The sequence below is a fragment of the Tasmannia lanceolata genome, unplaced genomic scaffold (genome assembly GCF_043159265.1).
Source record: "Tasmannia lanceolata isolate RefF3 unplaced genomic scaffold, GAP_Taslan_0.1 ptg000003l, whole genome shotgun sequence".
Lineage (NCBI taxonomy): Eukaryota > Viridiplantae > Streptophyta > Magnoliopsida > Canellales > Winteraceae > Tasmannia > Tasmannia lanceolata.
In genome coordinates this window covers 56276404-56348492 of record NW_027518680.1, presented here as the reverse complement: position 1 = coordinate 56348492, position 72089 = coordinate 56276404, and the positions used below count along the sequence as shown (strand labels likewise).

General features: G+C 40.5%; 3 protein-coding genes across 6 annotated transcripts; 1 reads left to right on the top strand and 2 right to left on the bottom strand.

Moving 5' to 3' along the window:
* Window positions 1-33813: 33813 nt before the first annotated feature.
* Window positions 33814-42281, top strand: LOC143856265 (COBRA-like protein 1). The gene is made up of 6 exons (XM_077366435.1): window positions 33814-34056; window positions 35610-35689; window positions 36070-36526; window positions 38568-38727; window positions 38840-39117; window positions 41776-42281. Exons 1-6 carry the CDS (start codon window positions 33954-33956, stop codon window positions 42063-42065), a joined length of 1368 nt encoding a protein of 455 aa, XP_077222550.1. The 5' UTR covers window positions 33814-33953; the 3' UTR covers window positions 42066-42281.
* Window positions 42282-54018: 11737 nt separating this feature from the next.
* LOC143856240 (putative disease resistance protein RGA3) lies at window positions 54019-60858 on the bottom strand. 4 transcript variants are annotated; one of them, XM_077366416.1, is made up of 4 exons: window positions 60465-60858; window positions 55637-58786; window positions 55379-55481; window positions 54019-54542 (listed from the first exon to the last, which is right to left on the bottom strand). In XM_077366416.1, the coding sequence occupies exon 2, from the start codon at window positions 58700-58702 to the stop codon at window positions 55718-55720; it is 2985 nt and encodes a 994-aa protein (XP_077222531.1). In that variant the 5' UTR covers window positions 58703-58786; window positions 60465-60858; the 3' UTR covers window positions 54019-54542; window positions 55379-55481; window positions 55637-55717. The 4 variants fall into 4 exon arrangements, with proteins under 4 accessions (XP_077222531.1, XP_077222540.1, XP_077222524.1 ...); XM_077366425.1 differs by lacking the exon at window positions 55379-55481; XM_077366409.1 differs by lacking the exon at window positions 54019-54542 and having other exon boundaries at window positions 55086-55491.
* Window positions 60859-61804: 946 nt separating this feature from the next.
* Window positions 61805-64042, bottom strand: LOC143863471 (putative LRR receptor-like serine/threonine-protein kinase At3g47570). The gene is made up of 2 exons (XM_077374142.1): window positions 63114-64042; window positions 61805-62408 (listed from the first exon to the last, which is right to left on the bottom strand). The coding sequence occupies exons 1-2, from the start codon at window positions 63982-63984 to the stop codon at window positions 61954-61956; spliced, it is 1326 nt and encodes a 441-aa protein (XP_077230257.1). The 5' UTR covers window positions 63985-64042; the 3' UTR covers window positions 61805-61953.
* Between the last annotated feature and the right edge of the window lie 8047 nt (window positions 64043-72089).

Here is a 72089-nt window from a genome sequence, read left to right as displayed (position 1 = left end):
TGAGCATGTCTTTCGACCCAATTGGGCCGTTTTGAAGGATGACACTGCCCTAGGCGAGAGCCGAGTAGCAGCAGAGCTCATGAGCAAGTGTTTGCTGCGGAAGGACAAGCAACAGGTCCTTTACGAGCCGCCAGCTACAGGAGAGGAGGCTGTGTTATCCTCAGCTTACCAGGTAAGGAAGTGGTGCTTCGATTTGCTAACTTTCTGCCCATTTCTTCCTTTCACCATACTGATGCCTGTTTCTTTCTGTTTCTTTCTTCAGATCTTGCTCTACTATAATGACCTCAAGGAGAAGAGTAAGAATCTCTCCCAAGCCATTACTGCATCTGAAGAGGTGAACGGAAAGTTGGCCGCTGAGGTGCAGGAGCTTCAAACGAGCATCGGGCGAATAGAGGAGGAGAGGAGGTTGTTGAAAGAGGATCTGGCCGCAGAGAAGAGGAAACTGGCCAAGGCTGCTGAAGCCATGGAGGCTCAAAGAGGAAGAGCTACTGAAAGGCAGGAGAAGGCAGTGAAAGAGGCCACAGAGGCAAAGGAGGCTGGACTTTTCAGCCTGTCGAGCGAGGCTTATAGTCTTGGATACTACGACTGCCTCCAGGAGCTCCAGGCCTGCAATCCAAACCTATTGATGCAGAACATGACTCTCCCTGCCAGGCCGAAGATTACTGATGAGGAGCCAGATACTCCTGCTGATGCTCCTGCTGACATCACCTCTCTTCCAGATGCTTAGAATTTTTTTTTGTTTTTGTTTTGACCTCTTTTTGTAATGGTCCTTGAGACCCTACAGCTCTTACCAGCATTTTTAAAGTGAATTTTGTAATGGCCCTCGAGGCCCCACATATTCTGATCAATGAAATCACATTTGTCTGTCTCTGATACTTCTCAACTGAGTGATTTGCTTGACTTTGTCTTTTTAATTTTGATAACCTGTGAATGAGGCTGTTGATGGTCGAATTGTGACGAACTGGTCTTTTAACAAGTACCCAAGTTTTGTGAACTGGGTTTCTAGTGAGTACCCAAGTTTTGTGAACTGGGTTTCCAGTGAGTACCCAAGTTTAAGAACTGGGTTTCCAGTGAGTACCCAAGTTTTGTGAACTGGGTTTCCAGTGAGTACCCAAGTTTAAGAACTGGGTTTCCAGTGAGTACCCAAGTTTTGTGAACTGGGTTTCCAGTGAGTACCCAAGTTTTGTGAACTGGGTTTCCAGTGAGTACCCAAGTTTTGTGAACTGGGTTTCCAGTGAGTACCCAAGTTTTGTGAACTGGGTTTCCAGATATAAAAGTGACACTGAATTTGCAAGAAGATTATTTATTCATAACAACAAATATACAAATTTACAAGATCACCTTTTCACGTCGGATAATTCGACTACTGATAATATTTCCTGAGGTTTTTGGAGTTCCATGCGTGGGGTAATAGGTGCTCCTCCAGTGTCTCTAGCTTGTAGCTTCCTGGCCGGATAACTTCCTTCACTCGATAGGGTCCCTCCCAAGTTGGGGAAAGTTTCCCTACTTTCGTCGGCTGGGAGACGGCTGCCTTTCTCAGGACCAGATCCCCTGTCCTGAATTCTCTGGGGCGAATTTTGGAGTCGTGATAATTCGGCACCTTCTGCTTATAAGCGGCGACCCGGATTCGAGATTCCTCCCGGATTTCTTCTAGTAAGTCGAGATTGGCGCGGAGTCCGTCGTTGTTCAGTTGCTCATGGAAACTGATGACTCTGGGAGATGGGGTGCCTATATCAACAGGTATCACGGCTTCGGTTCCAAAAGAGAGGTTGAATGGTGATTCACCAGTCGTCGTGCGAGGAGTGGTGCGGTAAGCCCACAGAACATGGTAGAGCTCATCTGCCCATCGGCCAGCTTTTTCATCCAGCCTCTTCTTTATCCCTTGAAGCAAGATCCTATTAGTTACTTCCGTTTGCCCATTGGTCTGGGGGTGAGCAACCGAAGTGAATCTCTGTTCAATCTTTAGGTCATAGCAGAACTTCCGAAAGTTCCGGCAGTCGAACTGTTTGCCGTTATCTGTGATTAAGGCACGGGGAATCCCAAATCTGCAGACCACTGCCTTCCAGAAGAAATTCTGTATATTCTGCTCAGTGATCTGGGCTAGAGGTTCTGCCTCCACCCACTTGGTGAAGTAGTCGATTGCCACTACTACGAATATGCGCTTTCCGGAAGCCGGTGGAAAAGGACCCAGAATGTCCATCCCCCATACTGCAAAAGGGAGTGGACTGATAATTGGGGCCATCGCCACAGCAGGCTGGTGGATGGTGGGGGAGAATTTCTGGCACCTCTCGCACTTTTTAACCAGATTCAGCGCGTCTTGTCGTATGGTGGGCCAATACAATCCTCTGAGGAGTACCTTGATCGCCAGGGCTTTGCCCCCCAGATGTTCTCCACAGATTCCTTCATGAGTCTCTTGCAATGCGTACGCGGCGTTACTTGGTCCCAGACACTTCAGGTACGGGAGAGTGTAGGACCTTTTATACAAAATGTCACTGCTGAGGGAGAATCGGGCGGCTCTCTGTATCACCTTACGGGCTTCCTTCTTATCTTCGGGAAGTTTCGCGTCCCGTAAGTAATGAATGATCTCATCCATCCAGCACGGCTCGTTCTCCACTTGCATTATATCTGCGGCTTCTCTTTCGATGCTAGATCTTTGTAGGAATTCCATACGTATGCTTCCAAGAGTGGTGTATCCAGAAGCAGCCAGCTTCGACAGTACATCTGCTTTGGCATTTTCTGTTCGTGGTACTCTGATGACCTCGAAACTGGCAAACCGGCTGGAGAGTTGATGAACCTTGGCAAGATACTTAACCATACGCTCATCTCGTGCTTCGTAGACCCCTTGGATCTGATTTGCTACCAGCTGTGAGTCGCAGTATGCTTTTAATTTCCGGGCGCCGGTCTGAATTGCTAGGTTCATTCCGGCAAGGAGGGCTTCATATTCTGCCTCATTGTTGGACGCACGGAATCCGAATCTCAGAGCATAATCCGCAGTGAACCCCTCAGGCCCAGTGAGGATGAGGCCTGCTCCACAGCCGTTTTTATTTGAAGAACCGTCGACATATACTTCCCAAGTTGGTGTGCTGGTCATGGAGTCCTGCTCTGCCGGCGGTTGCAAGATTTCTGTCTGAGTTTCTGCTATGCATTCGTCAGGAACCGCTTTCTCTGCAACTGGGAGTAGTACCGTTTCAGGGTCGGCGACTTGCTGGGGGATGGTGCACTCTGCTACGAAATCTGCCAGTACTTGGGCCTTGATGGCTGGCCTTGGAGCTTACTGGATGTCGAACTCGCTCAGCTCTACGGCCCATTTCACAAGTCGTCCGGAGATATCTGGTCGATGGAGTACTTGCCGAAGCGGCTGGTCAGTCAAGACCTTTACAGTATGAGCTTGAAAGTACGGTCTTAATTTTCTTGCAGCCATTACCAGCGCGTAAGCCAATTTCTCGACCCGCTGGTACCTTGTTTCTGCGTCGTGAAGAACCTTGCTGACATAATAGATTGGTTTTTGCTGGCGGTGCTCTTCGCGGACGAGGACAGCTGCCAGTGCCGTGGAGCTAACGGAGAGATATAGAAATAACTCCTCACCTGGCTCCGGCTTTGTTAATAATGGCGGGGAGGACAGATACCTTTTCAGCTCGTCGAAGGCAATCTGGCATTCTTCCGTCCAGGGCGCAGTTTTGAGGCCCTTAACCGCACTGAAAAAAGGCAGGCATCTCTCCGCCGATTTGGAGATGAAGCGACCCAACGCCGCTATCATTCCCGTGAGCCGCTGAACTTCTCTGATGGTTTTTGGGGCGATAAGCTCCATCACGGCTCTGATCTTTTCTGGGTTTGCTTCTATCCCTCGCTGGCTCATCATGAATCCTAAGAACTTCCCCGAACTGACACCAAAAGTGCACTTGGTGGGGTTGAGTTTCATGTTGTGCTTCTTTAGGACCTGAAATGTTTCTCTGAGATCAGACACGTGGTCTTGTGCACTTCGACTTTTGACCAGCATATCGTCCACATAAACTTCCATGTTTCGGCCGATCTGGTTCTGAAACAGTCTGTTCACCAGCCTTTGGTAAGTAGCTCCAGCGTTTTTGAGGCCGAAGGGCATGACTCGGTAGCAATAAGTCCCTTGATCTGTGACGAATGAGGTCTTTGGTATATCCGATTCGTACATCCTGATCTGGTTATATCCGGAGAAGGCGTCCATGAAGCTCAACAGTTCATGACCCGCTGTGGCGTCGATGAGCTGATCGATCTTCGGGAGCGGATAACTGTCCTTGGGACAAGCCTTATTCAGATCAGTAAAGTCGACGCAGGTTCTCCACTTTCCATTAGTCTTCTTGACTAGGACTACGTTTGCTAGCCAGTCCGGATATCGAATCTCACGAATGAAGTCAGCCTTCAGAAGCCTCTCCACTTCTTCTTTTATTGCCTGTCGCCTTTCAAAAGCAAAGTGTCTCCTTTTCTGTTTCACCGGTTTGCAGGTTGAATCGACACCAAGCCTATGAGTGCTGATCTCTGGATCGATGCCGGGCATATCGGCAGGAACCCATGCAAAGACATCTGCATTGCCCTGGAGAAACTCGGTGAGTTGATGTTGAATGCTACTACTAAGGGAGGAACCGATCAGAGCGACTTTCTCACCGTCCTCCGGGCACAGTGGGATGGAGAGTAGGTCCTCAGCGGGTTGAGTACCCCTGAGTTCGTCCCTTACATCAAGCAGTTCGATTGGCAGTGATTCCACTGCGTTTTTTCCTTTCAGTGCCGTTGCATAGCACTCCCTTGATTGAGGCTGATCTCCGCGAACTTCCCCCACGCCATTAGGGGTTATGAATTTCATTTTTTGGTGGTAGGCTGAGGCGACTGCTCGGATCAGATTCTGGCCAGGCCGTCCCAAGATAGCATTATAGACCGAGGTGGCCTTCACTACCAGGAAGTTAACCATGGCGAACGCTTGACATGGTGAATCTCCGACAAGAACAGGGAGCTCGATCTGTCCTACCACTTTTACGACCTCTCCGGAGAAGCCGAACAAATCTGAGTTCGCCTATCATCATTTTCTCGAAGGCATGGTAGTATAGAATATCCGCTGAGCTCCCGTTGTCCACAAGAATTTTCTTTACCTCCCAGTTAGCAACGAGCATGGTTAACACCAATGCATCGTCGTGGGGCAAAATAAGGCTGTCCAGATCTGCGTCCGAGAAGGAGATCTCATTCTCCGTTCTTGACTTTTTGCTGGTTGTGTGAACGGCGTTAACTTGCCGTGCATATGCTTTTCGAGCAGCAGAGGAGGTGCCCCCAGCGGCTGGTCCGCCCATGATTGTATTGATAACCCCCCTTGGTTGAGATCGGGGTGCCTCAGGCTGCGCGTCGGTGACCTGAGAAGTCTTATCCTGAGGAGGGGGCTGCTGTGATCTTCGAGGGCTACGGCCCTGGGGACTCTTTCCTTTGCGCTCTTGGGTGCGGCCGTCATTCTGGATGTATTTTTTCAAATAACCCCGGCTGATCAGCTGCTCAATTTCTCCCTTGAGCTGCCAGCAATCCTCTGTGTCATGGCCGTGGTCCTTGTGAAACCGACAGTACTTTGAAGGATCTCTTCTGTTTCCCTTGGAGATCATTCTAGGCGGCCACTTCACAAACTCCTCCTCACTGATCGCCGCCAGTATGTGCTTTCTAGAGGTATTGAGAGGTGTGAAGTTCTCTTCTCTTCTCTGAGGGGGTGGAGACTTCTCTTTCCTGGGAGGTTTATCCTCCCTACGCTGTTTAGGCAGATTCTTCTCTTCAGAGGTTATCCTCCGGTTTGAATTAAGAGCTGCCAGTGTTTCTTCCACTGTTATGTACTCTTCTGCCCCGGCCATGAGATCCGCCAGTGAGTGCGGATTTTGCCGAGCCACCGCTCGACGAAAATCATCAGATCTTGCACCGGTGAGGAGTGCGTTCATAGCCGCTGAGGGATCTAAATTGGGCACCTGTAGTGCCTCCCTGTTGAAGCGGCGGACGAACACCTTCAGGGGTTCATTATCATCCTGTCGCAAGGCCATCAGGGATGCAGTCGTTTTCTTCGGCCTACGGCTACTCATGAAATGGCGGACCAGATCCTCTCCAAAATCATCGAAATTGTTGATGGAGTTTGGTTTGATCCTGGAGTACCAGTCTCTTGCCGCGCCAGTGAGCGTCGTTGGGAAGGCTCTGCAGATGAAGCCGTCGGAGGCGCCGTGGAGGAGCATCATTGTTCTAAATGTCTCCAAATGATCCACGGGATCGGTAGTGCCGTCGTACTGAGGGACGGCAGGCATTTTAAATCCTCTGGGTGCTGGAGCACTCAGGACATCACTAGTGAACGGCGTTCTGCTTGAGAACGCTCTGGAGGCGGGCCGGCTCTGATCCTTCGCCAATTCCTCTATTCGGTGGTTCATCTCCTCCATTCTCTGTAGCAGCGGATCCGTTCTGCGGTCTGGGGACCTGATTCTTCCCACAAATGGGCTTGCCGCAGAACCGGACTGACTTTCCGGACTCCTACGACGAGGCCGAGATTTTGCCGGTGGCAAACGATCTTCGTGAGGCCGGCGCCTCTGCGTGGAGCGAGACCGCGATCTTTCGCGGTGATGAGGTTCTGTCTGGGCGTGCCTCACTATGGGGCGATAAACTTGTCTGGCGGAGTGATGAGTTCTGCCCTCCCCATGACGTGATGACTCTCCCCTGTGGACTCCTTGGGCAGATCGCGGGGCCTCTGGAGGAGGTGGAGGGGGTGCTTGAAGTAGTTGTTGGTACTGACCAACAAGGGCCGTCATCTGCTGGAAGAGGGCTTGGACTTGCTCCGAGGTGGGCACGGGATTGTGATGCTCCGAGCGAGAAAGGCTTTGGTCGGCAGATGCTGCCACTACCATCGAGGCGATTCGACCGCTCCGGGTCCTGCGAGGTAGCGCGGCTTGGTCGTTCTGCGCAGAAGCTAACCGCGCACTCTTGCGCCTTGCCATTTTTGTAAGTGAGATATGTAAGAACAGCTTTTAGTTCTTGGTCCCACGGATGGCGCCAATCTGTTAGACCTAAAATCGGTAACAGGTACAGCAGTGGCGTAAGAACTGAGAGCGAGTGACGAGGGAGGTTGAGTATGAGTCCTGTGGTGAGTGCTTAGTCCTGCACAAGGCAAACGAGGTCAGAAGACCAGACCGGATTTTACTCCGGACAGGTCCTTCGACACTCAAGTCAGTATGAGCAAGAGTGAAGGGAAATGTCAGAGTTTTTAGGGAGAAGAGGGTTTTTAGCATTACCCGTTTGTCTGAGCCCTGTTTCCCTATTTATAGGGAAAAACGGGTGAGGTGTCCTGGACAGGTGGCGGCCTGTGAGAGGCTGGATCTCACCTACTCTGGGACAGGTGGCAGCCTGTGAGAGGCTGGATCTCACCTACTCTGGGACAGGTGGCAGCCTGTGAGAGGCTGGATCTCACCTACTCTGGGACAGGTGGCAGCCTGTGAGAGGCTGGTGTTTTCACACCCCATCATACACTATTAGCAGACCTCCTTATTTGCTGGAATGTAACTCTCAACGCTTCTACCTTACCTAGAATCTCATCAAAGAAAATTGCAAATCTCCACGGATATGGATATGAGTCCCTAAGCTACGAATAAAGTCATGGTGAGCTCAATATGAGATCAACGACTTAGTCCCAGTTCATTTTGGATTTTGAGAACCGCTTTGAGTCCAAAACCAACTGTTGGACTCAATGACCTTAAGGCCCTGTTCGTTTCAGATTGTGACAACCGATGGTGAGGGCCGCAACCAATTATTGGCGGTAATCGGTTGGGGCCCTCACTATCGGTTGTCACAATCTGAACCGAATAGGGCCTAAGTCTATATAAGGCCCTGTTTGTTTGAGATTATGAAAACCGATGGTGATTCCAAGACCCAACTATTTGACTCAAAATTAATGTAATTTGAGTCCGATAATCGGTTTGACAGCTCATCATCAGTTGTCATAATCTCAAACGAACAGTGCCTAAGGAGATCATCTTGGCATTGCAACAACACAATAGTTTTCTTTCTCTAAGTCTCATGAAGAAAATTTTAATTATTCAAGCACAATTCAGAGCACAAACTCAACTTTTCGAAGTCTCTTTGAAAGGAGAAGACGAGGAATCCCCGGACATACTCACACTTTGAAAGTTCAGTAATTTACAATATTTAGTTGGGATTAGCTAGGGTATCGCAAAAGGCATTTCGCGGAATGTCTGTTGCATGAGAGAGCAGCACCCCATGAATAATGACAAAATCTGTTGGAAAGTGACGGGTGGCTGTTCATGCAGCAGACATTTGGGCCTACAATTGGGCCATAATGTTACTGTACGGCCCACACCATAGGATGATCCAAGCCGTCCATTTGATGGACCACAATGTAAATAGATTGTGCCCCCAAAATCATTTTCATAAATTGATCGCAACCCTCCGTTCTATCGAGGTTCCATAATATGTTTGTCTTTAGATCGGAGGGCTAGGATCATCTTGTGGAAATGATTTTTTTGGGACACAACCTATCTACGTTGTGGCCCATCGAATCGACAGTTTGGATCATCCTATGGTGTGGGCCATACGGTTCATTTTGAAAAAATGGGTGAGGCCTACCTTGCTCAAACATTTAAACAAATTAATTGTTGGGCCCACCAACTGTTCTTGTTGAGAGAGAGAGAGAGAGAGAGGCTTGGAGTACTGTTATACCGGTTGTGGAGTAGAGACTGTGTGTGTGTGTGTGGGGAGAGGGGGGAGATATATATATTTTTAATTGTGGCAGATTTCATTAAGAAAGAAAAGAGAAACGACCGAGATGGTCGATACAAGGAAAGAGAAATGGCGGCGAACAAAAAAGAAAAATACATTCACCACAGGAAAGCACATGTGATGAAGAAAAATAAGTGTCATGGAGGAAGGAAATCAAACATCTAAAAACCCTCATTAGAAAACCCTTCTTTAGCTAGACTATTAGCTACACTATTAGCAGCAGGGGCGGAGGACATATAGCATGGGGGTGCCCTATTTTATTGAGTCTCACCCTCTCTTCCTCTGTATTTTTTGAGTCTCACCCCCCTTTCCCACACACACACCAATGACTTGCAAAATCCCTTTTATAGTACTGATATGTGCAGAAATTATTATAGAAAATTAGTAGCCCTCCACACAATGACCAATGCAGGCAACGTGTAAATTAGACGTCGCCACGCCCCTGGTCCAAAGTGTAAATTTCTGGCTTCAACCCTAATTAGTAGACCTCCTTACGTGTTAGAATGTAACTCTCGATGCTTCTACCTTATCTAGAATCTCACAAAGAAATGTGCAAACATCCACGGCTATGTATGTGAGCGCCTAAGCCACCAGATCACATTAAGAGAGTCTCCTTCCACCATCACTTTCTCCATAGACTCTCTCTCTAGAAGCTTTATACCTTGATGGACTGCTCGAACCTCAGCCTCACTGGATCTGTGACCTCTGTGGGGCTCATGAAAAACCATATCATTGATCTCATGTTGTCTATTAGAACTCCCCCAATACTTGTAGGTCCTAGGCTCCCCATACTAGACCCATTGGAATTAAGATTTGAAAGACTTGGGGCAAGCGGCTTCTAATCTGGCACTATCCTAGGACCTTTCTTTGAGCTAAGACATATTTCTTTCTATCCATTCTTTAAGTCAAAAGCAGCTATAAACCTGAAAGACGGGAGAGTCTTCACCTAGGATATCGTTAGTGCAATAGCTTTGAAATAAAGGAAAGAAGGGTTCTTGGCAAGACCTTTAAAAACTCGAGCATTTCTTTCTTTCCAAAGAACCCAAATAGTTGCTAGAAATGATTGTAGACACCCCATTTTGACCGGACCCAAGTTCGCTATGCTTGGGAGAAACCCCATCCGATCATTTCCGCCATGTTTCGCATTTTTCCGTGAGAGGTTGAGAGAGATTATTCATAAGAATCCAAGCGAGGGAGAATTTGGACCCGTTTGGTGGGCCCGCATTGAACATTTGTTTAAAATTCGAATCAACCGAGGGCCCACATTGTGGGGCCCACGTTGTGGGGCCCGCGTTGTGGGGCCCACATTGTGGGGCCTCAGTAGGGCCTCTTGTGAGGCCTCTTATGAAGAACAATAATGATGGATTCTCCACTAAAGAAACATGATGGGCCCTCCACTAAGAAGAATGATGATGGATTCTCCACTAAGAAACATGATGGGCCCTCCACTAAGAAGAATGATGATGGATTCTCCACTAAGAAACATGATGGGCCCTCCACTAAGAAGAATGATGATGGATTCTCCACTAAGAAACATGATGGGCCCTCCACTAAGAAGAATGATGATGGATTCTCCACTAAGAGGGACAACATGATGAGCTCTCCACCAACACATCTCTCTCTCTCTCTTTCTCTCCCTATATATATCTTCCTTCCCATCCATAAGAAAAGAGGAGAAAATGAGAGATTTATCTTCCATTATCTTTTTCTCTTCCATTATCTCTTCCAATCACTCCCTCCAATCCCTTTCCCTATATTCTTCTTCCATTATCTCTCCCAATCACCTCCCAATCCTTCCCTCTAAGAGAAAGTGAAGACGGCGGAACGGATCGGCGGCAACATTTTTTTTGGGGGTTTTCTTTGCTAATTGAAAGGGTAAGACAAAGCGTATATCCGAGGATTACTTACCCTAGAGACAAGGAGAGCTAGCAAGGTTGGTATTCCAAAACCCTCTTTCATATATCTTAAACTAGAAGCATGCTAGGATTGAATTTGTGATTTATTTTTATTTTTTCTTATTGTTATTCAAAATATGTTTTTTTCAATCTCTGAGTGTTTTGAACATTAAGAAGTGTAGAAATCTGGAATTTCGAAGAATTTTGACTTCGTTTTGACCGTAATTTGACCTTTTGAACTTTACCCTCAAAGAGGTAAAATTCTAAAGATTGAATTTAAGAAGATGTCAACATAGATCCAAAATCAATGAAAATTTAAACATAACATAATTGTAAGATTTTGAATTAGTACGAATTTCTTTATGAATTCGTGATTTGATTTAAAGGGTTTAAAAATTCATTTAACTCTAGGGGTATTTTTGGAAAAAACCAATTTTCAAAAACTCTATAATGTTTTCAAAAGTGAAATTTGGATGAGATGCAAATTAAATCTAATCTAATCTCCCGTGAATTTTTCAAGATTTTTGGTTGCTGTTGGATATTTGTTTATGATTTTTTACGTAAAATCATGCATGCTGTATTAAATCTGATAAAAATAGTAAATTGCAATGCAAACTTCTGAAAATATTTGTTTGATAATTACTACTGGAATTACATGTTTTCATAAAGTTTAAACTGATTTGGATTTGATTTACTATGTGTTTCTTTGTTAATTCATAATCTGGATGGATATTTGTAAAATCGTAAATTAATAGTAAATCATTTTTAAAATTTATGAAACTTTTACAGTAATCCTTTCTTATTGTAATACACATACTATAGAAATTTCATATTGTTTTGAATTGATTTGCTATACGTTACTGTGTTAATTCACAATCTGGACAGAAACTTTCAACATTGAAACACTAATAGCAAACCACATTTAAAATCTATGAAATTTTTATTATAATCTTATATAATTAAGGAGAAGTTACTGTAAAAATTTCATCTTGTTCTGAAAAGATTTGTTATATGTTGATGTGTAAATCTACAATCTGAATTGAAACCTTTTAAAATCCTTGAGTAAATTGAATTAAAATCAAATTGTTTTAAAAATTTCCAGATCATAATATTCCATCACATATTCAATCATTAAATTATCAAAATAGAAACCTTAGGAATCACTGATTTCCTTTGTAAAATCCTGATGCTGTGATTAGTTTGTATGTTTTATTTTCTCATCACATTTACTCAAACTTAATCTAACAAAACCTGAAGGCATCATAGATTGCGCGAACTTATTGCACACACTTACATCACTTGCATCTAAACCCCTGCATCTCACATGCACACACGTCCTATTTTAGGAACCCGGAGTGTTATCTAGCATGGTTGACTGGGATTTCATCACCTGGTGCCTCTGTGCTAGAGAAGCATTCCACCCTTAGCCTAGTACCTTTATGGTACGTAAACGGATCTCTTGTTCACGTACTGATACGCCGGACACTGGTACAGTATATCGAACATGGATTCGCGCTAAGGGAACTCTTGACCTTACCCCTAGATTAACCCACACATGCATGTAGTATACGAACACATGTGCATCACGTGTGTGAGCCTAGTTTAGGATATCCTACCCATTTGTGTCTAGATTAGGCCGTAGTCCATCTTCCAATGGCTACGATCGGTCCTAGGTACACAAACAAAGTCATGAGTCGAGATCCTTTCTCCACTCCGCTAGATTAGGGTTAGGGTTGATGCCTTCAGGTAACACTGATAAAATGTGTGAAGATTAAAAAACTTTTCCTTTGGGGTTAGGATGTAAATCCCATTCATTTCCAAAGATCTCATAGGATTAGTCATTCATGATCCATCCGTTGAAAGCAATCTTATGCTATCTCATCTCATCTTGATCACAGATTTTCAATCTTCTATTATATGATTCGATCGCGTTTCCATATCTTTTAGAGAGTCTTTTGACTCATCTGTCTTTAGCTGTTGTCAGTGGAGTCTTTGACTCGTGTTTTCTTTTCCTTTAGAGAGTCTTTGACTCATATATTCTTTAGTTGGTGTTAGTGGAGTCTTTGACTCGTGTTTTCATCTCTTTTAGAGAGTCTTTGACTCATTTATCCTTTAGTTGGTGTTAGTGGAGTCTTTGACTCGTGTTTCTTTTCTTTTAGAGAGTCTTTGACTCATTTATCTTTTAGTTGGTATTGTTGGAGTCTTTGACTCGTGTTTCCATTTCTTTTCGAGAGTCTTTGACTCACTTCGTTTTCTTAGTTGGTATCATTAGAGAGTCTTTGACTCATTTGTTCTTTTGTGATATTACCAGGGAGTCTTTGACTCGTTGGTTCTTCCGTTGGTGTTATTTGGGAGTCTTTGACTCATTCCTCCTTTAAGTTGTAGTATTAGAGAGCCTGTGGCTCATTTGTCTTCTTGAGTGCTGTTAGTAAGGAGTTTCTCCATAGTCTTGTTGTCATTTCTTCTTCTTTGGAGACTAGCCCAGTCTCATTATAGCTTTGCTTTTTGAGATCATAGATCATTTTTGTTGTCATCGATAGTCTAGTTTGCCTTGTTTAGGGGTTTCCCCTATTTGCCCTAAGGTTTGGTCCTAGGGTTTTGCTTTGTGTTTTCCCTTAGGTCTTTGACCAAAAGGGTGAAAACTCTTTACTTTAAAAACTTTTGAAAAACTTTAAAAATATGAAAAACAACTGAAAAACCTTAAAAAGCCTAAAGTGTTGAGTGTTTTAGAATCAGTAATTAGGAGAGTTTGTTTCGAACTACGTTGGCTTGATCCTCTTCCACGAGGTACGTAGTGCAGCTTGGGATCCACATCCCAAGTCCAGCCAAACCTTTAAAAATAAAAATTTTAAATCTTTCAAAGTTACAAAAATATTCAAACCATTTTCAAAAAGATCTTCCTCTAGAGTTAGGAGTATGTCCTAGCTGTTTAGGTTGTGTTCTAGAGTTAGGAGTTTGTCTTGATTTGTATTGATATGGTATGTCCTGCCGTGTGAGTGTCCCTAGAGTTAGGAGGCCTCAAGTCGATCGGTTAGACATTTAGTCGAACCGATGGCTAGACTAGGCATATAGTCATCCCGTGGTTTTCATTAGGTTGCACGGCCTAGTTACACATAGGATTGTAGGAACCACCTGCATTAGCTTAAGGCTAATCAATCTGCATTTAGTTAGGACATATAGGATGTCCTAAAATCCACCATTCATTGGAATTTAAATAATAGTTCAAGAAGCTTTAATAACTAGTCCGGTCTTTTAGATCGAGTCTAGGATAGAGGTCTAGGTGTCTTAGGCATCATAATTTTGAATAGGGCATCGAACTACGTGGGCTCCGATTCTTCCCGAGGCCGGGATACGTAGCGCAGCTAGGATGGATGGTCATTCTGGTCCGAGTCCAGTCCTGCATTAGAGTTAGGACTTGTCTTGTCCCGTCATACATAGCATAGATTTGTGTCTCATGTTTTGATATGTTTTCTTACTTTCTTGTACTGATACTATACCTTTGGTTGTAGCTTGCATGTGCGTGTCCACCAGAAACTTAGACACCCATTAGGCATGTCACTCATAACCTAGCTTTGCTTAGGTGACACATTTTTCATTTCATTTTACGTGTTTATTTCTCCATTCTCAGGAAATGCATGCTTAGGTAGACGATTCCTGAGGATTGTTCCCATTTCACATGATTTTTACTCAAACTTCTTTGGAATTAATGAAAATGGCATAAGAGACCAAGTGCTTGCACTCGGGCGAATTGGGGGTGCTCTCAGACCTTCCCCATTCGTAACCAGGCACGAACCCATATATATTTCTGGTTATCCATTGCACAGAGGATTTGATTTTAGGGTTCCATGGCCTATCCATGGATGGCGACTCTGAGTTCTTTTTAGGTACATCTCGGTTTCGAGCCCTGGCTCCTGATCAGGATGTATCTCATTCGTTTTGTATCGCCACTCGTGCTATGCTGTGAGGGTGGCATCCGTTTCGAGAGTTCCTTGGCAGAGCTCTCCTTCACATTGTGGAGATCTTAGAGGATTGCTGTGGGGACCTCGCGTCCCTCGCCGCACTCGTCCTCTCCGGATCGGGGTCCACAGGCTGGCGACTCTGCTGGGGAGTTCTTGAAACATTGCCTAACTCTTTAAAAATGCCATTTTTATTAACTTTGGAGAAATTTGAGCTAAAATCATTTTAAATGGGAACTCTATCGTTAGAATCCAGGGGCACCAGGTAGGTGCGTAATTAAAACAAAGGATTCACACACTGCACATCATGCATTGTCATATTTTTTATTTTTTTTATTATTTTTCATTGTTTTTCATTATTGGCTCCATGGGATAGATTCAATGCGTGCCTGACTGGGATGTTATTACATCCTGATGGTACTGTTGAATCTATTTCCAAGCTATGCGCCAGCGCTGCAGCATATTAAGTATGTTTCATACGCATAGTACCCATTAGATTGAGTCCGGAGCCCTACTTTGTTTTATATATATTATATATATACTTACTGACCTAGTGAAGCCCAACTAGGGAGTACCCGTGTGTATATTGCATTCATATAGGGTCGAACATCTGTTGCTTACACATGTGGGGCCTAGAGGAGCTTTGCCCCATTTGTAGACTATGGTAGCTCATTTTTACATTGCTACAACACTGTCCTAGTACACTCACCAGTCTGTCTTGAGTCGAGACTTCCTTAACTCCGTTAGATTAGAATTAGGGCTGGTGCCCCTGGTTAGGATTTGTGTGTATGTGTATTTACTTATATATACTGATTATGTATATTATGGTTCTCCTCTTAGTCAGAGATTCCTTATTCCTTTCAGTCGGTTATATCCATTCCGAATTTAGATCTAGATCTAGTCAGTGGATTTTGACCGTCATTACCTTGGCCGAGTTTAGCCCTTGATCTGTTGATTATAGGGTTTGACCCATTGTTGTATATTCTCACCTTTGGTTAGTCCATCTGTTGATCACCCTTCTCTAGTAACCGTTATTCATACCTTTCGATTGAGCTAGGGTGATCCCTTGTATAGTCGTTATGCTGCCGGATTTTATCCAGAACATTTTGAGCATGACGGCTACTCTTTAGAGTCAGTTTACTTAGTCTGGACCTTGACCTCCTCGTATAGCCGTTATGCTGCTGGATTTTATCCAAAAGTATGTTAAGCATGATTGCTATCCTTTGGAGTCAGTCTGCCTTGTCTTGATTCTCATGTATACATCATTTAGTAGGATTAGATCCTTATTTGTCAACCTGTTTGTCTTGAGATCTGGCCGATAGCTCGTTTGCTGTCCTTATGACCATGGTCTATCATTTCATCTCATATTGATCGTACAGTTGTTGATATCCATCATTCAGATTTTAGATCTGGTCTTTGACCCTACTTTTGTCATTCTTATGGCCATGGTCTATTATCTGAGCCATTGATTTTTTGATCCATGTTTACCTATCATATATCTTTTACCCTTGGATCATATCGAAATCATTAATGGAAAAGTTTGATCTTACCTGTATTCTTTGAGTGCATGATCATTGCTGAGATCGAAATTTATTTTGATTATGGATGTTTATCGTTCCTGACTCTTTCATTCCCAAAAAGAAGAGCAGTTATACTCAAATGAGACTTCAAGGTGTGGATTGAGAATTCATTGAAACCCTGTTGATGTAGGTCATAATATCACTGTCTATTTCGCTTTGACCTTCATAGACAGTATTTCTTTGATTTTTAGAATAAAATACCCTTTGGTGTATTTCAAGATTACTCTTTTCTCTGTTTGTTCAGAATCTTTATCCCATGACTATTGATCTAATGTGTGTGCTTCCAAGTCAAGGGCGAAAGACCATTTTTTCTAAAGACTGACTATTTCTAATCATACTTGATCCAGGCAGTCTATTGTTTTACCCACATTGTCAACATAAGCCTTTTGTTGCCCCATTTAACCTAGACCTTGTGGAGTTGCCTTTTCTGTGATTTCTACTCCGGGATTGAACTTTATAGTTATCATTATCATGAGGAAAGGTGTATCACCTATAAGCTTTCAGTGTCAGTTCACTACCTTTGAAGAAGTGTCCTGTATCTTTAGATTTGTCTTTCATTGAGTGTACATCAACTTTCTTCTCTCTAATTTGAAAAAGTTCAGTTACGTAGATGTTAAAAAAAAAAAATGAAGTCATGTCTGTCAATCTTTCTTATACAGAGTCAGTATTCTGTTTTCTATCAGAACTGTTGAAGAGCCCATTGAGGTGTGTCAAAAATCATCAATGTACTTACAGTCTTCAATTCAATAAAATTGTTGATTTCGTATCTTTGATACTCTATGATTCACTCTTAGATCTAATGTTTAAACAACTAAAGACCCCCTTCTCGGATGAGAATGCAGACGAAATTCACCTCGAGATCTGAAAGATGGTCGAACGAGAGGAAGAGCGTCAAGCATAGCCACTTAAAGAAGAAATCAAAGCCATTGATAGTGGTATCGAAATCCGAAACTCGGGATGGATGGATTGGAAAAACTTTATCTCCTAAGGAGCGCAAAGAATTGATAAACCTGTTTAGAGGGGTTTGAGGTAGTTTTGCTTGATCCTATAAGGATAAACCAGGGGAATGCCCTGTCGTTGATCAAAGCAAGACTTCATCTGCTTTAGACATCCAGTTGAGGAATAAAATTTTAAAGAGATAAGCGTCAGGCATCCTGTGGAGCTGATGAGATATTGAGAGAAGATTTTCAGACAGAGTTGTGGAATCTTGAGCATAAATTCAAGATCTTTGAGACGGGAGTGGAGCACAGTGGTTGAAGTTTTGCCAGAAAACCACCAGACTCCTCAAAAAAAAAAATTCAAAGGCTTTGAACCTTAAACAAAAGGGCTTGTACATCAAATACATCAGGAGGCCATTCTTGATCGTTTGAGCTTTTATAGCCAAAATCCTAATGTTTTAAAATCCATTTGTAAACCCTTTGGGCCAAAAGCAAAATTAAAACAACTTCTTTTCAAACACATTATAAACCCGGGGCATTTATGCACCCGAACTACGTCGGACCTGATCCCCACCTCTTCAGGGGTACGTAGGCAACTTGATTAATTCAAGTTCGGTCAAACCTTGGGATAAAATCCCCTTTGAAAATTTTGAAGCTAAATGCTAAACCATTCTTTGAAGAATCCCAAAGCGAACTACGCGGATCTGATCCTCCATCTTTGGGGTACGTAGGTAGTCTGGCTAGACCAGATTCGGTTCAAATCTTTAGAACCTTAGGTATTCAACCCTTTCGAACCCAAGCCCACCTAGAAAGTCCTTCTGGTGAAACAAGCAAAGGTTCGAGGCGAATGAAAAGAAAAACAGAAAGAAAAGAATGAGAGTCTGAAGACCCACTAGGTTGAAAACCCGAAAGGGCGGCCTAGGGATATACATTTGCTAAGTTAACAGCCAAAAGAGTTAGCTTATGCAAAAAGTCAGGGTAGTGGTCTGCTGGATTGAAAACTTGAAGAGGTAATCCAGTCAAGGGCAAAGACTTCCCATGAACAGTTGAGTTGAATAGAAGCAGAAGGAGTTCCTCAGTTACATAGAATTCCCAAGTTTGAGTACAAGCAAAAGTTGAGATAAGTGGTCTTTCAGACTGAAAGCTTGGAAAGCAAAAGTTATGACTTCTTTTGAAGAGAGAAATCAGGGAGACGGAGAAGCCACCTCTGCACAGGGCAGAATCCTGGAATCCGAGTAGTGTCAGCGAGACTTATTTTGACACCTTTTTAAACTAGGGGCATTAAGACCGAGCAATCCGAAAGGGGTAACAACCATGACGGAGATCCCGATGGAGGAAATTAGGTCATCTTGACATAGTTTTTGAGAGTGCTCTAAGAGTGGCTAACCTTACCATAACAAAATAACACATTTTATCTAAGGGTGAATCAAAATTTAGTCAAGTCCCTTGAATATTGTAAGTCTTCTTTGAAAGAGTCATCAGAAGTCTGTTTCTGGTTTATCATTGTTTTTCTTTTAGAATCAAAAGTGTTTGGCACTGGAGAGAATGGGTGTATACCTTCCAAAGTGAAAAGAAAATTCAAAGTAGATCCTGGTTTAAGAATCAAAGAAGGGCAAGAGATTTGTTATTCAGACCTGCCTGAAACATCAAAGCCTCAAGCACTGAGCAAAATGAAGAATTCTTACATTCAGCCTTTGTGGAGATGGTTTTACCACTATACCAAAGAAAGAACCCATGCAAACTCAAATTTTTTCTACTTACCTTGTTTTTGCCTTCTTAAGACTTTGTCATGGAAGCACATCATACTAGGGGCATCTTTTATGACTTGCGTCATAAAAGATATTACACAATGATAACTGGGATATCTATTCTTAGCAAATAGAAACCAGAGAAGCTTGAACATACTCTTTGAGTTGAATTCCTTGATCCAATTGTTTCTTTTGGAGTCAGTTTCAGAAACTTTAATTCCCAGCGGAGTATAAAATCTACTCCTGCATCCTTCAAACCTCATCAGAATGCTTCTCACCTGTTAAAGAGAGTCAGCACCTGAAAATCTCATCAATCTATTTGAGTTTTGCTTTCAGCAAAGATCATGCGCTCCTAGTTATTCTTGGTAAGAGATGACTGGCCCATTAGTGAAATCGATCAAAGATGGTAAATTCTTCATTCCTTTTGAAAGATTTTAACAGAGTTTGAAATTACCGAACTTGCGTTACGCGGTTTGGTCTTTTTGAAAGATTTTAACAAAGTTTGAAATTACCGAACCTGTGTTACACAGTTTGGTCGTTTTGAAAGTTTTTAACAGAGATAGAAATTACCGAACCTGTGTTACACGGTTTGGTCCTTTTGAAAGATTTTAATAGAGATGGAAATTATCGAACCTGTGTTACACGGTTTGGTCTTTTTGAAATGTTTTAATAAGGAAAATATTTCCGATCCTGTGTTACACGGATTGGTCTTTTCTTCCTTCTCCCGGGTATTTAGTACCCCGATGATTAGTAGTGTAATGTCAAGTAGTGACTTACCTAATCATCGTTCCGCAATGTGCAGCTTCTTAACGAGTTAGGAGTCATGTGTATCTGCGAAGAGGTTTGTAGGGGACTGTTTAGCAGGACCTACGAATTTGGGTTTATGTGGAACTGTTTAGCAGAACCGCGTGATCCGGAGTGATTCGCTACCTTGAAAGAGAGGAGTCAGAGTTACTCGGATAGTTAAACAGATTTATTTTCAGTAATGATCTGTATAACTATCGCTAGGCTTGAGACTTAGTCTCGCCTCTGGTACTTAGTACCCAGATGATTAGTAGTGTAATGTCAAGTGGTGACTTACCTAATCATCGTTCCGCAATGTGCAGCTTCCTAACGTGTTAGGAGTCATGTGTATCTGCGAAGAGGTTTGTAGGGGACTGTTTAGCAGGACCTACGAATTTGGATTTATGTGGAACTGTTTAGCAGAACCGCGTGATCCGGAGTGATTCGCTACCTTGAAAGAGAGGAGTCAGAGTTACTCGGATAGTTAAACAGATTTATTTTCAGTAATGATCTGTATAACTATCGCTAGGCTTGAGACTTAGTCTCGCCTCTGGTACTTAGTACCCAGATGATTAGTAGTGTAATGTCAAGTGGTGACTTACCTAATCATCGTCCCGCAATGTGCAGCTTCCTAACGTGTTAGGAGTCATGTGTATCTGCGAAGAGGTTTGTAGGGGACTGTTTAGCAGGACCTACGAATTTGGATTTACGTGGAACTGTTTAGCAGAACCGCGTGATCCGGAGTGATTCGCTACCTTGAAAGAGAGGAGTCAGAGTTACTCGGATAGTTAAACAGATTTATTTTCAGTAATGATCTGTATAACTATCGCTAGGCTTGAGACTTAGTCTCGCCTCTGGTACTTAGTACCCAGATGATTAGTAGTGTAATGTCAAGTGGTGACTTACCTAATCATCGTCCCGCAATGTGCAGCTTCTTAACGAGTTAGGAGTCATGTGTATCTGCGAAGAGGTTTGTAGGGGACTGTTTAGCAGGACCTACGAATTTGGGTTTATGTGGAACTGTTTAGCAGAACCGCGTGATCCAGAGTGATTCGCTACCTTGAAAGAGAGGAGTCAGAGTTACTCGGATAGTTAAACAGATTTATTTTCAGTAATGATCTGTATAACTATCGCTAGGCTTGAGACTTAGTCTCGCCTCTGGTACTTAGTACCCAGATGATTAGTAGTGTAATGTCAAGTGGTGACTTACCTAATCATCGTCCCGCAATGTGCAGCTTCCTAACGTGTTAGGAGTCATGTGTATCTGCGAAGAGGTTTGTAGGGGACTGTTTAGCAGGACCTACGAATTTGGATTTACGTGGAACTGTTTAGCAGAACCGCATGATCCGGAGTGATTCGCTACCTTGAAAGAGAGGAGTCAGAGTTACTCGGATAGTTACACAGATTTATTTTCAGCAATGATCTGTATAACTATCGCTGGGCTTGAGACTTAGTCTCGCCTCGGGTATTAGAAGTTTGAGTTTAGCTTGAATATTCGATTACCCTAATAATTGGTCGAGTCTTTGACTGATCGGCATGATTTAAAAAAAAAAAAAAAAAAACTCTTTGAGTGTTTGGTTTTGAACTTGTTTTGGACGAGTTTCAATACATTGGTCTTTGGCCTATTTTTTTAGGTTTCTAAAAAGAAAAAAAACTCTTTGAGTGTTTGGTTTTGAACTTGTTTTGGACGAGTTTCAATACATTGGTCTTTGGCCTATTTTTGCAGGTTTCTAAAAAGGAAAAACTCTTTGAGTGTTTGGTTTTGAACTTGTTTTGGACGAGTTTCAATACATTGGTCTTTGGCCTATTTTTGCAGGTTTCTAAAAAGGAAAAACTCTTTGAGTGTTTGGTTTTGAACTTGTTTTGGACGAGTTTCAATACATTGGTCTTTGGCCTATTTTTGCAGGTTTCTAAAAAGGAAAAACTCTTTAAGTGTTTGAGTTTGTGCTTGTCTTAGACAAATTGCAACGTGGTTTCTAAGAAAAAAAAATGAAAGCTCTTTGAGTAATTGAAGTGATTGGTTTGTTTGTTTGGTTTGTGCTCTTTGAGCAATTGTTATGTGTACTTTGGCTTAGCCTGATATATAAAAAAAAGAAAAAGAAAAAATGTTTGTGTTTTTGTAATCGTTCGTTCGTTTTTTATTAATTAGTCGAGTCATGAGTATTAGGGAGAGACTATCTCTTTGAGATGTCTTAGTTGCCGAGTTAAGAGTCGGTGAGAGACTATCTCCCTATTGTTAGTAGAGTTTTATCTTTGTGAATATCGTTTTAAAACTGAAAACCCAAAAATTTGCTTTGTTTTGGTTTCGGGTCAGTCAAAATGTGTCGTCTGTTCAGCTTTGCCATTCGCGTGTTACACACGCTCTGCCAAAGAGGGGCATCTGTAGACACCCCATTTTGACCGGACCCAAGTTCGCTATGCTTGGGAGAAACCCCATCCGATCATTTCCGCCATGTTTCGCATTTTTCCGTGAGAGGTTGAGAGAGATTATTCATAAGAATCCAAGCGAGGGAGAATTTGGACCCGTTTGGTGGGCCCGCATTGAACATTTGTTTAAAATTCGAATCAACCGAGGGCCCACATTGTGGGGCCCACGTTGTGGGGCCCGCGTTGTGGGGCCCACATTGTGGGGCCTCAGTAGGGCCTCTTGTGAGGCCTCTTATGAAGAACAATAATGATGGATTCTCCACTAAAGAAACATGATGGGCCCTCCACTAAGAAGAATGATGATGGATTCTCCACTAAGAAACATGATGGGCCCTCCACTAAGAAACATGATGGGCCCTCCACTAAGAAGAATGATGATGGATTCTCCACTAAGAAACATGATGGGCCCTCCACTAAGAAGAATGATGATGGATTCTCCACTAAGAAACATGATGGGCCCTCCACTAAGAAGAATGATGATGGATTCTCCACTAAGAGGGACAACATGATGAGCTCTCCACCAACACATCTCTCTCTCTCTCTTTCTCTCCCTATATATATCTTCCTTCCCATCCATAAGAAAAGAGGAGAAAATGAGAGATTTATCTTCCATTATCTTTTTCTCTTCCATTATCTCTTCCAATCACTCCCTCCAATCCCTTTCCCTATATTCTTCTTCCATTATCTCTCCCAATCACCTCCCAATCCTTCCCTCTAAGAGAAAGTGAAGACGGCGGAACGGATCGGCGGCAACATTTTTTTTGGGGGTTTTCTTTGCTAATTGAAAGGGTAAGACAAAGCGTATATCCGAGGATTACTTACCCTAGAGACAAGGAGAGCTAGCAAGGTTGGTATTCCAAAACCCTCTTTCATATATCTTAAACTAGAAGCATGCTAGGATTGAATTTGTGATTTATTTTTATTTTTTCTTATTGTTATTCAAAATATGTTTTTTTCAATCTCTGAGTGTTTTGAACATTAAGAAGTGTAGAAATCTGGAATTTCGAAGAATTTTGACTTCGTTTTGACCGTAATTTGACCTTTTGAACTTTACCCTCAAAGAGGTAAAATTCTAAAGATTGAATTTAAGAAGATGTCAACATAGATCCAAAATCAATGAAAATTTAAACATAACATAATTGTAAGATTTTGAATTAGTACGAATTTCTTTATGAATTCTTGATTTGATTTAAAGGGTTTAAAAATTCATTTAACTCTAGGGGTATTTTTGGAAAAAACCAATTTTCAAAAACTCTATAATGTTTTCAAAAGTGAAATTTGGATGAGATGCAAATTAAATCTAATCTAATCTCCCGTGAATTTTTCAAGATTTTTGGTTGCTGTTGGATATTTGTTTATGATTTTTTACGTAAAATCATGCATGCTGTATTAAATCTGATAAAAATAGTAAATTGCAATGAAAACTTCTGAAAATATTTGTTTGATAATTACTACTGGAATTACATGTTTTCATAAAGTTTAAACTGATTTGGATTTGATTTACTATGTGTTTCTTTGTTAATTCATAATCTGGATGGATATTTGTAAAATCGTAAATTAATAGTAAATCATTTTTAAAATTTATGAAACTTTTACAGTAATCCTTTCTTATTGTAATACACATACTATAGAAATTTCATATTGTTTTGAATTGATTTGCTATACGTTACTGTGTTAATTCACAATCTGGACAGAAACTTTCAACATTGAAACACTAATAGCAAACCACATTTAAAATCTATGAAATTTTTATTATAATCTTATATAATTAAGGAGAAGTTACTGTAAAAATTTCATCTTGTTCTGAAAAGATTTGTTATATGTTGATGTGTAAATCTACAATCTGAATTGAAACCTTTTAAAATCCTTGAGTAAATTGAATTAAAATCAAATTGTTTTAAAAATTTCCAGATCATAATATTCCATCACATATTCAATCATTAAATTATCAAAATAGAAACCTTAGGAATCACTGATTTCCTTTGTAAAATCCTGATGCTGTGATTAGTTTGTATGTTTTATTTTCTCATCACATTTACTCAAACTTAATCTAACAAAACCTGAAGGCATCATAGATTGCGCGAACTTATTGCACACACTTACATCACTTGCATCTAAACCCCTGCATCTCACATGCACACACGTCCTATTTTAGGAACCCGGAGTGTTATCTAGCATGGTTGACTGGGATTTCATCACCTGGTGCCTCTGTGCTAGAGAAGCATTCCACCCTTAGCCTAGTACCTTTATGGTACGTAAACGGATCTCTTGTTCACGTACTGATACGCCGGACACTGGTACAGTATATCGAACATGGATTCGCGCTAAGGGAACTCTTGACCTTACCCCTAGATTAACCCACACATGCATGTAGTATACGAACACATGTGCATCACGTGTGTGAGCCTAGTTTAGGATATCCTACCCATTTGTGTCTAGATTAGGCCGTAGTCCATCTTCCAATGGCTACGATCGGTCCTAGGTACACAAACAAAGTCATGAGTCGAGATCCTTTCTCCACTCCGCTAGATTAGGGTTAGGGTTGATGCCTTCAGGTAACACTGATAAAATGTGTGAAGATTAAAAAACTTTTCCTTTGGGGTTAGGATGTAAATCCCATTCATTTCCAAAGATCTCATAGGATTAGTCATTCATGATCCATCCGTTGAAAGCAATCTTATGCTATCTCATCTCATCTTGATCACAGATTTTCAATCTTCTATTATATGATTCGATCGCGCTTCCATATCTTTTAGAGAGTCTTTTGACTCATCTGTCTTTAGCTGTTGTCAGTGGAGTCTTTGACTCGTGTTTTCTTTTCCTTTAGAGAGTCTTTGACTCATATATTCTTTAGTTGGTGTTAGTGGAGTCTTTGACTCGTGTTTTCATCTCTTTTAGAGAGTCTTTGACTCATTTATCCTTTAGTTGGTGTTAGTGGAGTCTTTGACTCGTGTTTCTTTTCTTTTAGAGAGTCTTTGACTCATTTATCTTTTAGTTGGTATTGTTGGAGTCTTTGACTCGTGTTTCCATTTCTTTTCGAGAGTCTTTGACTCACTTCGTTTTCTTAGTTGGTATCATTAGAGAGTCTTTGACTCATTTGTTCTTTTGTGATATTACCAGGGAGTCTTTGACTCGTTGGTTCTTCCGTTGGTGTTATTTGGGAGTCTTTGACTCATTCCTCCTTTAAGTTGTAGTATTAGAGAGCCTGTGGCTCATTTGTCTTCTTGAGTGCTGTTAGTAAGGAGTTTCTCCATAGTCTTGTTGTCATTTCTTCTTCTTTGGAGACTAGCCCAGTCTCATTATAGCTTTGCTTTTTGAGATCATAGATCATTTTTGTTGTCATCGATAGTCTAGTTTGCCTTGTTTAGGGGTTTCCCCTATTTGCCCTAAGGTTTGGTCCTAGGGTTTTGCTTTGTGTTTTCCCTTAGGTCTTTGACCAAAAGGGTGAAAACTCTTTACTTTAAAAACTTTTGAAAAACTTTAAAAATATGAAAAACAACTGAAAAACCTTAAAAAGCCTAAAGTGTTGAGTGTTTTAGAATCAGTAATTAGGAGAGTTTGTTTCGAACTACGTTGGCTTGATCCTCTTCCACGAGGTACGTAGTGCAGCTTGGGATCCACATCCCAAGTCCAGCCAAACCTTTAAAAATAAAAATTTTAAATCTTTCAAAGTTACAAAAATATTCAAACCATTTTCAAAAAGATCTTCCTCTAGAGTTAGGAGTATGTCCTAGCTGTTTAGGTTGTGTTCTAGAGTTAGGAGTTTGTCTTGATTTGTATTGATATGGTATGTCCTGCCGTGTGAGTGTCCCTAGAGTTAGGAGGCCTCGAGTCGATCGGTTAGACATTTAGTCGAACCGATGGCTAGACTAGGCATATAGTCATCCCGTGGTTTTCATTAGGTTGCACGGCCTAGTTACACATAGGATTGTAGGAACCACCTGCATTAGCTTAAGGCTAATCAATCTGCATTTAGTTAGGACATATAGGATGTCCTAAAATCCACCATTCATTGGAATTTAAATAATAGTTCAAGAAGCTTTAATAACTAGTCCGGTCTTTTAGATCGAGTCTAGGATAGAGGTCTAGGTGTCTTAGGCATCATAATTTTGAATAGGGCATCGAACTACGTGGGCTCCGATTCTTCCCGAGGCCGGGATACGTAGCGCAGCTAGGATGGATGGTCATTCTGGTCCGAGTCCAGTCCTGCATTAGAGTTAGGACTTGTCTTGTCCCGTCATACATAGCATAGATTTGTGTCTCATGTTTTGATATGTTTTCTTACTTTCTTGTACTGATACTATACCTTTGGTTGTAGCTTGCATGTGCGTGTCCACCAGAAACTTAGACACCCATTAGGCATGTCACTCATAACCTAGCTTTGCTTAGGTGACACATTTTTCATTTCATTTTACGTGTTTATTTCTCCATTCTCAGGAAATGCATGCTTAGGTAGACGATTCCTGAGGATTGTTCCCATTTCACATGATTTTTACTCAAACTTCTTTGGAATTAATGAAAATGGCATAAGAGACCAAGTGCTTGCACTCGGGCGAATTGGGGGTGCTCTCAGACCTTCCCCATTCGTAACCAGGCACGAACCCATATATATTTCTGGTTATCCATTGCACAGAGGATTTGATTTTAGGGTTCCATGGCCTATCCATGGATGGCGACTCTGAGTTCTTTTTAGGTACATCTCGGTTTCGAGCCCTGGCTCCTGATCAGGATGTATCTCATTCGTTTTGTATCGCCACTCGTGCTATGCTGTGAGGGTGGCATCCGTTTCGAGAGTTCCTTGGCAGAGCTCTCCTTCACATTGTGGAGATCTTAGAGGATTGCTGTGGGGACCTCGCGTCCCTCGCCGCACTCGTCCTCTCCGGATCGGGGTCCACAATGATACATTCCATAGGATCTTTCCTTTCTTCCTCCATGGGATTGACAGACAGTACTCCAATAAATCTATGAGTTTGGTTGGAAAAACCCAGGATATACCAAATCTTCTCAATATGCCACTCAGCAACTCCCTTTCATTTCTTGGCCAGAAAATAGCTATTTTCTTTTCACTAGTTTTAGGGGTTTTTTTATGCTTTCTTTACTCAGGCCCACTCAATTCTCTCCCTCACCTTTCTCGGCCCCTCTCACACAATATGGGCTTGTATATTCCACATGGCCAATGGCTCCCCAAATCCCACGTCTAGATATATGTAATAAAAAATAGTTTAGCAAACTCATTGACTTAATATAGCCAACAAATTTAGCGAAACCACCGCGAAGACCAACCGTGAAATGCCTTTTGCGATGGAGTAGCAAATTCTCTTTCAAGAAAATGCAAAACAGAAAGGGTGTGAATTTTTTTGGAAAAGGGTTGGGAATAGTAAGATCAGAAATAGAGCCGGATTTTGGGGCGGATTAGGAAACCAGTCCAAAATGTGGAATTTTATCACTTTGAAGAGCATTTTTTGTCATTTCAACTTCCTATATGCGGGCTCATACCCATCTCTAATCAGTGTATGATAAACTAAGGCCCCGTTCGTTTAAGATTATGACAATTGATTGTGAGTGCCAAACCGATTATTGGACTAAAAATTAAGTTTAAAATTCTAGTCTAATAATTAGTTTAACAGTCACAGTCGGTCGCCATAATCTTAAACAAACAGGGCCTAAGGTTTTTAGAGTTTACCTCTGACTTTGTTTCTTAGACTTTATATTCAGCACTGTTTCAAGTAGATACATCATACAAGTAACAACCCTAGAAATATTTTTTTGGTGCAGCCAACACAAATAATTAATTTTGTAAGGGAAGAGGCTATGGAAAACATTAGAATAATCAAAATAATTAATTTTAAAAGGGGAGGAATGTATCATGCATATGCATTTAGAATAGGTGATGTGACACTAGAAAACCTAAATCTTTCAACATAGATTGGCCCCAAGTTTGACAGATCTAGAGATCTAGACCGTTCAATTGGTGGCCACACCTTCGATTGTCCGTGACCCTAAAATTTTCCCTGATCAAATGATCCGAATCGTTCAACCCAAGGTGGGCCCATTAGGTGGATACTCTACATCACTTTTAAAAAAAAGGTGGGACCTACATGATGCAAATATAAGTGTAACATATCATGGGGAAGTGATATATTCGTCCCCTTTTATTCCCAGCCCACCCCCCTTCTTGTGTATTTAATGACAGCTCAGTTTAGACTACAAGGGGGTGTCCTAGGGAAGAAACAGCGGGTAACATGTCATTCCCCGTATTAATGGTTTGAAATTTAGGCATATAGCCAATCATCGACTGACATCTGGCAGTCAACGTTGACAACAAAAACGTGGTGCGCATGTGAGTTGTCTTACTGCTTTATCAGTAAGAGAGAGAGATAGATAGTCCTCAGACCATCTGAATTGCACAATCGTAACAGATGATCATTTCTATATTGATTGGACAATCCTAACCACACGATCGATCGAGTACCCCACATCAAATGTAATCAGATGATCATTCCTTTCCCGATTGGACAATCCAAGCCGCTCGATCGACAGACTCCCCCACATCAAATCTAAGTAGATGATAATTTATCCGTTCATTACTTTGCTCACAAGCTACTGATCAGATCAGAGAGATCTGTCCATCAATTTCATTGATGGCCCAAACCAAAATGGACCCCCTTCAAAATGAATGGTTCTGATCACCATCAATGCCAAATGTATGGTGATGATCAAGGAGAACTACCAACTTCAATAGTCCTCCCTCATACTACTCAACCCACCTTTAAAAAATATGTGGGGAAAATATTGAGACTTACCAAGATTGGTTGGAAACTTACATAAACCTCATGACACATGATTTTGTATAAATTTAAAACCAGAAGCTTGTATTTTTCTTTTTCCTTTTGATGCAATGAAAGATTCATACTAACAGAAATATATAATATTATAACAAAATTTTTTTTTAGAAGGAAGATACTGCGAAAGAACAGAGCATTTCATCCCACCGACACATGAATGGAGAAGAAAGAAGATGCACTGTCGTATGAAAAAGTCTTCTATTTGCTCTTCTTTCCAAAATAATCTTTATCCTACTGTTCTGATGCCAAAAAACAGGACATGAAATCTTCCAATATTGCCCAAAGTATCCCTGGAAAATAATTTAGGGCTGCAACTTGGGTCGGGCTCTACTGGTACCCGACTGGGTTCAACCCGATTTTGGTTCGGGTGGTTGGCATTTCCTAAGGTTGAGTTGTGTTAGGACTGGGAAAAGCGAACCAGAGTTAATTTGGAGTTGGCTTAGGGTTGAGGCCTTAGGCAACCCGACTCGACCCGAACCTGACCCTCATCTTCTAATTTTATGTAAAAAACAGGTTAGATGGGCTGAGTTAAGGTTGAGAGATTTAGAGGCGGGTTGCGTTAGGACTTAGGGTATGACCATCTCAACCCGAGGTTCATGTTGGGTCGGGTTAGGGTCTAAGGAATGCTATCTCAGGTTGGGCTAGGGTTGGCCTCAATCCGACTCGAGTTGCACCCCTTCTAGCAATCAATTATATTTTGGTGACGGAAGGCACTCTCGAATACGCAACTCAACTTAACAAGTCTCAAACTAGTTGGGGTCTGCTAAATGAATCCTTTAGAAAAATTTCATGAAGAAGGTGAAAGGAATATATCCGGCTCTAATCCAGGCTCTAAGGCACTCTCTAATACTATGGAATCTTTATTTTTTAAAAAGAATCTATGTTGGGTTTAATCTAAGTTAATAAATTTTATAATGGAATGCAATCTCTAATATTCATTGTATAAAAATATTATGTGTGATATTGTAAGAAAATAAAAAAGATTTTCATCATATAAAATAATAAAGAAAATGGTATTTGCCTACCGTTGCTTTGATAATGGCACTACTCGGTCTCTATATCATTTTCCTATTTTTTTATTGCATATCAATTCCTAGGAAAAGTAGAGGGGTGCTGGTATCAACAAGTGTCAAACTTATTTTTCAAAATATATAAAGAAAATATTATTTTAACATGCTAATTATTTTGATGGGCATAAATGGTTGGTATAGTTGTAGGCTGAAATTGTATATTGATTGAATATTTTCTCACTTGCCATTTGCACGAGAAAGCTTCAATATTGAATATACATAGAAGTATGATATTACACGTTTGGGAATATTTCCTATTATATACAAAGGAATAATTAGGGGGGATTGGGTCAACGGATCCACTTCGGATTGGATCCACCTATGTCTCAGTCACGATCCATTCAAATCCCTTATCGGTCAGATCGGATTCGGAGTGTTCTTCAGATCCTATTTCCCGTGTCTCTATCACTATCCATTTCAAATCGGACCGTCCATCGGAGAGTCCTAGTTTGTCCTACTTACATTGTACAAAAAATAAGTTGGAATGTTTAGTCAACTATGAGTAAACCACTGTCCTTTATCGGGTCAGAAGATATGTAATATCTCCCAAATGATTCAGAGCCCTAGTACTTGTGCAATGATGGAAATCCATGAACAGAGTTGTTCACCAAATGAAATTGAAACAGGTAGACCTGGCAAAAGTGACCCGTGCCCGCGGGTCGACCCGGCCCACCCGCAAATTTGCGGGCACGGGTCTAAGTTTCCGTGACCCGTCGAAAACCAACCCGCGGGTGACCCAACCCGCAAAAACACGGGTCGGGTCGGGTCAACCCGCGGGCACCCGCATTTTTACAGTATTTTTTAATCTTTTTGAGAATGTTATCATCACTGCTGTTTGTTTTTTATGAGTAACTCCTCACTTTATAAAAAGTACAGTATGTCCTGCACCGTAGGATTATCCAAAGTTCCAAACCGTCCATTAGATGGGCCATACCCTAAATAGGTTATGCCCCAAAATTATTTCCATCGGTTGATTCTAACCCTCCGATCTATATAGGGTTAGGATCAACCCTCTAACATTCAGATTGGAGGGATATGATCATCCTATGGAAATGATTTTTGGAGCATAACCTATTTAGGCTATGGCTCAACTAATGGACGGTTTGGATCATCCTATGGTGTGGGCCATACATAAAGTGAGAGTGACCAGTAGTGTTGATAACATTTAAATGTGGTTTTTATTTTATTAGAATTTGCTATCAAGCTTCTCCTTTGGCAATTTCTCGGCAAGTGGCCTTTGTGTATGCAAAGATGCGCCGCATCCCAATGTTGCTAAAATGTTCCTAGAAAATATGTAAAAAAGTAATCATTACACCACAAAAAGTAAATTAGCTAAATTATAAAGTTTTGAATGAAAAATTACCTAGAAAGGGTTATAAAATTTTAAAATTACGAAAAAAATACCAAATCACAAATGGGAGGTTATGACAATTACGGGCAAATAGAGGCTGTCAAATCAAAATAATTATTACAATCCCATATTTGCGGCATATTTGCGGGTGACCCGCGGGTCACGTAAATTTTGACCCGCCAAAATGCCGGTCATTTTCTCACCCAACCCGTGGACCCGCACCCGCATCACCCGCGGGTTGACCCGGCCCGACCCACCCGTTTGCCAGGTCTAGAAACAGGTCTTTTGAATATACAAATGAATAGAAATGTGATTCTTTTTAGGGGCCGTTTGGATAAGCGGATTTTAGAATCTTGGATTTCCTCCAAATCGTAGTTTGGAGACGAGAGAAGGAGACCAGCGTCGCCTTTTGTAAATAGAGAGTGAACTAAAACTGTGATCCAAAATAAGTCATTTGCTTCTAGTTATTGCGGATGGAGCTCATGCAAGACAAGATTGTGACTATCGATGGGAAGGAGTGGCCTAGTGGATTACGGTATGGGTGAGCGACTAGCAATGGCGTGAATGGATTGGCTGAGTAAATTAGGGTTATGGAAAGAAAACGATGGAGGAAGAGATGCATGGATCGACAAAATGGAGAAAAAGGAAAGTGATTCACGAAATTACAGAAATGAGAAATTTACTCGCTTTTACAAAAATACTCTGCACATTACATATGTTATTACATACTTTACAAGGGTATTTTTGTAAAAATATTTCGGATTGTGACTATCGATCGGATTTTCTTTGTATGTCTGGATCCGATCTTAAAAAATTTCGGATCCTACGATGAGGATACTCGCTTTTACAGAAATACTCTGCACATTACATATGTTACTACATACTTTACAAGGGTATTTTTGTAAAAATGATTCAGATTGTGACTCCATCGGATTTTCGTTGTATGTCTGAATCCGATCCTAAAAATTTTCAGATCCTATGATGAGGATCCAAAACATGTCCATGGATGTTTCTAGTGTGCCCATATCCCATCCATTAAAGTTCGGATTTAGAGTATCCATCGGACTGTCTGGATCGTGACACCCCTAGGAATAATTTGAAATTCAAAAGCAATTACATATTAGGCATGTAGTGATTGGCGTCAATAAATTTGCTTGGCAAGATTGACGCCAATTATATATTCTAAATGGTGATTAGGAGGAGGAGCTGGTGTCAATAATCAATTTCTAACCATGATTAACGCAACTAGATTCCTTTGGCACTTTTCATTTTAGTTTATGACAACCGCTTATCAGTCCAAAGCCTATTATTGGACTCAGAAGTAAACGAAAATATGAAAAATCTAAATGACAAAAAAAATTAATTTAAATAAAAATCTGACCAACTTTAGATAGGGGTCTCAATAGATCTTTGAGATGAACGTTAATAGAAAAGATTTCTATATAGCAGCTGGATCTGAAGGTGTTCGTTGGATCCATATCCTAAGGTCCAAAATTATCTTGGATCGTAACCGGACGCAGCCACAAAATCTGAACGAGCATCCTTGATCCGAATGTAGGATTCCAACGTACAAAATTATCCTTATATTTTCGTTTATTTCTCTATATTCATGAGTCGTAGCATTTTAAAACCCCTATTTAGAAAGACAAATAAAATTTTATTTTTGGAGCTCCCTGCGCGGCAGCGGAGGAACACTTTCCTCTAATAATAATAAAGAAAAGAAAAAATATAACCCTAAGAAATTACGATAAAATTAGAGGATGAAGGAGTTGGGTTGATCAAGACCTCAACCCTAACCCAACCCAAAATTAAATTGGGCTGGTTTTTTCCAACCCAACCTGAGCCAAAAATTGGGTTGAAGCCAGCCAGGTTCAGATTGAACCCGACCCAAGTTGCATCCCTACTTTCTGGTACCAAAACGGACCCCGGTACGACCCAAAGTTTAGCCGTTGACAAACCTAAATTTAGGGGTGCAACTTGGGTCGGGTTCAACCTGAAAAAATCATGGGTTAGACTGTGTTTGAGTCGGGCAGAATTCGGGTTGACAAAGAAGTTGAACCCGAGTGGGGTCGGGTTCGCATTCGGTTGAGCTGACCCGACCCACATCAAAAACCAACATTTAAAAAAAAAAAAATTTGTATCATTTATTGGTTTTGTTTCTTTAGAAAATAAAAACCTAACGAGGAAAGATATCACCATAACCGGATCAACCCTACCCGAATTGGTAAATTGGGTTGGGTTCCGGTCGGGTTCGGGTTGAGGTATTAATTTTTCAGTTTAGGTTGGGTTAGCCTTCATCGGGTTGAGAGCCGGGTTGGGTCAGGTTCGGGTTCGGGTTTGGGTTCGGGTTGGGTTCAACCTGACTCGAGTTGGTGTCAGATTTGTAATTATCTCCGGTCACATGGCCACAAATTTAGAAGACTTTCCAACTGACTTATACTGAAAGATCCAGCAGTAAATTACAACTTAGATCTTAAGCTCTCTCTCTGTCTCTCATTCTCGTGAGAAAAAGGCAATCACATTCTTCCTCCTCTCTGTTGCTGATCTCGATCTTTAAAAGGAGCAGAAGAAAACCCATAAACTCTGAAAAGCAAATAATGGGTTTTATTTTCACTTCCACAAGCAGATACATTTCAAAACTCACTAACTTCACCATTTTGGTTGTGTTCTTACTTTTCTGCACCAATCTTCCTTCAACAGGTAGCGAAATTTCCCCCTTTTTCGTTTTCAAATTTTGATTTTTTTGGGTTTTTTACTTGTTTTATTTCTGGGTTTTGGCTGAATGCTAGATCTGTATATATTTGCACCAATTTCACTTCAACAGGTAGCAATTTTTTTCTCTGTTTTGTTTTCCAAATTTTGGTTTTTTTGGGTTTTTTACTTGTTTTTATTTCTGGGTTTTGGCTGAATGCTAGAACTGTAGCTCTTTGCCACTCATTTAGCATTTTGGGATTGGGTAGATAGAGAAAAAGAATTTTTGTATAGATTTTTATAGAGACTTGTTAATTTGGGTTATTAGAATTGGAGAAATAAAGAAAAAACACCTTTTTCTCAATCATTTTATTCTGTTTTTTCTTGTTTATGTCAGTGGGTTTGGGGCAGGGATTTTGATCTTCTTTTGGCCCTGTTTGGATTGCAAGAAAAGCATTTCTAATGGAAACTTTTTTCTTGGGATTTTTTTTAGAGAGAAATGATATTATTATGGTTATTTTAGAGGGATATCATCATAAATTGAAGGCCCCTCTACAAGTTATATTTTTCATGTGTAAAAAAAGGTAGGAAATTTTAGAAATACTTTTCCTTTCCAAACTTTTCCAGGAAATTCCTGCAATCCAAACTGGCCTTAATGGATTTTGTAGTTTGGTGTTTGGTATGTTCAGAAAAAGAAAGTGGCATTTTTTTCCCTGGGAGATTTAATGATGGGGTTGCTGAAGATGAAGAATATACAGATAGAAATCTGTAGATTTTTGGTTTTTCACAAAAAATGATCAATTTGAAAAGAAAACCAATTTATACTGTGTTGTAGATTTAGAAATTTTGTTTGCTTTAGCAGAGAAAAATTAAGAGATGTTTTAATGTCATGTGGAGATCTAGCATATTCAGGGAATTTAGCATCTGGGATTTCAAGAATTAGGAAACAGAGAGAGATTGTTTTATCTCATTAATTTATCTATTAATTTAAATAGCAGAAGTAATAATCTTTCCACTTACTATCAACATGGGTTCCTTTCATGGATCCATTCTATATTTTGTCTTCCTCACTAAATTGTTTTGCTTGGATTTTTTGGAATTTTGGATTCAATATTAAGATAATACCCAATTTTAGACAAGAGGGTAGCTCTGGTTAAATTTGGTTTCTGGGAATCAATGAATTTGGGGGAAAAAAACAGAAAATATTTATGTGCCCTTATAATTTGGCTGCAATAAAAAAAAAAAAAGTGCAACAGTGCACCGTATATGGTTGAATTTGGAGATATATTGCATTGTGATTTTAGAAAATGGGGAGTTTTCTCATTTTGTTTCTGTGTTATAGTATTTAATTTTACAAATTAGAGAGAAATTTGTTCTGTTTATTCAAAATACCCTTTGGATTTGAAATGGGTTTGGGACAGTAGGGAAGTGCTATTTCTACTTCTGATAATTAGATTACGAAGTTCTCTAAAAGGATTAAAATTGAAGCTTTGGGTTTTGATAAGTTTCCAGAGAGGGGTTCTGTTTTCATTTGATGTGCCTTGTTATTGTTTATATTGCAGAAGCTTATGACTCGCTTGATCCAAATGGAAATATCACAATCAAATGGGATCTTATTCAATGGACTTCGGATGGCTATGTTGTAAGTATTATACTGAATTATTATACTTTTTAAGGAATTGAAAAGTTAGATCAAATTACTCATGATCATCACTCAATATTTTTCTAGTCCATCTGATTCTCCACCATTCTTTTTTATTGCTTCTGGAAAATAAATTGCTTGGGACTCATCTGCTTCAGTAAACGGTTTTGTTTTTTTTGTTTTTTGGTGAATGATAGATAATTTTATTAGAAAAGAGATTGGAAAACCCCGGACCGAGATGGTCGGAACAGAGAACTAAAAAGCGAAGATCATTGTATTTATGTGGAACTTTTATAAAAATTATTACTTAGAAGATTTACATTGTTTTGGATTCTGATTTGTCTTCCATTTTTTTTTTCCAACTGTGAAACACCCCACAGGCCGTTGTTACAATCTTTAATTTCCAGCTATATCGTCATATTCAAACACCAGGATGGACATTGGGATGGACATGGGCCAAGAAAGAGGTGATCTGGTCCATGGTTGGAGCTCAGGCGACAGACCAGGGTGATTGTTCAAGATACAAAGGGAACGTTCCTCATTGTTGTAAAAAAAATCCCACAATTGTCGATTTATTACCAGGAACCCCGTATAACCAGCAAATTGCAAATTGTTGCAAAGGAGGAGTGATCAGTTCATGGGTTCAGGATCCAACCAATGCAGTGAGTTCATTCCAGCTCAGTGCAGGCGCTGCGGGGACCACCAACAAGACAGTGAGAGTACCTAAAAACTTCACACTCCAAGGTCCGGGGCCAGGATATACATGTGGACCTGCAAAGATTGTAAAACCTACTCGATTTATATCAACAGATGGAAGGAGAGTAACTCAAGCTTTGAGTAAGTTAAACTTTGAATTCTTATGGTTTTGGCTTATCTCTGATTTTAGGTCACCTGGTCCATCATTATGTATATCAAAGATGGAATTCCCTAAAGCCCTGTTTGGATTGCAAGAAAATTATATAGAGGGAATTTTTTGCCCTCACTCATGAAAATTTTGGAATTCCCTACAGCCCTGTTCGTATTTGCCCTCCACTCATGAAATTTTCTTTGGATTTTTTTTTCTTTCCATAATTTAGAGGAAAATTATATGTTTATGGCTAATTTAGAGGGATATCATCATAAATTGAAGGTTCCTCTAAATATGAATAGGAATGGTTCGAAGTTATAGTTTTCGTGTATAAAACTAAGTAGTAAATTTTTGTTTTTTGAAAGATAACTTTTATTAATAATGAAGGCCCATTACATCAGAATGGGGACAAGATGTTCCCATAAGAAATGTAAGAGTACAAGTATAGAGAGTTACCCCCCTATGGGAGTGAATTGCCCAATTCAATCAGAGAGACATAATGGACGTTGGGTAGATTGACACCCTCTTTAGCTAATGCATCTGCTTCGGAGTTAGCTGACCTCCTTCGATGATGAAGAGAAGGGTGTATATCCCGCACAAGGTCCCGAATCTCATCTAATATTACATGAATACGCCATAAACCGCCTCCTTTGCCCATTGCCTATCTGACAACACTGGCAGAATCACCTTCAATTATCAGCAGACTGAGTCTGTTCTTTGCATACCATTTTAGGCCCGCCAATATTGATTTAGCCTCAGCCTCGTTCGCATCACAATCCCCAGCAGGCCCCGAATATGTCATGACGGTGAGTCCGTCACTGTTCCCCAATGCCGGCCCCGAATAAGTAGTAAATTTTAGATATATTTTTCCTTTCCTAACTATTCCCAAAAATTCTTGCAATCCAAACAGGGCCTACGTGGTCATGTTATTTGCATGCTTGAACTTTTCAAAATAGATGTGTATATGAATCATTTGTAGAGCCCCCATCTCCCGTCATTCCTACCAAACTTTGTCAAGCAAGCAAGTTCTTGATCAAAACTTTTTTGAGTCATGCCAAGTCATACCCTTTCTTGTTATTGCACAATTGGATGTGTTTCCCTTGATTTCATTAATAATTGGGTATTAATCTTTAAAAGAAAAACCAAATTTAAAGGGTAGAGGGTGTTCATGAAAAAATTGAGGGTAGAGGGTCGAGGAGAGTTTTGTATTAAGAGAGTCGAAGGAGGAAGGGGGTCAATGTTCGAGGGTCGAGGCGCTAGGGTTTTTATTAAAAGATTACGGGTTGTGCTTTCATATAAAAAAAGTTAAGAAGAAAACACATTTAAAGGGAAAATATATAGGATTCACATTTTAAAAGAGACAATAATGAATCGGATTTGCCCAAAAAATTCGGGATTTGTGTGGGACATGGCTACGACGAGAATCCGGGTGTGTCCCACGTGAATCCATGTCCGATTCGCATGTGGAGACGTGTCGACACGGATTCGGCATAGGGGGGCAAAGAATCCATGCAATATAGACGATAAAGAACCTCAACTTGTTTTAGCTCATTGTGGAACCAATTGTATTACTTCCTATTGAACTTCAAAGCAAGTTCAGGTCAACATAAACTTTCTTTTTTGTAGGAAATCCCTTTGTGGTCCTTCCAACTATCTTTGCCTTCACCTCTGAAAACTCAAATATTTACTTTTCCTTTTATAGTTTAGTAAAAGTTTGTATTATTTCTGTGTAGGACAAAGGAATTGTGAGTGATGTCTAAAATTCTGAGAATCAAGTACAGAGCAACTATCTGTTTTTTTTGTTCAAATATTTTCTTTTTTGTAACTGCATCAGGGTTCTGATTGATGGTTTTCAAAAATTTTGCTTAGGCTTATCACGTCTATTTAACGAGTTGGTTGGGGCATGTTACAAGTCTCCTTGTGAAAAATTTCAATTGGGCTACTAGTCTATCTTTTTTCTTGTTTTTGAATGGTACAAGTCTATCTTATTTTCTGACAGGATTTTACCATACATGTGTTATCTTATTGCAGTGACATGGAACGTTACCTGCACATATTCTCAATTTCTGGCCCAGAAGACTCCTACCTGCTGTGTCTCACTTTCATCTTTCTATAATGACACAATTGTCCCTTGCCCAACATGTACCTGTGGCTGCCAAAATAATATAACTCAACCAGGAAGCTGTGTAGAGTAAATTCCGATAATCATTTTTTCGCAAATTTTGCTCTTTATTATTCTTTTACCTTCTCAATTATCTGTCTGGGTTGGATATGATGTATTGGATCCTTGAACTGTTTTACAGGGGTGACTCGCCATATTTGGCTTCAGCTATTGCTGCTGGGGGCAAAAATAACTTTGCACCTTTAGTTCAATGTACCAACCATATGTGTCCGATCCGAATACACTGGCATGTTAAGCTCAATTACGTAGAGTACTGGCGGGTGAAAGTCACAATCACCAATTTTAATTATAGAATGAACTATAGTCTGTGGAACATTGTCGTCCAGCATCCCAATTTTGACAACCTCACGGAGATCTTCAGCTTCAATTATAAGTCGTTAACTCCTTATCAAGCAATAAGTAAGTTATCAAAGTTATTTATGCTTTTATATGTTAATTCTGGTGAGTTTTTTCATTTGATTCTTATAAATTATAAAGATTTCACTAATCTTGAATTTCTTGGATTGATTACAATTAGCCCTAACGAGTGTTTATATAGAACACTCAAAGGGATAAAGATAGAAAGAGATTAGCATAACTATGGAAAGTGATAAGGATGGAAATCCTAACTACTAAATCTAGCCTAATTGCTAATTTATCCAAACTATCGAATCTACCACACACCCAATCCAACTGTCAGATATGATATTCTCCAACATATCCTGGTGAGCTTTATCAATGCACCTGTTTTTTCTGTTGTATTCATAGAATTGTGAGATCAATATGGTGTAGGTGTTGTCAAAGTATTATTAAGTCTTAACGATACTATTTCTTTCTCACGTTTGTCTCACTTCTTGTATGTGAAGAATTTGGAACATATTAAAGTACAACTATTTAGTGTGTGTGAACAGCAGTATAAATGCTTCCTTATTCATTTAGGCCCCTTGCTTGATTCCGCAAAATTGGCCCTTACTTGCAAATAAAATTATTTTTAAGTTAATCCCATTTGCAAATTGGACATTAAGGCTGTTGGAAACAATTCATGTTATGGAGAAATTCGTTGCTATATTATTCATATTAAGTGAAAAACAAGAAAGGACACGTTTCCACTATATCATGAGTACAAGATTACAACTTTCTCTCATCTCCCTTTCTCTCTCGTAATACTAATCCCTATCTAACTAAATCAATCAAAATAATAATTGGAATACATCAATTTGTAAATATCTTCTGATGTTCTTCAAGTACCTTCGATGTTCCCTTGTGTCGCTTCGGCTCCATGATTCTGACCATCAGGAACCAAACCAAAGATGCATGAAAGCAACCTCTATGAATCATCCACAAGCGATTCACCTGCTCCGCTAACTTTGGAAGAGCTTGTGTAGGCGTCGCTGGTGAGACGTGCAGAGGAGAGGATCAGAAGTCTACTGCAATCCTCAACTTCATAGCACTTGGGTGTCTCTCCAAAGCTTGAACACCAAGTCTGTGTACGAAGCTCTAAGGGACAAGGGACTTAACTTGCTTGAGAAAACTAAAAAGAAACTCTTTTAAAAAACCTTACTTGGAATCACTCCAGAACACTTAAAGAGAGAGTACCCGAGAGAGCACATGAAAACTTATTTCAAATGAGACTTGGGGTGTGCTATTTATAGAGTTCCAAAGTGTCTCTTGAGTTAAGAAACTATAAATGCAATAAGTTAAGGGTGAGTTGGTTTCATATGGGTTAATGGTAGGTTTATTAGTGAGAAAATGAATCATGCACATGTGCATGTATGCAATAAGAGTATAGGTTGAACCAAAAATCCAACATGTGCTTTACATATGCATGTATGCAATAAGTGCATACATTGAACATGAAATATAATCCGTGGTTTACATGTGCACAATGCTCTCAAAATAAATACCATTAACCAATTACAGTTTCACTCTTGACTTTTGTCATTTATTGGGTCTCTTGATTCCTTTGTCATTTATGGGGTCTCTTGATTCCAATTTCCAAGTTTGCCCTCTTTATTAACTTTAATTTGTTTGACATTAAAAATACTAAATTAAATATACAATATAGTTCTATATATATATATATATATATATATGAGGGCAAACTTAGGATAAAATAAACATTTTTGAAATCAAATATTTTTACAAAAACATGGCTTTAATGACCATGGCCCCGAGACTTTCTCAAGCTTGTCAGGTCCTATCCCAAAGTTCTTCACTATGTCATGCTCATAGCATGCACAGGGGTGCATCAGAAGCATGATAGCATCCTGATTCACACACGGGCTACACTGACCTGTCACTAACCACTAGGGGAGCTAGCCCTATCACTCCCATAGGCTTGAGCTTATTTAGGACTTCAATCAGTGTGTCCACACTTTGCCCTCGGATCTCTATCTTAGTGTGGTAGGTGGTCCAAGAGTAAGTAGCACACACACATGCTACCGTCAGCTCTATTGTCATCAAGCACTTTCATGCTTGATTAGAACATGTTCTTTAAATGCCACAAATATTGAATTGCCAAAATATTATTTTATTAATAAGAGCAAGTAAGGCCACCAAATCTACAAAGGCCTCTTTGGTAGTCATTAACTATATCATTTCTAAAATAGTTATTACCATCATCTGCAAATATTCATTTTTTTAAATGTTTTTTTTCTTTTCTTTTCTTTTTTAAAAACAAAATTTCAAATATTCAGATTTATCGTTAAAACCATTTACATGTAAGGCTGCAGATAATTTTAGAGGTAACTAAAGAGGCCGTAAGAGTTCAAAACCATTTGTGACAGAAAATTTCTGTGCATTGGATTTTTACTTATTTACTTGCAGATTATGTTGAATCAAAACTTGAATTTCTATTTACATTGTAGCCTCTGCGATGGGGAAGGTCGACATTTTACCCTTTGTTGGATGTATTGATAATGGTCAAAAAGCTCTTGGAAATTCTATATTTTATTTATCTAGATCTGTCAGAAGTTTTGATCATATACCCACAATCAATTTGGTTATCTTTGTGTTTGGATACTATGAAAAAAGAGAAATGGCATTTTAAATTAAAACTTTTCAAATTTGGTTATGCAGATGATACTGCCATGATGTGGGGAGTCAAATTCTACAACGATTTTCTTATGCAAGCTGGTCCTCTTGGAAATGTACAATCAGAGCTTCTCTTCCAAAAGGACCTCTCAACCTTCACTTTTAATAAAGGATGGGCTTTCCCTCGACGTGTATATTTCAACGGTGATAACTGTGTCATGCCACCTCCAGATGCCTATCCATGGTTGCCAAATGCCAGCCCTCCACCAACCACGCTAATTATTCCGATCATGGTCTTGCTCTCATCTCTTGCATTCTTGTTGACTTATGCCTAGTAAAAATATATATACTCCAAAATTTCCAACTGGGTCATCAAAGGCTTCTTGGAGTGGGTTTGGATTCAGGTGTGTTCCACATGTCCCAATGAGATTTCACTTTTGTTATGTATCGGTGGGTTGAATTCACTGCCATTTCAGATACTACATTCTGTGATTACATTGTAATTTTAACTGTTATAATGCATTCTTATTTATATAATCAGCGTTCTTTTAGAGGGACCACGTGGAAACTACTCTTTTATATGTACTAAAAATCATTCACAGAGAAGCTAGAGCCGGTTTATTCTATATATGAGAATTATTCATCCTTATTTTGATTTTCTATTCTATCTCTTCTAATTTCTAAAGGTCAATAACCTACACATTCAAGACCAAAATGTGGGAATTTTCCTTCAGAGTAAATGGAGTTCCACCTGCTGATATATCTATACCATTCTAGCTAAGGACCCCTCTATGTACTCAGAATGATTCACATAGAAACTAATGCTTATTTGTTCTTGACCTGAGAAAAAATTCACTCTTATTTTCATTTTCTATGATATAGCTTCTAATTCTATCTATTCAAGACCAAAAGTAGGAATTTTCCTTCACAGTAAATAGACTTCCAGCTGCTGATATATCTATACCTATCTACCTATCCATCTCTCTTATCTATGTAAACAGTTCTGTTAAAATCATGTGGAATTCCTGCCAGTGGGAGTTTGGTTCTTTGAAATCTTGATTTGTTCCCTAGCTCTTGAAAATGGAGACCATGTCATTACTAAATGGGTATTCTTTAAGATAAAGGATAATTTTTATCATTTTTGAAGTTTCAGTTGTGATTTCTTCATCTCAAAACATCTTAAATCTTTATATAAAGCATTTATGAAACAGAAAGTCATCCAAATCTCTTAATATTTTATAATAATTGTTGAGGAAAAGAATGAGAAGAGAAGAAAGTGAGTGAGTTGGAGAGACTCCGTATCACTTCTGTATTTATATATAAAGAGAGAAATATACAATGACCTATATGCCCATAGGCATATACATACATCAACACTCCCCCTCAAGCTGGAATGTATATGTCAAACATTCCTAGCTTGCTACAATGATCACTTTTGGCTTTGTTCAACGGCTTGGTAAACATATCCGCTAATTGGTCCACTGATCTAGTGAACACTGCATATTTCTCCTCTTTGAATTCGATGTCGAATGAAGTGGCAATCAACCTCGATATGTTTAGTTCTCATGAAAGACTGGAATTGTGGCAATGTGAATCGCTGCCTTATTGTCACAGTATAATTGAGAAGGAGATGATGGGGAGAAACCAATATCTGACAAAAGAGAGCGTAACCAAATGAGCTCTCCACTTGTGTCCGCCATCGTTCTATATTCCGCCTCTGCACTAGATTTGGAGATAACCTCCTGTTTCTTACTTCGCCATGACATTAGGTTACCTCCCACAAATGTGCCGTATCATGTGGTAGATCTCCTGTCAACTGGAAATCTTGCCTAATCTGCATCTGTATACCCTTTTATCTTCTGATGTTCATGTTTCTTGAATAACAATCCTCTACCTGGAGGATCTTTCAAATACCGAAGAATTCGAAGAACCGCTGCCAAGTGTGAAGTACGAGGTGAACTCATATATTGATTGACATCACCCACAGCAAATGAGATATCTTGGTGTGTGACTATAAGATAGATAAGTTTACCAACCAGCCTCTTGTATTTGCCTGGGTCATCTAACAAGTCTCCCTCTTCAGGTAGTAACTTCACATTTGAGTCCATAGGAACCGAGACAGGTTTCACTCCAAGATAACATGTCTCCTCAAGTAATTCTAAGACATATTTCATCTGTGAGAGGGAAATTCCCTTTCTAGAATATGCAAATTCAATATCCAAGAAGTATCTAAGGCGACCTAAATCTTTAGTAGATAACTCATTTTGCAAGGTCTTCAATTTCAGGATCCCAGCCGTGTCACTGCCAGTGATGATGATGTCATCAACATAGACTATCAAGAGTACACACCCAACTGTAGACTGACAGTTGAAGACAGAATGATCAACTGCACACTGCTTCATGCCAAAGCGCATAATAGCATCATTGAACTTTCCAAACCATGCTCTAGAAGACTGCTTGAGACCGTAAATGGATTTCTTTAATCGACAGACAGAGGATGACATCCCCCTGAGCAACATACCCTGGAGGTTGCTCTATGTAAACCTCCTCTGTGAGGTTACCATGAAGAAATGCATTTTTGAAATCCAACTGATATAGGGGTCAACCCTGATTGACAGCAAGAGAAAGTAGAACACGTATTGAGGGAATCTTGGCCATGGGAGAAAAGGTCTCACCATAGTCCACTCCAAAAGTCTGAGTGTACCTTTTGCAACCAAGCACGCCTTAAGGCACTCAACAAAGCCATCAGGTAAATATTTGATCGTATAGACCTGATGACACCCAACATGGCGTGCACCAGGAGGCAGAGGAACTAAATCCCAAGTCTGATTGGCATGAAGAGCATCAATCTCAAGGTCCATAGCAGCGTGCCACCCCTGATGATCAAGTGTTGTAGCCAAGGACTCTGGCAAAGAAACAGAAGATCGAGATGACACAAAATTGTGAAAAACTGGCGTGGGAGCATCATATGAAAGAACAGATGAAATAGGGTAAGCAGTACTATGAGAATGAGTGCGGGAGGCAATAGGAGAGTCGATAGATACCTCGAAGGTGGAGGCGATAGCGCTGCCGGAGATGGATGAGCTGCATAGGTATGGCGGTGTTGATAGGTCTTCTTAGTGATTGGAGCTGGAGGCCGAGCATGTACGTGTAAGGGAATAAAAGTTTCTGGAACATGAATCACAACAGGGGAAGGTAAGAGAGACGATGGAGATAGACTGACTACCGGGTCAGGAAGAACGAGAATCGGTAGAGGAAGATTTGAAGAATGAGAGAGAGAGAGGAGTGGTATCCGGAGAGCTCAGAAAGAATGGTTCAGTCTCGAAGAATGTACCATCAGCCGAGCTATAGGATCTACGTAACCGAGGGCTATAATAGCGATAACCCTTTTGGGTTCGTGAGTAGCCGAGAAAAATACATCGTTCAGATTTTGGATCTAATTTATCCAATCCAGACCCAAGGTTGTACACAAAGCAAACACACCCGAAGACCCGAGGAGTAATAGGAAACGGTACATGATGAGGATGTAAAAGTGAAAAAGGAAGTCGATTGGCCAGGTAGTTAGCAGTGAGAACTGCATCACCCCAAGACGACTTGGGAACTCGCATCTGGAAGAGAAGAGTGCGAGCTCCATCCAATAAGGATCACATTTTTCATTCGGCAACACCATTCTGTTCAGAGGTGTGAGCAAAGGAAGATTGATGAAGGATACCACGAGTGGAAATGAACTACTCAAAACCATTGGATTTTGAGAAATATTCCGTGACATTATCAGTGCGAAGGCATTTAAGAGTGCAATTAAATTGGTTAGTAACTTCTGAATGAAAAGTGCGAAAAACAGAGAAGACTTCTGAACAGTCTTTAAGTAAAGCCAACACATACGTGAATAATCATCAATGAATATGACAAAGTAGCGATGTCCAAAAATAGAGGTAGTCCGCAAGGGATCCCATAGATCAGAATGTACTAAATTAAAAGGGTGTGAGGCCTGACTAACATGCCTAGACGGGAAGGACACCCTATGGTGTTTCCCAAGTTCACAGGCCTCGCACGAAAAAAGGGGTAACAGAAGAAGAAGTGATAGACGTCCGCCACAAATGATCATGGCTGGGATGTCTAAGACGACAATGCCACTGATATGCATCGCTGGAGCTGTGTAACATGGCACGAGGAGGGCTACAGTCCAGACGATAAATGCCATCAATCTCACGGCCTGAGCCAATCGTCCTCCCAGTCAAGAGATCCTGAAACAAGCAATACGAGGGATAAAATAAGACAAAATAATTGAGATTTTTAGTAATCTGATTAACTGAGAGTAAACTAAAGGGTGACTTTGGCACACATAGGACATAAGACAATGTTAGACCAACACGAGGAGAAATATCACCAACACCAGAGATAGGAGTGGAGCTCCCATTAGCAAGTGTGATAGATTGATCAGAAAGGGGCGAAATGTACTAAGTGAGGAAGAAGTACATGTCATATGATTGGAGACTCCAGAATCAATGATCCAGGAGCTGGAGCTAGTAAGAAGAGATGCAGGGGAGCTACTTGGCTGAGCAACTATAGCAGTCGGTGGATGGCTGGTAGACCTGGGACGCTGTAACTCATCATAGTTGGCACGAGACATAAAGACCCCATCAGCCTGAGACCCAGTGCTAGGCGGAACTGAAGAAAATGAGGGCTCTGAAGATTCTGGTGCTACGAGATGTGCTGAGCTGCCAAAACGAGACTCAGAAAAAGGACGAAGCTCAGGGTGTAATACATAGCAAGTCTCTATATAATGCCCCTCACGACGACAGTGCGAGTAATATGGACGTGGTCGGCCACCACGCCTTGCAGGAATATCACATCCACCACTAGGAGTGCTAGGCGGAACTTAAGAAGAGGAGGGCTCTGAAGATTCTGGTGTTGCGAGATGTGCTGAGCGGTGAAAACGAGACTCAGAAGAAGGACGAAGCTCAGGGTGTAGTACATAGTAAGTCTCCATATAGTGTCCCTCACGACGACAGTGCATGTAATATGGACGTGGTCGGCCACCACGCCCTGCAGGAATATCACGTCCACCACTACGACCACCACGACCAGAGTCACGGCCACGACCACGGCCAAAGGTGCCCCCGTGACGTGTAGCACGATCAACTATGCCATAGGCAGCAGTGGTAGTAATATCGACCGAAGGAACCGACACAGAGTCACCAAGAGCACACTGTTGGGTAAGCAAGTAAACCTCCTGAAGAGAAGGCATCGTGCCAAAACCCAATATCTGCTGACGAAGGTGCATTAACTCAGGACCCAAAGTCTTGAGGAATTGAACGACACGTATCTGATCACGCTGCTGAGTGGCCGTAGTCAAATCAGTGGTAAGAGGTATAAGAACATCTAACTGCTGACAATAGGAAACAAACCGACTGTAGTAGGTCGAGAGATGAGTGTCACCGCGGTGAAGGTTCATCCACTGAGAATAGGTGGCACATATTTGGGATATAGGTTGCCTTTCCTAGAGAAGGTAATAGCAGTATGATCCCAAATCTGGCGAGAAGTGGAAAGGTGTATCATGGTCTCGGCAATCTCAGAGGACATACTCTGGCAGATGAGAGTACGAATAAGGGCATCATCCTGATCTCACTTCTCATAAGTAGGATCACTGGAGGAAAGGGGGTCACGACGAAGAATAGAGATCTTCCCCCTAGCAATCAGATAGGTCCCCACAACAACTTTCCAATTCAGATAATTGGAACCATCAAGTCTAACTGTGGTCATGGGGGGAATGAACCATCTATCGAAGAAGACGGGGGGTTATAAGAGGATGAGGATGGGCGAGGCGTAGGAACAGTAGCCACTGGGGGCTGCTCGAGAGAGAGATCCTCAATAACTGGGCTATCAATGAGTAAATAATCAAAGAGAGAATCAACTGACGAGAAGAAACGATGGCGAGACGGAGACCAGAGAAATCAATAATGGAGACCGAGGCTCCGAAGTGAGACCAATGAGAAATAGGGCATGAAAGAAACCCTTGATGGCATGATGAAGACAACAGATCTAGGGATAAAAGATCGGAGCCGCGAAGAGAAAAGTATGTAAAAGAGAATTAAGCCATTAGGGTATAGAAATAGGTATTGGGTTTTTTTTTTTTTTGGAAGACCGAGGGCCGAAGCCGAAGCCGAGGACGCGGGGCGCGGGGGGAGGGCTGAGGACAGGAGCCAAGGCCGAGAGGCGAGAGCCAAGGGAAGAGGCCGTGGGGGGTTGAGGGAAGGGTTAGGGTTAGGGTTATGGTAGAGAAGAAGGGAGAGAAGAAGAGAGAGGGTGAGGGGCTGCTATGGGAGCCCTAGGGAATCAAGACCCTAGGGCTCTGATACCATGTTGAGGAAAAGAATGAGAAGAGAAGAAAGTGAGTTGGAGATACTCCCCGTCACTTATGTATTTATATATAAAGATAGAAATATACAATGACCTATGTGCCCATAGGCATATACATACATCAACAAAAATAATTCCAAGGTTTATTCACCAGCATTTACTTTTGGGTTTCTTTTTGGCACATGAAACTCAACTACAAGAGTGCGCGAGTTCTCGCGCACGAAGGTTGCCATTACTAGCATGGTTTCAAAATTTGATTTCAGAATGGGTTTCAGTCCTCACTGAAATTGAATTTCGAAATTTCAGACGAAATCTAACGAAATAAATAAAGTAATATTTTATCCCGTACAAAATTCAAAAAATCCAGATTTTTTTGGTGATATTCCTTAGAAAACGAAATTTCGACCTAAATTTTGGTCGAAATTTTGTAACTTTTTGGGTTTATCCAAGAAACCTGAAATTCCGGATTTCGGTCGAAATTTCGGATTTCGGTCGAAATTTAAAATCTTGATTTCTAGTACTCTTGTAATGGCAACCTTGCGTAAATTTGGGTTTCTCAACAACATTATTTTCAAGAAATGACAAGCAAGAGGTGTGGAAATGCAGATAATTTTAGGAAAACACAAGCAGAAAAGGGTGGAAGAACTGCTGAAAAAAGTGGATGAACCTTTTTCATTATAAATGTATTTGTTTCTCTAAATAAGGAACAGCCAAAAAAATGATGGCTAAATGCATGTTTTTGCTAGATTAAGATGTAAGTTCATTTTTCAGTACAATCTCCTTTTAAATAATTTTTAGTTTCTTATGAGAGATCCAAATAAATTTTGTTTTTGTTTTGAAATATGACTTTATTAATAACCAAAAGGTTTGCTGGGGACAAGATGTCCCCCACACCCACAGATATCCAAATAATGTATTAAAAGTTGATGAATTTTTCATCAAATTCTGGTTTAACACAGAAAATCTGATTGGTTAAAATAATGTGAAAATTTTGAATTATTCCGGATCTTTTAAGGCTTAAAACAGGGCATTAAAAATTCAAGATTTTTTTCAAGAATTATTCAAGATTTGTTGAAGTTTGTTACTTCGGTACAGTTGTTGCTGAACGTGTGGATTTTTGTATGGGTTTGAGTGGAGCTTACATCCCATTTAATCGTTACTTTTCCATTCGGATCCAACGGATCATATGCAGCTAATTCATCGAAAAAGAAAAGAAAAGAAGAACGAGCGATTGAACTGAGAAGATCTAATAATAATGTTCAGAATTCAGTACTAGTTTTACCTGCATGAGCAAGAAGAATGACAACTAGAGCTGAGATAACAAATCCTAGCTCCAAAAGTGAATTTTGTCAACTGGTTGGTTGAATTTGTCGGTTTCCATGCCTGAAATTCGTCGGAATTGTGATGTTTTCTGGTTTTCCATACCTGAAATTCGTCGGAATCACGGTGTTTTTTGGCAATCCAACTGAGCATCAATGTAGTTGTGAGCTTTTAAGGATAAAGAGAAGACTGAAATGAAAAGAATGGATTGGTAAAGATTTACCTACGGGTTGTTGGGTACTTTGAATGATATATCTTTCATTCCTTCCTATTATTTGTTTTACTTTTCCCTGTTGTGAAGCAATGTGTTTGCTGAGGAAGAAAAATAACAATTACATGCCAACAATCATCTGGTTTGTGATGATGACAATTATTATATTTGGTTACTAAGCCAAATAACCTCGAGTAATTAAGAAAATCACAAGAATAATACTTTTCTGTTAATCCAAGCGCACCGTTGATCAGCATTAGTGATTTAGTAATCTACGTTGCGTCAACATACCATTGAGTGTTGGAATACGGCACGATTCAATAGTATATAAGTATAATTTTTTTTATACTTTTCTGTAATAAAAGGGCGGTGATTTTTTCACCCCCCTTTAGGAGGGATGCGCCCCCTTTTAACATGATTTGACGTCAAAAAGCGTTAAAGTTGCCCACAGTTCATGTTAAGTTGCCCACAGTTCATGTTAAATTTTACGTCCATTTTTACGTCGAAAGAAACAGAGCCTTAGTGAAAATTTTCATTTTCTTTCTTAGAAGGAAGAGATTGAGAGGAAAAGTAGGAAGCTGTAGGCATAGACTAAGGTAAGGGATGAGATTTAATCTCTTCTATTCTCTTCACTTACACCTTACACTTTTTCTGAGTCTAATGAGGCTCAGGTGTGGAGCCTTCTACTGTGGACCAGAACTAAGCAAAGGGAATAACACCATAGACATTGGGAAATGTTATCAGCACTACTGTATTTTGATGAGGGCACTCCTCACTTTATTAAAAGTCGGTATGGCCAGAGGTCATAGGATGATCCAAACCGTCCAATAGATGGGCCACAGCCTAAATAGATTCTGCCTCAAAAAATGTTTCCATAGGTTGATCCTAACCCTCCGATCTGAATGTCAGAGGGTTGATCCTAACCCTCTATAGATCGGAGGGTTAGGATCAAGCTATGGAAATAATTTTTGGGGCACAACCTATTTAGGTTGTGACCCATCCAATGGACGGTTTGGATCATCCTATGGTGCGGGCCATACTGTACTTTTAATAAAGTGAGGAGTGCCTTCATCAAAATACAGTAGTGCTGATAACATTTCCGTAATTTCTCCGACTTTCTCATGAACCTTGATTTGCTACGCTCAATAAGAATCCGGAATAGAAGAAATCTGTTCTGCTTCCAATGTCAATCATCTTTGCCCAAGTGTGAACTGCAGACACTCTCCAATAGTTTCATTCCATCTGTGTTTAATTAGTAATCTAAATGATTTGAATGCAATACTTATACATTCTGTATTTAATAAATAATCTAGAAGGGCTCTCTAATCTCACCTTAAGTGCCTTAAAAACAGAAAAAAAAGAAGTCATATTTGGTTAAGGTTTATCCATGGTGGGTCTTATAGAATGACTCATTCCAATCACAATATATATGCAAAGCATGCTAAGGTGCACTACTAAATTTGGAATTCTCTGGAGCCAAGTGCCTCAGCTTTGAAGGGGTGTTCAGTAATAAGTTGAGATGACTGGAAAAGATGTTTCTGGAGACTCAACACTTCCCCATTTTCAGCATGCTTATAGAGAAGTTTTCAGCGTTACTGGTTGTGCAGCAGGGTGAGCTCTTTGAGTCTGCTATGTGGGTTCAGTTTAGCAATGCTTCTTAGGAGCTTTTTAGCTTCATTTTCTTACTAAAAAAGAAATAAAAAAGAAAAAAGGCTTCAGCATGATCTACAAAACTTTATTGAGGTTGCTAGTTTCTAATTTTAATTTTTTGATAAAGGTAACATTTTATTAAATAAGAAACTGATTATAAGCGCACTTCGGGGGTAATGATTCCCCCATATACAATATGCCTTTAGGAGCTCCTAATTTGGTCTGAATATCAGCCAAATCGTTGGCGCTTCATGAAATGAGAGAAAACGAGAAAATACAAAACAAATACATATCTTTTATTTCATCCGTAACATTGATGAGTCTCCATGGACTAGGGCTGGCAACGGGGCTGGTCGGGGCCGGATGTTGGGGTCCCCTACCCCTTCCCCTCCCCACTGCGGGGATGGTGGGAATCCCCCCTCCCCTCCCCGCGGGGAATATCTAATCCCCATCCCCTCCCAGCATCCTTCAAGGACAAAATCCCCGCCCCGCCCTGCCCCATTTCAACTTTCAGTCGTTTCTTACTTTCTCACTTTACTTTGTTAAATGTTAGGTTTAAAACTAAAGATTTGCTAGGGACAATCACTTCAGGTATGTTGCGGCTTGGTTGTTGCATATGAGAGTTGCCACACAACCCACACAAGCTAAGATTTTGTCTTATTCATTTTATTAATCTGGGGACAAAGGTGGCTGCTCTCAGATTCATTTAATTGATCGATAGTCCCTAGCATATCCCTAATTCCCATTCCCACTTGCCAAAAAGTACCGTACATGCCACACCATAGGAAGATCCAAACTGTCAATTTGATGGGCACACCATACTATGATAGGCATAGGATGATCCAAACCTTCCAATTGATGGGCACACTGGAGGATGATCCAAACTGTCCATTTGATGGGCCACAACGTAAATAGGCTGTGGCCCAAAAATCATTTCCAAAGGATAGTCCCAACCCTCTGATCTACAGAGGAATTGCATATTATGGTACCTTCTATAGATCGGAGGGTTGTAATCATCCTATGGAAATGATTTTTGGGCCGCAATCTATATACGTCGTGGCCCATCAAATGGACGGTTTGGATGATCTATGGTTTGGCCTGTAAAGTACTTTTAAATTGTGGCCTATCAAATGGACGGTTTGGATCATCCTATGGCGTAGTCCATACATTACTTTTTGAAAAATAATGGACTATACGAGCGTACACCATATAAAATCTCATCACTCATCAGATAGATGTTGCCTTTATTTGAGGGAGGGAGATTTTCAAAGGATTTAATGTTGCCTTTCAGTGATGGTTCGATGGAGAGATTTTAGGTATTTCTATTTTCTAAGGGTAATATACTAATATAATGAGGGCCAATGCCCAATGGGTTATGGGTAAAAGAAAATATAAAAAGCTATTTCAGGGACAAAACTGTACTAATGGTAATTATGAAAATTTTGGGGGAATTATCTTATAGATATGTTTCGATCCAAAGGGTTTCTAGTAGTTTTCCCAAAACACCACTTAAAAATATACAAAAAAAATGGAATTAATGACGGCGGGGTGGGGTGGGGCCAACTCCATCCCCTTCCCCTCCCCGTCCCCGCACCAGATAATTTTAAAAATCCCCTTTCCCTTCCCCGCTCAAATCGGGGAATCCCCTCCCCAAGCGGGGCGGGGCGGATCCCTGCTTTCCCTCGTGAAATTGCCAGCCCTACCATGGACCGTCGCTAATTCCTTTCACCCTCAAGATAGTGTTAGAGGAATTGCTTTCCACTTCCAATATGCATTCGATCTGTGTGTTACAAAAAGCTTGTTTCTAATACATTGTGGTGGACTATGAGCTCATCTTGTAAAACCATCACAATTGTGACTCAAGTAGAATGATCCCAACCTAGTTGTATAGAAGGTTCAGCAAAGTGGAAATTGGTCTGTAGCCCCAAAGCAGAGGCTGGTCTCAGTCTTCGTTTGTTTAATGACATAACTAGAGTTCTCTTTGTGAAAGCTGGTTGGAATGTTTTTGAATTGTGATTCCATTTGCCCAAATTTTCTCAAATACAGGTCTGGAGCAGGTATATTATGGCTGAAGACATCAATTCCTTTAAACTCAACTTGGAATCAGAGGGCTTAAGCGCATATCTCAGTTTGAAAATTCTAAGGCCCTGTTTATTTCAGATTTTGACAATTGATTTAGAGTCCAAAACTGATTATTGGACTCAAAATTAAGTGCAAATTTTGATTCCAGTAATCAGTTGTGGACTCAAAATCAATTCTCAAAACCCAAAACAAACAGGGCCTAAGTGTGACAACCACAAGATTGTGGGTTCAAGTCTGCTCAACTATTAAAAAATCTTGGAATGGGAACTTGTTCGCAAATCCTCATAGTCTTGAAAGCATATGAGTATATATTACAGCATAACACAGCATAACAGTACTAAAATTTGCAGTTTAGTATCCATCTCTCTCTCTCTATCTATCTAACATTACGTTTAGCATACTATCTGTTAACTTACCAACTTCTCTAAAAGCTTAAGCTTTTAGAGAAGTTGGTAAGTTAACATGGTATCAGGGCCAAAGGTCTCAAGTTCAAACCTCCCGGATAGCAAAAACCCACATTCGATGGTCGGCCCAAAGTGGGACCACATGTGCCACGTGTTTGCCAAGTGGGCCACACGTGCGGGGGAGTGTTAAAGTATAAAAGATAAATAACGCCTTTCTCCAACAGCTTAAGCTTTTAGAGAAGTTGGTAAGTTAGCACTATCCTTAGGGGCTAGTTGCTAGTTGAATTAACAAATAGGGTTCCCTCCAACTGTAACAAAGATTCTTTTATCTCATGTGATTTCGTTATAGTTTCTTGCATGCTTGCACACTCTTTAGCCAAATACGTTGCATACGATAAACCGACTTTGATCACTGCTGCCAGACACTCTTCTTTTCTTCTTTGCCAATCCAAATCCCTTACATAATTATTGCTGTTCCCGCTGTTTATGCTGCTAAATGTGCTAATGCTTATGCTTCTCTCTGAAGTTTCATTTTCTTCCAGCAGTCTAGGGTCCACAATATCAGTAACTCGATTGTCATACCTAGCGGTTGCAAATTTATTCAGGTTTGATCCATCCCGAAAAATGTCATCAGTGGGTTTTCTTGCCTGCAAAGATCTAAAGCAATAGAATCCCAAAACTGTAAACATCTCCACTTGTCGACACTTTGCCACCATAACCACACTCTGTTGATCATTTTTTTTAATGGTATACTCTGTTGGTCAGTTTCCCACCATAACCATACTCTGTTGATCATGACAGCATATTAGATTAAGAACTTTTAATAAATCTTTAGAAGTTTCTTAAGAGATAATCAATAACCTGCTTAAAACCATACAGTGAACTGCTGAAATGGTTGGAACTATACTGGTCATAGTTCTAAATTGTTTGATCTTTGCTAATAGATCATAAGATATTAAAAAACCTGGAAATTTTCATAATACTACACAATATTTTAATGTGTTCTGGTAATTTTCTCAAAAACCCATGAACAAAATTGCAGTTTCTCTCTCTCACAGAAAAGAAGAAAAGGGGAATTGTAGTATGCTTTTGTGACGAAAAACAGAGTAACATCCACAAGTCCCAGGGTAGTGTACTGAACAATTTAGTGGTGTGGCAGTTTTTCGAGAAATAATAAATAAAATTGTAGTTTCTCACTCAGAAAATAGAAAAGGAAAGTGGGGATCTCCTGTGAAACCACATAAATTGAATACTGAGTCACGATGAGAAGAGAAAGCGAAAGAGAAGCAATTAACTAGAAAAATCCATTACACATAAAGCATAGGAAATCAACTGGAAAAGAGAACTTCTTAAAGAATAAAGATAATAGCTAGTAATTTCATTACAAAGGCAATGTCCCAGAGAAATTTACAACAGAAGAAAAAAAGAGAGAAAAAGATGAGTATCTCTATAATTAGATGTTTCTGTGATGAGGCAGAATGTACCAGCGTCAGTTTTCACTTCAATCACAGAAAGAAAGTTAAAAAAAAAAAACCATTGTAGCGCAGCTATCAATTTCTTGAGCATGGACCTGAAAATTTAGCTCCGAGAGATCCAATGGGCGATTGGAATAGGTACCAACCTTTCCAACTATATATACAATCTGCGCTGCCCGCAGCTAGCCTTCCCTTCATCATTCAGAAACACATAATCGAATTCATCCAGATGCTTCACCTTCTCACGAGCTGCGGCAACCTCACAAAAAATCATATCAATAGATTCTGTCTTAACGTCAATCCAAGTACGCTAATTACAATATGATGGATCTAAGAAAGCTATTGCTCCAAGTAGATACAGACAATGCAATACCAGGGTAAAAGTCATAAAAGAAATTTCATACCTTAATGATCCTGTAAATGTTGGGTCCCCAAGAAGCAGCCCCAACAAGATTGAGTAAAATCTTGGGCCAATCTGTAAATATTTAGATGTTAGGGACAGACCATCTTCCAGATCTGATAGGCAGACCATCTTCAGTGAAGGAATTAAGTTCAGGACAGGCTTCAATAGTCAGATTCTGAAGGGAGGTAAGGTTTCGCATCCCATTAGGTAGGGACTTTAGATTGTCACAGGTATCAATAACCAAATTTTGGAGAGAGGCTAGGTGATGCAACCCCACATTCATGGGCCAATAAACCAACTTATGACAGCCGCGAATCTTCAGCCCCTCAAGTTTGACTAGGTGTTGCAGCATCTCATTAGGTAGTATTCTTAGGCTTGGGAATCTTTCGATTGACAGAGAGGAGAGAGAAGTAAGGAAAGGCACTGAAGAACTCAACAGATTCTTATCACAGTTCAGCAATTTTAGTGTTTGAAGAGATGGGAGCCTTGGAAGAGCTATCAACTCTAGACAATCATCAACAACCAACTCTTTCAATGCAAGCAGGTGGGGCATTTGCCTCAGCTTACGACATCGAATTATTCCAACTTTATGGAGGCAGGGGAAGTCACCTTCCTCTACTTCACACCATTCCTCCAATTGATTCCCTTCACATATCAAGAGTTGCTTTAGGAAGGGTAGCTTCCCAAGATGTGGTAAGAGTTTGCATCTTAAGCAACACATGATCTCAATTTTTACTATATTAGAGAACTGTGAATCCCCAATCCAACTTGGGAAATTTACACCTCCATAGCCTTCTATTCTCAAGATTTCAAGGTTGGTATGAGGTCGTAGGCTTTCAAGTACTTCGATGTCACCTTCGTTGCCACCTTCCCATTCAAAGGTCAATTGGCGAAGGTGTTTTTTATTTTTCATGTTTGCTACTTTGGCCTCCTCCCCATTTCTCACCCTCTCAAGGTGTGAAATGTGAATTGCTCCTCTGAGGTTCATCATGTCCTTCAACTCTCCAATACCATTTCCACTCTCTTTGCTGCCCACAATAAAGCCGGACAATGTTTGGAGATGAGTTAATTTCCCAATTCCAGGTGGCAGGGATTGAAGCAATGTCGTTGACTGAAGATTGAGATGCCGGAGATTAATTAGGTTCCTCATATCTTTTGGTAGCTCAAGGAGGTTTTCACACCAAAAGAGATCCAGAATTTGTAAGTTGTAAAGGCTGCTTGTCGATTCAGGCAGGCTAGTGATTGGATTTTCTGAGAGGTTAAGGTATCGTAGATGTTTCAAATTACTGATAAAATTTGGCAACACATCTATTCGAAGAGCACCTAAATCCAATACTCGTAAACAACTCAAATTTAGGAACACATCTTGTAGGACTAGCTCAATATCGTTAGGAATCTTCCCCATAAACAAAAAAGTGCGTAAGCCCTTGGATTTATTGCAGTCCCCAAAAATTAAGGGATCTTCATTATAAGCACAATTGAACGATGAATGACGAAGAGCCTTTTCACGGTTACGCCATGACTCAATACTCTCAATTATATAACATTCATCACCCGCAATGGATTGTGCTAGGTCATGCATGAGATCATGCATTGTGTGATGATATTCCTGAGAATATTGAAAGAAACACCTCCATGTCAAAATATCAAAATACTCACTACCTATATCTTCTACTTGCTTACTTCCTCTGGGCTGAATGAATCCTTGTGCTATCCATAATTTGATCAGATCATCCTTGACAAACAAGTAATCTTTAGGAAACACCGAGCAGTACACAAAGCATTGCTTCAAAACCGCAGGTAGGTAATGATAACTTAATCTTAGAACTGGCAAAATCTCATTTTTTTCCTCCGGGATATCCCAAATTTCGCTTTCCAAGATATTATCCCACTCGTTCTCATCTGTGTTAGAGTATAAGAGTCCTCCAAGTGTCTTTACTGCCAATGGCAAACCTTTACACTTCTTAACAATTTTTTCACCAATCTCTAGCAACTTTGGATGTGCATCTGAATTCCCATCTACAAATGCCCGTTCCTTGAATAAAGATAAACAAGCATCATGTGATAAACCCTGCAACTGGTGGGTATAAGTAGTGCCCGTGGTCCTTGCAACTATTTCACTCCGTGTAGTTACTATGATTCTACTTCCATCATCCCCACTTGTAAATGGGAGACTTAGGCGATCCCAATCATTTCGTGTCTCGTTCCAAACATCATCTAACACAAGTAAAAATCTCTTACCCATAAGCATCTCTTTAAGTTCGCATTGTAATGGATCCAAGTCTAATAGATCATATTTTGTTCTAGTTGCAGATTCTAAAATAGATTTCGTTAATCTCTTAACATCAAAGTCTTGGGACACACAGACCCACATCTGTCGTTCAAAATGATTCACCACTGTTTCATCATTATAGACAAGTTGAGCAAGTGTTGTCTTCCCAAGTCCTCCCATGCCAACTATAGCAATAACAGAAACACCATTTTCAATAGATCCATTTGGTACTAGAAACTCTATTACCTTTCTTTTATCATCATCTCTACCAAAAACATGTGAATGGTTGATTAGAGAACTAGTCTGTGGTCTCACTTTAATTTCTGGTCGCCACCCTCCATCTCCCTCTCTGAGGTGGAGGCCGTGGCGTTCCTTTGCAATGTCATCTAATCTATCTGTAATCTCCTTTATTTTATGTGCCATGTCTAGTTCAAATGAAGCTGAGTTTGGACCAAGAAAAGATAAGGCAAAGTTTATTACCGGAGTCCACTTTCTCTTTCTAGTATGAGTCTTGCCTTCCACTTTCAATCTTAGTCCTTCTGTTGTGAACTCATCCACTACATCATCAGCATCATAAGCCACATCTTTTAGCTTTAGTAGCCAATTTTTCACAGAAATAGACTTGACTTGTCTTTCCTCTGCATCTTGGAGCACAGCTTGAATTGTTATCAATGTATTCATGAGCTTTTGGAGCTCATCACCAACACCACTCAGTGATCTGAACTCATCCATGAGTGAAGATGTTAAGTTCCCAGAGACTGCCTCAAAAAGAGTGGATAGAACCATTTCAGCCATACCTTCTGTTGCTTACCAGAGATGTTTGCAATGCAATGTGTAGAAAAGGGTTATCAGATTGCAGGTAAATGAGCAATGAGGTGCCTGTAAGAAAGAAAAAGTAAAGCTTTAATACCTTCTCTTTTTACAAGTTTAGACCAGTTGAAGGAGCAGATGTCGCCAAAGACTAAGTGCAGTAATTGGGTTAGATATTTGCAAGTAAAATCAGCTACTGATAGTAGTGGGACCAATGATTGTTGGCAGAGTTAATTTCAGCCACAAACTCATTTACGTTGTAGGAATCTTTTCCCACTTTATTAAAGTGAAAAAAAGTGCTCCCACTTTATTAAAGTGAAACTCTCTCTCTCTCTCTCTCTCTCTCTCATTCATGGGCATGCCCTACTTGGTAGATCTCCAATGGCCCAGAGATCAAACTCAATTTCATCTGATCTATTCATTTTGATGTTCATGATAAATCGTCAAAAAAAAATTCTAGATTTATTTTAAGAAGAAGACTAAACTGAAGGGTGTCCTTCCAGAAATCAGATGAAAGGGCACCCACATTGGTTACTCATCACCGAAGTGCATTTATGACAACACTGAAAATTGTAAGAATAAATGCACTTTGATCTAGGGGTGTAAACGAGCCCAGCCGAGCTTGGCGAGGCTCGTTAAGCTCAAAGGCTAGGCTCGGGCTCGGCTCGGCTCGGGCTCGAACCTGGCTCGGCTCGGCTCGGCTCGAGCCTATCGAGCTTGGGTTATATTCTGGAATATACGTATCAAATGGACGGTTTGGATTATCACGGTTTGGATTATCACAGTGGATTATCACGGTTTGGATTATCAAGGTGCAATGCGAGATTCGCACATGCCAAGGTGGGTAGCAAAGGTTTGCTAGCAAAAGGAAATAATAAAAAAAAGTCATCATTACGAAAAAGTAAAATATCTAAATGTGTATATAGTTTTAAATGAAAAATTACCAAAAGAGTAGGAAATTATGACAATTACCGAAAAAATACAACCAAACGGTACGAAATTATGACAATTACTGAAAAAAGTCATGATTATGCCCAGCTGGTGCTGCTACTGCTACTGTATTGAAAAAAGTCATGATTATGCCTCAGCTACCAGCTGCTACTGCTACTGTATTATATATATATATATATATATATATATATATATATATATATATATATATATATATGACTGTTTTTCTTAACGAGCCTTAACGAGTCGAGCCGAGCCGAGCCTGGCCTAATTCGGGCTCGGTCGTTAAGCTTAACGAGCCTAGCAAGCCGACTCGGCTCGGCTCGTTAAGGATTCGAGCCGAGCTTCCGAGCCCGAGCCAAAATTGACACCCTTAATGAGTATGTTAGACGTTACCTAGTTTTGGAGTTTCCAAAACTCATTATCGAAACTAGTGTTTCTATGTTTTAGAGTTACTAAAATATGTGTGGCCTTGCATTTAAGCAACTTTTCCATGAATTGGCTAATCCATCAATTTTAGAAACACTTTGGAAGGTAAGTTGACTCAAATAACTAAGGCTGTTCATTCGTTTTAAACCAAACCGATTTACGCAAAAAAAAACTGAACCGAAATATTTCGATTACGTGAAAACATTAACCGAAACCGCAACCGAACTATTTGTTAACCGAAATTCTATTCGATTTTTCAGTTACTTCGGTTATAACCGAAAATTCAGAGAGAATACCCTAAGTTTAGAAATTTCAGAAGAATCAAACCCTAAGTTCCTTTCATGTACTATACGGCAATACGGCATACCTGGTATCTTTGGTTTGGTGGTATCGTTGGTTTGGAGCTCTGGAAAAAGGAGATTGACAGATTACAATAGGGTTTTTGACTTCTGAGTGGAGATGAATTGATGAAGACACTAGACAGGAGTGAAGGACTAGTTGTCACGGCAGATCGTGGTTGGGTCGAAGATGGACGTTAAATCACAGGAGAAGATGAAGTGGGTTTCCCGGTTTGGTGGTAGCGCACTCGCACGGGCGGCAAATCAAGGTGGAGATGGAGGTCGAATCAAGGTGGACCAGTGGAGGCATGGCCGGCAAATCAAGGATTCAAGGTCATCGTACTCACCAGAGTTTCAAACTTTCAAAACCCCAAGTCCCTAACACAGAGAGCTAAAAATGGAAGATTTTTTTTTGATCCGTAATTACAGATAAAAAAAATGACAGATTCTTTTTCTTGTGACAACTGACAACCTACTACCACTATTAGTTTATTACTATATTACGACTACACAGAATACACTATTAGTTTATTACTATATTACAATTCTTTTACTCTTTTTTTTTTTTTTTATGACGTAGGGTGTCCCCACCCCCACTTTGTAGAGTGGGACTAATTCCCTCCGGATGCGCGCAATCACCCGTAGACCGCGCGCAATCACCCGTAAACCACGCGTGTACGGGTTGTCCCAGGTAGATTCGAAAGAGCCACACGTGTACGGGTTTACAATTCTTTTACTCTTGACAAGTGACTAGTTGACTACAGAGACTACAATATTAGTCTATTACTAGTGATAGACTGACAACGCACTACCACTATTAGTTTATTACTATAATACATATTGAGTCTGGGTTGTCCCAGGTAAAAGTGTAAAACAAGGGGCCAAAAGGGTAAATATATCATTCACAACCGATGGATATTAAAAAACGAAATGGTGTTAAACGAGAAATTTCAGTTTTCCGGTAAACCGAAATTTGTGTTGTCGCTAACCGAAAAACCGAAATTTTGGTTCACCAAAAACCGAAACCGAACCAAATAGAAAAAAAAAACGAACCGAATTAACCATTTCGGTTTGCTTATTTCGGTTATACCCGATTAATGCACAGCCCTACAAATAACTACTACTAAGCTTATGCATATCTCAGTTGGAAATCCTAAAAGCCCTGTTTGTTTCAGATTTGATAATTGATTTAGTCAAAACTGATTATTGGACTCAAAATTAAAGGCAATTTTGAGTCTAATAATCAGTTTTGAACTCAAAATCTAACAGGGCCTAAGTGTGACAACCACAAGATTGTGGGTTCAAGCTAGCTTACCTATCAAAAAAAGAAAAATGTGAACACATGGAAAATTTTCAGCTCTCTATAATGTTTCAGTGTCCTCAACTGGGAACTTGTTTGCAAAATCTCATAATCTTGAATGCATATAAGTATATATTGCACGCATAACAGTACTAAATTTTACAGTTCAGCATCCCTCTCTCTCTCTAACATAACCTTTAACATAGTATCCGTAAGGGCTAGTTGCCAGTTGAATTAACAAACAGGGTTCCCTCCAACTGAAACAAAGACTCTTTTATCTCTTGTAACTTGGTTAGAGTTTCTCGCATGCTTGCACGATCTTTAGCCAAATCTTTTGCACACGATAAACCGACACTTATCACCGCTGCCAGGCACTCTTCTTTTCTTCTTTGCCAATCCAAATCCCTCACATTGTTATTGCTGTTTCCACTATTAATGCTGGTATTTGTGCTAATGCCAATGCTGCTGTCTGAATTATAATTTTCTTCCAGAAGCCTTGGATCCACAATATCAGTAACTCGATTGCCATACATAGCGGTCGCAAATTTCTTCAGGTTTAATCCCTCCTGAAAGATATCATCAGTGGGTTTCTTGCCTGTAAAAATCTCAAGCAATAGGATCCCAAAACTGTAAACATCTCCACTTGTTGACACTTTGCGACCATAACCATACTCTGTTGACCATGAAAGCAGATTAGACAGAAAGCTTGATTAATAAAACTAAAGAATTTTCTTAAGAGATGATCAATAACCTGCTTAAAAGTTAAAACCATATAGTAATAGTTTCTAAATGGTTTGATCTTACTAAATAGAGCATAACATATTCAAAACCCTGAAGTTCTCATAATTTTAAGGACAATTTTACAGATACTAGACAATAATTTAATGGGTTTTGGTAATTTTCTCAAAACCCCATGAAAGAAATTGCAGCTTCTCTCTCACAGAAAGGAAAGAAGGAGTATGGGAATTGTGGTATACTTTTGTGAAGAAAAACAGAGTCATATCCATAAGTCCAGGGCAGTTTACTGAACAATTTAGTGCTGTCAGTTTTTCAAGGACTAATAAATGAAATTGCAGTTTTCCACTCAGAAAAGAGAGAGGAAAGTGGGGAACTTTTCTGAGAAAACCACATAAATTAAAATTTGCATGAGGGTTTTACAGTACTGAACAATAGCGTAATGGGTTTGGGATAATTTTTCAAAATCCAGAAATGAAATTGCAGATAATGAACATTATGGTAATAGGTTGTTATACACTCTCATACACCTAGAAACAAAATATCAGATACCAAAAAATATGGTAATCGGTATGTTAATTTTTCAAAAACCCAGAAAATAAATTGCAGTCCTAAATTTTCTAAAGCAGTTAGGTTTCAATACCTGGAGCAATATACCCAATAGATCCCTTTAGTTGAATTGTGCTACTCTGATTATTCAAATGATTTTGAGAAAGAAGCCTTGCCAAACCAAAATCCCCAACATGAGCAGTCATATCATTATCCAAAAGAACATTACTAGGCTTTAAATCACAGTGAACAATTGGTGGGTCACAGTCATGATGCAGATAATCCATGGCAGCAGCTACATCTATAGCAATATCCAGTCTCTGAATCAAACTTAAAACCGATCCCGCCATATTTTCTGGATACAACCACTCATCCAAACTACCATTTAACATAAACTCCATCACAACAGCCTTAAAATCAGCTCCACTGTGGTCAATACTTGAGCAAGAAGTTATGATCTTAACAAGGTTTCGATGTCGAATACTCCTCAAAGCTTCGCATTCCGCTACGAAACTTTTCGAAGCTTGTTTTTGCTTCAAGTCTAGTATCTTAATTGCGACCACGTCCGCTGTTCCTTGTTCACCAATTATAATTCCTCTGTAAACTGACCCAAAACCACCCCTTCCAATCATGTTTTCAGAATGGAAATTATCAGTTGCAGACTGTATTTCTGCATATGATATCTTTCTAAGCCGCAATTTCATGGAACTAAGTCGCAATGAGAATCTAGACTTTTTTCGCGTGATCATTAGAGATCTCAACCAGAAGAGAACGATGAAAGTTATAGCAAAGCTAATAAATGGAGTGATGATTTTGAGTGAAAGAGATAAGGAGGATGAGTCCTTCATTGATTTAAGTATTAATCTAAATAGTAAGAAGAATAAGAAAAAGATGATGAAGAAGACGCAGAAGAAGAAGCAGAAGAAGGTAATCTCCTCTTCTGTAGATTGCCTCCTTGATCTCATTTGGACTAAGAGACTTATAACATCCAATGAAAAGATTTTGAAATAGAGAGTAGTGTATGGAACATTAACTAGGGGGTGTATTGTTAGTTGGACAGGTTCTCAGCACCAACTCTATTGACTTGACCCCAACGTTGGTTTCTTTTGTCCATTTCATTTACACGAGTTACTGTTGAGATGGTCAATGTGGACCATTGAAAGTATTATACTCTGCTGCCGGCTCCTGTGGTTAGTCAGGAACATGTTTTAAATTTCCCCATCTAGATATCTATCTAGTGTGAGGTGGAGTGTTGGAGTATTTCTATGGATCAGTCCAAAAGGAAGTGACAACAACGTGTTTTTTTTTGCCCTTTATATGATGCTATACTCAACTGGCCTCGCTGGGCCACAGTATATGGAACCTATCATTGTTAGAGAAGTAAATTAAAAGAAAAATGTCTAGCTTACCCCAGTTTACCAGATTTATGGGTCACTAATAGGTAAGAACGGCATGGTAAAGGCGTAGGCTTCGCCAATTGAGAACACAGGCCTCGTCGCTTGAGAGGAAAGGCTTTGCAGATTGAGGACACATGTCCCATATCATGAGGGCCTATAACTAGGGCTGCAACTTGGGTCGGGTAAACCGCATCGACCCGACCTTAAAATAGCTTGGGTTGGGTTCATGTTTCTCGGGTTTCGAGTCAAGCCGGGTCTACAATACAAAAGCCCGCATGAATCTCGGGTCGAGCCGGTTTTGAAGGGACCCGACCCGACCCGACCCGAATTACTTAAGTTATAGCATGTATTTATTTTTTCTAAAACTTTGTTACTTCAAAAGTGGAAACTTAAAAGTAAAACTCACGCATGCACGCAATCACAGGGGCTCTTTCCATCTTCTGTTCGTTTCCCCTTTAACTCTAGGGTTTCAAATTTCAACTAAATAGTTAATGCAGTAAATAGTTTGTGGCTTATCTCATATGAGTATAATCATTTTCATTTGGTAATGCATCAATTTATTCTCTTTAGACTAGTTATTAGTTAATGCACTAGAGAGTTTGTCATGCTTGAGTTTTTCTACTTCTATGAGTTGAGTTGCCTTGCCAAACAAGAGTTTTCCTTAAAAAATTGTGTCAACGTAAAAAAACCCGACCCGACTCGAGATTTACCAGGGGTAGGGCTGGGTTTGGGAATTGTGGGTTTTCCGGAAAAAAAAACCCGACCCGCCCAACCCGAGTTGCAACCCTACCTATAACACTCTTAAGGCTCTGTTCTTGATTCACCTGGTGTGTTCGTTCTCCAAAGTAACACCCAAATCTTTAGAGATTACCAGACAAGAAAAATGTGTAATAATTGCCTGTCTAGTGACATAGTACCACCTTCTTTTTCCAAGGTTTACTTCGCATCTAAACAAAATAAAGCTCATCGTTCTCCCAAGTTTTACATGACAACCAAAATCCTGCACCCTTCCATAGACTTTACCTCCTAAAGAATGCTTAAAAAAGGCAATTTAGGGAAACGTATTACAGGGGGCGACATGAAACGATTCTGGTGCCTTAACAAATGGCAAAATAGGAAAACGTATTAGAGGGGGCCTAATCGAAATACAACGACTCTAGCTCCAGTGATCAATCACGACCATGGTTTCAAATTTCCACGTATAAGGACTAGAATTTTCTCATTTTCATCACGACTAAAATGCATACCAAAACTGAAACACATGACTTGTGCATGTTCCGAGCACCCAGTCAATTGACTTGACTCCCAAAGGTAAGTGTCTATTATCTCTTTCTGCGCTTTACACAGAAGAGAACCATTTTCTTTTACATCATTGGCGTGGATCACTCATGTTGTGATGGTCAATGTGGACCATTGAGAGTACTATAGTTTGCCGTCTCCTACGATTGGTCATCACCATGGTTATAACTATCGCACGTGCGTGCGTGTGCGTGTGTGTGGAGAGAGGCTTATCAATTGGCACTCTCTCCCTACCCACAAACCATGGGACCAACAACTGAATGGTTTAGATATTTGAAAAGGGTATGCATCACAACTGAATTGTTGCCAATTCCCTCTTCTAAGGGGGAGTAAAACACAAGATCGGCCCGGACCCAAAGTGTAAATAGATCATGCCACAAAAATCATCTCCATAGAATGATCCTAACCCACTCATATATAGACAAACTACCATATAGAAATTTTTACATATTGGAAGGTTTTGATATCCTATGGAGATGATTTTGGGGTTACGACCAATTTAGGGCTTAACAACTGAATTGTTTAGATATTTGAACAACGTCGGGCACACTCTATTTTTAAAAAATTATGTACCCGTACGTATGGATGCCATATAATGCATAGTTATTAAAAAATTCATTGGGGCTTACCTTGTTTGTGGATCCAAACCGTTTATTTGTTAGACCCCAATGTAAATAAGCCTTTCCCCAAAAATATCACCACGGGATGATCCTAACTCTCTCATCTAAAGAGGCTTAAATATATGTTGTTTGTCTATGTATTGGAGGGTTAGGATCATCCTAACTCTCCCGGTGTATTTTGTTCTGCTCAGATAATAACTTGGAAAACTATTTGCTAAAACTATTTTTCCAAGAAATTTTTTGTTCAGCTCATATAACAACTTGGAAAACTATTTGCTTCAATTAACTTTCCAAGAAAATTTTGTCACGGTTGTCGATCATTGCAGGAAGGGTAATTTGGAAAAGGGGAAAAGCTTTTAAGGGTAATTGAGAGTAAAGGAAAAATTGCAAATGGTGAACACCAAAATACGAGAATTGCCTATGGGGGGCACTCTTTTGAAAAATTATAAATGAGGGTCGAAAACAGAAATTGCAGGAAAACCTGACGAAAATGCCCATAGTGGTTATCAAGTCTAAAAAGGCGTTATCAACTAGTTAACAGGTCTAAATATGATTTAACAACTCTAACCTAAACAGGTTTATCAAATCTCACCCGGAGATATCAAGTTCTCAACAGGGTCATTGAGCCTCGGAAGGCGTTATCAAGTCTTTATGAACTTGATAATCCATGTTTACGTACTTGATAACCCCTAGGGCATTTTGGTCAGGTTTTCACTACTTACTACTTGATAACCCCTTTTTAGACTTTATATTTTATAACTCCATTTTTTACCCCCTTTTTAACTTTTCAAAAGAGTGTACCCTGTTGGCAATTCTCGTATTTAGGTGTCCCCCATTGCAATTTTTACAAGAGTAAATGAAGGCAGAAGTTTAGGATGGGTAGAACCGTAGAAGGGATGTGATGTTAATGTGGGACCTCAATTGAAAGATGCTGCCCATTGCTATGTCGATCGATCCAACGGTCTATATTTCTCTGATAATTCGCCATAGACATGAATGGTTGATCGCATGTTTTATATTATTAGCAATTTGGTGTTAGATTGGATGGTTCTGATTGTGCAAATTTTTTTGAAATGTGTGGCACATCTAGATGGGCCCCAACTAAGGAGCGCAATGATCGAACCGTTCATTTCCCCGACCTATTCGGCATCCACACTCTTTTGTCATCTCCTGGGAAAGTAGAAAGGACTGGAATGATATCGGGCGGACAAAATAGATATCTCGGATTCCGTGGAGCTTCTAAGGGGGAGTAAAACACAAATATGCGTGATCCGAACCAGGCATATTATATTTAATGATGGAATCATTCACAATAAAAATAAAAAGTAAGGCCATTCCATTTAGACAAAGGACTCACACCCAAGTTCGGGATAGCTAATCAAAATCTTAGTGAAACACTTGATTTGTGATCTCATGTCTTCTTTTCGTGAAAAAAGACCAATTGAAGGGTAAGAGAAGAGTGGCCAATCCACCAACAGGTGATACGCGAGCGAGACTATCAATGAACCAACCAAGTCAATCCGCTTTGCACTTCTTTTTAGCCTTCCAGCGGGATTGAGCGAAGAAATTTGGATTTGGGGACGCTGAGTTGTTGTCACATCTTCGAATTCGAGAGAAGGTTTTTCTGTTATCTCTCAAATTATAGGCATTGAAGCAGTCAAGCGAGAGAAAGAAGAAGAGTTCCTTCCTTTCTCTTGCAGGTACCGGCTAATCAATCTATCCATTCTATTCAGTCCATTCAGTACTGTATAATCTCTTATCGGATATCGGCCCCAACTAATTGTTTTCCTTAGAAAATGTTTTTTCTATTCAATTAATACCTATTTAATGTAGATCATTACCCACTTTACTTTTAACTGTCCATTCGCAAGTCATTGATCGAATGGTTAGGATTGTCCGATTCGTTACGATTTTCAAAATCCCACAGTTAATTAGGATGGAAATTTAAGAAAATAAAGGTCTAATCAAACTCATGGATTTACCTAGGTCGGTTTGTGGCCCAATAGAAAGGAAGGATTTGTATCTTCGAAACCCATTGGAAGGGGCAATGGACGAGGGTGGCGCCCTTGTGGCAATCTATTTGATTGTATCGAAAGGCCCAATGAATTGGGATTTCCCTATTGGGCCAGGTCATTTCGGGGCAAGCGGATCATTTATCATATCAGTATCTAATGAATTCAATGGTTCCAACATAAATGAAAGAAGGGGATGGGATCACAATGAGATCGAGATCTCATAAGGGGGATATGGCGGAAAGAGATTTCTACATATACGCCCAAATCGGTCAATAATATCAGAATCAGATGAATCGGCCCAGGCCGGATCCTGCTATTAATGAAAAAGAGTGTTTGCGCCCCCCCCCCCCCCCCTAGCCCTGGGCACGACAAAACTTATTTTGTGAAGGGGCCCGCCCACCTCTCCCCTTCCCATGGAACAAAAAGAAAAAGACGACATATAAAATTGATGGGAATGTACGAAATCTAATGCAATCCTCTAGTACTCATTTTGACAATAAACGGCGATGAGCAGCTCCAACCTTCGAACGTAAAGCATGAGCAGCCCCTGGCCCGCCCTTAGGAAAGGCCGACAGAAGCGGGTAGGGTGGGATGAGAGAGAGAGAACGGGAAACTTCTTAGTCTTCGACCCCCTCAGTCACTACGAACGCCCCCCGATCAGTGCAATGGGATGTGTCTATTTATCTATCTCTTGACTCAAAATGGGAGCAGGTTTGAAAAAGGATCGAATTCCTCCCAGCGGACTTCCCAGTACTCAAAGTGAATTGGGCAAATTCAAGTGAACAAATTCAGAACTTATTACATGACATTGACGTCAATGGAAAGGCGTGTAAAATCATCTACGACTTGTCCATGGTGTGGGCCCCGGATGATTTGGACCGTTGGATTAATGGCTGAGACATGTGAACGTTGATTAGGCATACGACTGTACTTGACTTTGTCCTCAATTGTAGAAGGAAAAAACTTCAAAAAGATTCTTCAAACTATCCTACCAAACAATATAAAAAGTGTATAGTGGAGTGCATGGTTTCCAACATTTGATTGGTGCAATCTTAGGTTATTGGGCCCACTTATTACAAATAATCTTAGGTTATTGGGCCCACTTGCTACAAATAATCTTAGGTTATTGGGCCCACTTACTACAAATCTCTCTCTCTCTCTTAGTCATATGCATGTGATGCCAACCATGCAACAATCCGTGAGACGTGTCGCATTGTGTATAATATGATTATGGGATGCAACTCCGATATTTCCTAACAAGTGGGTCCTACTTTGACTTAGGTCGACTCTAGCTACAAGGCCCATTCAAGAGACTTAACACATGAGCAGTCATCATGTAAGCGAGCACCACCTCTAGCACCTCTAAATGAGGGAGAACATGCGAGTTACCTAATTCCAACTATTATCTCCAAAGTAGCAGGTGATATACCACCAAGTTTATATGATTTATGACTATCGGAATAATCACTACTTTTTCGTAGGAGGTAAATGAATGTTTAACCCTCTAATTACCTTCATTGGAACTAAACTTATAAGAAAAGCAAAATGCGATTGTTTATTATTTAAGAATTACTGCTCCAGTGGACCTCAAAGGACCCAGATTAGGGGGTCACACATGCAAGAAAATATTTCACTTGTGTGCATGTCACTTACTGCTTATTGAAAGCATGCAACTTACTGCTTTTGTAAGTCTGAAACTTTATAGTAAATGGGAGATTAAAGGAAACACCCACCATTATAAATAGGGGTGTGCATATTGATGAGGAATGAAAAACAACGACTAATTAGCTGTCGACACATGGCCCGAGAAGGGCCCACCACAAATCCAGCATCTGCTCAGGGGTAATCCGGCAATTACTTAAGAGTAGGTAAACCTAAACCCATAAAAGGGCCGACACCTGTCCTGGGGTAGGTAATCCAACCACCCCAGGTATCCCTCTATAAAAGGCCTCTCAAGGCTTAAAGCAAGGGGCAATAACTTCAAAACTACCACTTTTAAATTTCTGGCTCTGCACTTCTACTCATACTGACTTGAGCGTCGAAGGGCATGTCCGGAGCAACGACTCCGGGTTGGTCTTCTGACCTCGTGCGCTCTTGTGCAGGGCTCGGTTCCTCCAGTTCCACTCCTTGGGCCTACCAGATCAGCTCACACGTCACTGCCGTATCTGTTACCAATTTTAGGCCTAACAGATTGGCGTCATCCGTGGGACCCTGAACTAAAAGCTGTTCAAATCCCCTATACAAAATGGCAGGGCGGAAGAGTGCTCGGGTACCAACTGTCCGAACTACCCGAGCTGTGGTACCTCGCGGGATTCGAAGTGACCGAATCGCCTCGCAGGTGGTAGCTCCCTTTGCAACAGCAGAGCAGAGCCCGGCTCATTCGGAACACCTCAATCCCACTCCCACTCTGGATCAAGTTCAAGCTCTCTTTCAACAGATGACCGCTCTTATCGGTCAATACTAACATCTGATCCAAGCGCCTCCCCAGCATCCCCCAGAGACCCCAGCATCCCCCAGAGACCCCACGACCTGTACAGGAAAGGTCAAGTGCCCACAAGGGAGAGCCAGCGCGCCCTAGTGGAGACCGGACCCACCACTCCATAAGGCAAGTCCATCATTCTAGAACCAGGCATGCCCACACAGAGCCTCGCCACCGCCAGAGGTCACGATCTCGCTGCGCGCAAAAGCACCAAGCCAAGGAAGACTGTGCGCCGTGGGAAAGATCCCGGCATCATCGAAGGAGTTCGGAAAGTCATTCCGGCTCTGCTGCGAGCCCCTCAGTAGAGAAAAACAAATCAGTGGGCCGAGCAGACCAGATGACTGATCCAATGCTACGGAGGATAGAAGAGATAGACCACCGTATAGAAGAGCTGGCAAAGGATCAAGGCCGGCCCGCTGCGAAGACGTACTCGAGCAGACCTTCGTTCACCGATAATGTTATGAACGCGCCAACACCCAGAGGGTTCACAATGCCGACAATTCCGCAATATGACGGAACCACCGACCCTGTAGACCACCTGGAGACGTTCAGGACTATGATGCTCCTCCACGGTGCCTCTGACGGATTCCTCTGCAGAGCATTCCCTACCACGCTGACCGGTGCAGCCCAGGACTGGTACTCGAGGATCAAGCCGAACTCCATCAACAACTTTGCGGACTTTAGGGACGATCTGGTCCGCCATTTTATGAGCAGCAGGAGGACAAGGAAAACAACAGCATCCCTGATGGCCTTGCGGCAGGAGGATAATGAACCTCTGAAAATATTCGTCAGCCGTTTCAACAGGGATGCTCTCCAAGTGCCGAATTTGGATCCCTCAGCCTCCATGAATGCACTCCTCGCAGGCGCCAAATCCAACGATTTTCGCCGATCAGTTGCTCGCCAGAACCCGCACTCACTGGCGGATCTGATGGCCGGAGCCGAGGAATATATAGCCTCGGAGGAGACTCTGGTGGCCTTAGACTCAAATCGGAGGAGAACCTCTGAAGAAAAGAACCCTATCAAGCAGCGTAGGGATGATAAGGCCCCCAGAAGAGAGAGGTCCCCCCTAGAGGAGGAAGGAGAACTTTACCCCTCTCAACACCTCCCGGAGACAGATATTGGCCGTGATCAGAGGAGAAGAATTCGTAAGATGGCTGACCAGGATGATCTCCAAGGGAAACAAGAGAGACAAGTCGAAATATTGTCGGTTCCACAGGGACCATGGGCACGACAAAGACGAGTGCTTGCCGCTCAAGGAAG

Bases quoted from the DNA above. Each gene is read 5' to 3' on its own strand.
- LOC143856265 (XM_077366435.1), top strand. From the start codon at position 33,954: ATGGGTTTTATTTTCACTTCCACAAGCAGATACATTTCAAAACTCACT. The intron at 35,690-36,069 runs GTAAGTATTATA...AACACCCCACAG, and splicing joins GGACTTCGGATGGCTATGTT to GCCGTTGTTACAATCTTTAA. The intron at 36,527-38,567 runs GTAAGTTAAACT...ATCTTATTGCAG, and splicing joins GAGAGTAACTCAAGCTTTGA to TGACATGGAACGTTACCTGC.
- LOC143856240 (XM_077366416.1), bottom strand. From the start codon at position 58,702: ATGGCTGAAATGGTTCTATCCACTCTTTTTGAGGCAGTCTCTGGGAAC.
- LOC143863471 (XM_077374142.1), bottom strand. From the start codon at position 63,984: ATGAGATCAAGGAGGCAATCTACAGAAGAGGAGATTACCTTCTTCTGC. The intron at 62,409-63,113 runs GTATTGAAACCT...CATGGTCAACAG, and splicing joins TATTGGGTATATTGCTCCAG to AGTATGGTTATGGTCGCAAA.